Source organism: Marmota flaviventris, chromosome 1 (assembly GCF_047511675.1).
Source record: "Marmota flaviventris isolate mMarFla1 chromosome 1, mMarFla1.hap1, whole genome shotgun sequence".
In the NCBI taxonomy this organism is placed as follows: domain Eukaryota; kingdom Metazoa; phylum Chordata; class Mammalia; order Rodentia; family Sciuridae; genus Marmota; species Marmota flaviventris.
In genome coordinates this window covers 23429777-23498942 of record NC_092498.1, presented here as the reverse complement: position 1 = coordinate 23498942, position 69166 = coordinate 23429777, and the positions used below count along the sequence as shown (strand labels likewise).

General features: G+C 38.7%; 2 protein-coding genes across 4 annotated transcripts in view; one reads left to right on the top strand and one right to left on the bottom strand.

Moving 5' to 3' along the window:
- Positions 1 to 1899, top strand: part of LOC114104128 (carboxypeptidase A1) — a 6040-nt gene extending 4141 nt beyond the window's left edge. The window contains exon 10 of the mRNA XM_027950145.2: positions 1712 to 1899. Coding sequence (XP_027805946.1) covers positions 1712 to 1899 — 188 coding nt within the window. The remainder of the gene's footprint in view (positions 1 to 1711) is intronic.
- Positions 1900 to 9285: 7386 nt separating this feature from the next.
- Positions 9286 to 58024, bottom strand: Cep41 (centrosomal protein 41). Of its 3 annotated transcripts, XM_071611886.1 has the most exons (12): positions 57927 to 57993; positions 38900 to 39008; positions 37867 to 37930; positions 27783 to 27830; positions 23660 to 23721; positions 22403 to 22472; positions 16765 to 16909; positions 14638 to 14789; positions 14177 to 14244; positions 13003 to 13117; positions 12335 to 12550; positions 9286 to 11680 (listed from the first exon to the last, which is right to left on the bottom strand). In XM_071611886.1, the coding sequence occupies exons 4-12, from the start codon at positions 27820 to 27822 to the stop codon at positions 11532 to 11534; spliced, it is 1017 nt and encodes a 338-aa protein (XP_071467987.1). In that variant the 5' UTR covers positions 27823 to 27830; positions 37867 to 37930; positions 38900 to 39008; positions 57927 to 57993; the 3' UTR covers positions 9286 to 11531. The 3 variants fall into 3 exon arrangements, with proteins under 3 accessions (XP_071467987.1, XP_027805943.1, XP_071467988.1); XM_027950142.2 differs by lacking the exon at positions 38900 to 39008 and having other exon boundaries at positions 57927 to 58024; XM_071611887.1 differs by lacking the exons at positions 37867 to 37930; positions 38900 to 39008 and having other exon boundaries at positions 57927 to 58005.
- Positions 58025 to 69166: the final 11142 nt, after the last annotated feature.

Genomic DNA, 69166 nt, shown 5'->3' with positions numbered 1-69166 from the left:
GCCCAAGGGAGCATCCCTCATGGAAGGAAGCAGCCAAAGGCACCCGGACCTGCGAGCATGGGTGTGCACCCAGGTCCCTTATGCCTGACAACTTCTGGTTTGGTCATTTGGAGAAGTGCACAGAACCTTTTTCTGGCATGAACTTGTCTTCTTTGACGCTTTCAATTGTGGGTTCCTTTGAGCACGCTTGTCACTTTAGCTTGTCAGGACTCATGCATGGATGGGGTGGAGAGCTCTGCTGGAACTCACAGATCCCCAGGAAATTCAATTAAAGAAAACACTTCTCCACCACCCTTTAATTAAGGAATATACTTGATCTTTTCCCCACTTGCTTATACTGTACATGCGATGCCCGTGGGAGAAGCATTACTATACGGAAATGGAATTCAGTCAGCAAATGCTTAGTGAGCACCCATTCTGCACCAGGCCCTGTTTTGTGTGCTTGGGATATAACTATGAATAAAATAAGCAAAGATCAGAAAACGTATGCTCTAGGAGAGGAGACTGATAACCATCTTAAGTAAACAATTCAGGTTAGGCAAAAAAATGCTGGGGAGAAAAACTGGCACCAGAGCTGGGTGAGGAGAATCGGGCAGCACAGTGTAGAGGTTACAAACTGAGGGTTAGAGGCAAGTGGCTGGAGGCAGGTGGAATTTGGGCCAGTGTTGAAGGAAATGAGCAGGAAACCAAGAGGATATCTATTTAGGAAAGGGCCTTCCAGGCAGAAGGCCCTGGCCTGGTGTGTTTTGGGAATAGCCAGGAAACTGAATTGGAGTACTGGAAGTCAGAAGTGGGGTACAGGGAACAGAGGGGTGGACTGCTCACCCACCTCATGTACTTCCTGGCCCATGTGCCCAGGTTTTAGGGGGTGAGTGGATCACAGTCTTACCCAGGGATAACTTCATTTTTGATCCCAGACCTTCTTTAGAAACTGTTCCGATTCTAAAGGAGTTTTTTGCATTTGACATCATCAAGTTAAATTCTTTCTTATTTTTTTTAAACTGAGGATTAAACCCAGGGGCACTTAACCACTGAGTGACATCCCCAGCCATTTTTTTTTTTAAATATTTTATTTAGAGACAGGGTCTTGCTAAGTTGCTGAGGCTGGATTTGAACTCATGATCTTCCTGCTTTAGGCTCCCAAGCCACTGGGATTACAGGCATGCGCCATGATGCTCAGCAGTCAAGTTAAATTCTGATATGCAACCTGCCTCTGTCTCCCCCAGCTCAATTTGAAAGTGACTTCATTACCCACAGTTCACTGCAAACCTGGAAAACTTTCTCCCTAAAAGACAGACCCAGGGCTTTCACTTTGACTCTGAATCTTTGCACTTTTACCTGCAGACCAGAGCCCCCAGAGAATTAAACCTCCTCTTCTAAATGGAGAATTCTGGTATATATATATTTTAAATTCTGGTATATTTCGAGGTGTCCTTGAGGTGACTATTGGATGGAGACACTTTTCAGACAGGCTTTTGCAACTGTGTTCCCCAATGAATGGGGCAACCAATGCTGGCCTCCTCTTTGGGCTTTTTGGGCTTAGGCCCAGCAGGAATTTCTTAGAAGCCAGGCTGCTTAGTCAACAGCAGACCTTGCTAGACACAGACTCTGCTTGGCATTGCACAAGGCTTGGTGCTTTGGGTTGCTAACCTGGCCTATGTAAATGTTTCCAAGATGACCGACCCTTCCTCTTTTTTCACTCTGGCCCCAGATCAAGCCAGTGGAAGCACTGTTGACTGGACCTACAACCAGGGCATCAAGTACTCCTTTACTTTCGAGCTCCGGGACAGTGGGCGCTATGGCTTCTTGCTGCCAGCCTCTCAGATCGTCCCTACTGCTCAGGAGACATGGCTGGCGCTTATGACCATCATGGAGTACACCCTGAATCACCCCTACTGAACTGGCCCTTTGGCACCCTTCTCCCTCCTCTCTGGCCCCATCCAAATAAAGTTTGAGAATACAAAGTGCAGAATCTTGGGGCTTGTATGTGGAGTGCATGGGGCACATCCACCTCTGAAAGTTGGGGCAGAAGTGATTTAGTTCCTGCAGACCTCATTGGAAACATGTGGGTGGTTAGGCTAAAGGACCCCTAACTCCCCTGTATTTCAGGATCCTGTATCCAAGTGGTATCTATTTTAATTAGATCACCCTGAGCTCATCTCGTCAGGGGCGATTTGTGCATATCTTGGAAGCAGGCAGCTGCCACAGCTGCAAAGCAAATGCCCAGAACCCCATGGTGACAAGGAATTCAGCTGGTTGTAGCCATCGTCTACAAAAGCAATAACCTGGAATGTGAGAGAGAATAATACTGGTGACTGCAGATGTTGCAGTCAAGTCAAACAGATTACTATAAAGCAAGATATGGCCTCCCACTCCTTAATTACATTGGAAGAAAATAATTGGGTGAAATGAAATCATTCGCTGAAGATAAAGAATGAATTGCCAATCCAGGGACATTTTCATTAATTGTAATATAGCCCAAAGGTTCTGCCTTTAAGGGTAGAGGTGTGGTTAATTTTTCATTTGCAACATCTTTTTCAGCATCCCCTGCACATCACCTGTGCTCCCTCCAGTTCCCACCCCCTGCCTTTCTGTTCTCCTGCCCATATTCCCTACATGGCTTGAAGTTGGCATCCCTCCCTGGGCTTGGGAATCCTGAGGACTGTGGCAGTATACTAGTGACTAGTACCATGGCACACAGAGTATCCCAGCTTTTTAAAAAATAAGACTCTACTTTTTTGCTTCTTTCTCCATATTTCTTAAGATGTAAATGTGGAGCTGGGGTCACTACACAGAAGTCACTGGGGCCTGGACTAGGGTCTGGGTGAGGATGGGGACATCTCCCTGAATTTGCCAGCTCAGATCTCAAGCTGCCTCCAGCTCTACTGACTTGAATCTTGTCTTTTTCACAAAAGGTGGTCTGAAAGTCAACTTTTTTTTTTTTTTTGTCATTTTATGAGGGATATGAGGGAGTTTTCATCTTGGAGTTCTATTTTAATAGTGCTTTTGCTACCAAACATTCTGAAAAACAAGAACAAAGCTGACTATACATACAGTATATATAAACTGCATACATAAGTTTATGAGACAAGGTGAGGTGTTTGGGTATCTATAGAAGGATAACCTAAAGATTTGAAAATATTCCCTTTGTGTTATGTTTTGAGAAACATCCTCCTCCACCCATACAATAATATTGTAGATCAGGGCTGGGTTTGTGGCTTAGTAGTAGAGCACTTTCTAGCACATGAGAGGCTCTGGGTTCCATTCTCAGCACCACATAAAAATTAAAATAAATAAATATAAATAAAATAAAAGTATTGGGTCCATCTAAAACTAAAAAAGAAAAAATTAAACAAAACAAAAAAAGATCGTAGATCAGCTCAACCTATTTTTACTGCTTAGTTTGGCCAAGTAGAAAGACAATCACCTTTTATTTAATAAAGCCTGGTAAGAAAAGAAAATTTAGTAAGATGACTTTAGTAATAATACAATTAATATCAATCATAATAAATGCTTATTAAATGGAGACATGGAAGTTATGAATACTTAAAAATTTTTTCAACTGTGGGAAGAGCTTTACATTTTGTTTGCAAACATTTTTATCAAATGTAAAAATTATGAATAAAAACATAAAATAATGCATTTAGAAAATATCATAACTTATATGAAAATATTAATGATCTTGAGGGGGTTGAAAGTACAAGTAAGTAAAGGGAGGTTTAAGGAAAAGACTAACAGTTCAAAAGATAAATAAGCAATTCCCAAAAGCAGAAACAGAAAAAGTAATTGTAAGAAAGATACTGATCCTCAGTGATTCCTTGCACATCAAAGAAAAACAAAGTTGTCATTTTTCTCTCATTGGCTTGGCTTAGAATAAAAGACTGATGACTCAGTGTTATCAACGGCAGGAAGGAGTAAGGACAGTCACATACTGTCGGTGGGAAGATAAATTTGTGCCACCTTTCTGGAGGGCAAATTTGGCAATATAAGACATTTAAATATATTGCTTCTTTGACCCAGAAAATCCACATGGAAGAATTTATTTTATAAAAACATGTGGACAAGTTAAAAAATATGTAGGCACAAGATTGGAATAGTAAAAAGTCAAACAAAAAGGGAAAAGAATGTAAAGAACAATCAGTATTGATACTAATATGACACACGCCCATGACGGAATAACATCTCGAAGCAATAAGATCTGTGTTGACATGGACAAAATGTTCACAGCACTTTAAGAGAAAGAAGCTGGCTACAGGTGGAAGTATTCCAAAACTGGATTGTGATGGCTGTGCAATTCTGTAAATGTATTAAAAAATCCTTGCATACTTAAAATGGGTGAATTTGACAGCATGTGATTTGGACTTTAATAATTAGAGTGAGTTTTTTTAAAAAAATAATTTGGTCAAATTAGGAATACAAACAATAATAAATGTTGGAGAGGATGTGGAAAAAAAGGAACACCTTTATACTCTTGATGGGATTGTAAATTAGTATAAGCACTATGGAAATCAATATGGAGGATCCTCAAAAGACGAGGCATGGAACACCATATGACCCAGCTAAACCACTCCTAGGTATTTATCCTAAGAAAATAAAGTCATCATACTACATATTTATAGATGAACAATTCACAATAGCCAAACTATGGAACCAACCTCAGTGTCTCTCAAGGGATGAACTGACTAAAAAAAAAATGTGGTATATATACACACAATGGAGTTTTATTCAGCCATAAAGAAAATATGTCATTTGCAGGAAAATGGATGGAACTTGAGAGCATTATGTTAAGTGAAATGAGCCAAACTCAAGAGGTCTAGGGTCATATGTTTTCTCTCATGTGCAGAAGCTAGAAAGGAAAAAGGAAAAGAAAGTTGCAGGGAGCAGGAAACCACATGAAAATTAAAGGGAGATCCATAAAGGCAAGGGACCAGGGGGAGACAGGATGGGAAGCAAAAGGGAAATACTGGGGAATATCGGGCCAATTACATTGTGTTTATATATGCATATGCAACAGATGCCACCACTATGTACAACTATAATGTACTAACAAAAATATGGAAAAAAATAATTTGACTGTTGAATATGAATCCCATTTTTGTTTAAAACACACAAACAGGTGATACTCAGGACATATCCCCCAATAATAACTATGTCTAACTTGGGTAGTGCTAGTAGATTTGCTCTTTATGATTTTCAGAATTTCTTACAATGAGCTTTAATAATCAATGTTTATTTGGGGATGTTTATCCCCAAAACACACCAGATAATGAATCTGTGCACAAAGCTACCCTAACATCCACTTCTTTTCAATATCAAACATCTGAATGGGCATCTTAGTCTTTGCTCAGATTCTTTTTTAGAATTTGTCTAATCTCACTTCTTCTGTTCTGGCCTCTTATTTCACCATCTTTCCCAGAACACTGCAGTTTATCTTATCTTCAGAAAAATTTACACTCCAGATATAGCTGGAAGCAGCAGTGTTAATATCGGAACAGGGATTACTGAGGTCCCCTAAGCCCTTCCCTAAGCACTCTGCTGTAGTCCCAGTGGAAATTCCCAAGAGCCCTTTCTGCTCACATTCAGCTCCCATCACAATCTTGGGAATTGATTATGCCAACGCCTATTCTCCAGGGCTCCTCAAAGATCTTTAAGTGAAGTCATTTTATTTCTTCCTTACACCACTACAGATGGTTCTCAAATGTCGCCTGGGGGTGGTTGGTGGTCCACAAGAATCTTCCAGGTAGTCTCCGAATTAACACTCAGATATGCACCTCTAGTTCTCTGGCTTTGGCCTGAAGTTAAAATTGAAAAATCATTGAATAAGATCCAGATATGACCTCACTGATCCCTCATCCAGTGCAGAGCTATTCATCATCCTGGCGATTGTTCTGCAAGGGCAAGTGGGACTAGGTGGATCTGAGGATGCACAGGGGCTCTGGTTGGAAGGACTATGGGAACATCATTCCCTGAACACACTAAGATCCAGATGCTACTTTTAGAGGAAACTGGTATGACCAACCCATACATTCAGAGTGGTCAGGCCAAGGAAGGTCTCTGAGAAAAGTACAGAGCACACATTATATCTGAAAAACTGTCAAAGGGTAATGAATTCTTCCCCAAAGCTTTCAGGATCCGCATTAATTTGGCAACTCAAACTGCGAGCAACATCTAACAACCCCAGAGACCAAGACTGCCAAGTGTTTATTGCCAAAGTAAAAGGAGAAAATTAAAAGTCTCTGCTTAACCACAGCTGTGGTGTCAGCTACATTTTTAGAACAGTGCAGTGGAAATAAAGGCTTTGCTGACATGGGCTGCAGGTTTGCCTCTGTTTCCCCAAGAAACTCAGGCCTGTGGTCATGGGTCGATTTTCACAATTTATGTTTCAGCCTGAATTAGAAACATCATGACAAAGGAAAGAAGAGATAGACACAAAGCACATCAAGATGGTTTATTAAATGAATAGTTCAATCTATCTGGAAAACAGCCTAATCCCCCACCCCCCAATCTAGTTAAAAGTTTGTAACTCTCATTCTTTAAGTAGAAGACATGGGTGTCCACTGACAAAATAAACCTCAGAAACCCTGGATCAATTTTCTTTTAAGATAGGACCCTGTACACTGACATATTCAGTGGAAAAAAACTATATTCCAGGGCACAGGTGTTTTTAGTTCGTAATTTTCCACTGCCTTTTGTGCAGGTGGCAGGAGGAAGCCTTCCTGAGGAATCTCAGTGATGAGGAGGGAAGGGAAGCCAAGGGCAGGCTACATTTTCACTGGGAAATAGAGGTACTGCCAAGGGGGACCAAACCTGGCTGTGCCTACCCAGAGGTACTGCCAAGGGGGACCAAACCTGGCTGTGCCTACCCAGAGTGGGAAGCTCAGGGTAGAGTGCCTATGAGAACATGCTCTGTCGTCCTCAGGCTGGGTCCTAGCTTCCCAGCAACTACTCAATGATTCAGGGTGAGCTGCTTCATTCCACCCAAACTTTAGCCTCCTCAGCTGAAAAGGTAGACGCCAGCCTCACAGGACTGCTTGAGAATTAAACCAGTCAAAACACATTGGAAGGACTATGGGAACGTGTGAGGCACTGAGTTTGCTCCTCCATACACATATAAATAAATAAAATAAAGGTATTGTGTCAATCTACAACTAAATATGTACACACACACACACACACACAAAATGGAGTATCTGAAAGTGCTACCTAACACATAGTAGGTGCTCTATAAGTGTCTGATAGTATCTGGAAAGCTTCAAGATTTGGAAAAAATCTCTCTGATGGGGATGGCAGCAACTTAGAAGGCTACTGAGAAGACAGTGAAAACAGACCTGGCAGGTGGCAGTCAGCCAGGGAACAACTACCCAATTAGCCCCTCTGAGCACCTTCCACAGAGGAAGATCCAAAAACTAGATGCACAAGGGGACAAAACAAGCTTCCTAAGCCTCCAGAACATACAGTGGCATCGAATGGCCACCATAATGGACTTCAGTCTTGATTTATGTATTAAAGAACACTTACTTAAGGGCCACTGTCACAGAGTTGGTGATCTGCACCCTCTAGGAGATTATTAAGGTCTAAGTGATTTCAAAGGGAAGACACAGTGATCTCCTTTAACAGAATGTAGTTCATGAGTCAATAGCATTTAATAATCGATATCTTGTGGGCCACACATTTCACTAGGTGCCTCAGGATGTTACACAAAGAGAATTTGCTTTTGCATTCAGAACAACAATGATCAGTACCAGAAAGTGACACCATGAGGAGATCATACTGTGACAAATACAGTTTTGTCAACACAACAATATCATGTACCCTGTTCTGTCAGAATTTTGAGATGGACAAATTTCTACCATTACATTTCTTTATGTGATAACTGACCTGGATACCAATTTAAGAATGCCATCACATTAATTCCAATAATCACTACAAATCTAGGGAAGTATTACTAGCCAAATGTATTCTGAACACTTTTTAAAGCACAGTGTGTCTTATTTTTGCTTTTATATGAAAAATATATTTGCTAATCAAAAAATTGGACTGCATGTATTTAACATGCCCAATGTAATTAAACTTATAAATTATAATCCACATGTTTCTTAGGTTTTGGAAAAGGAAAGTATTATGAGACATCTTTGAAAGAAATGTGAAGAAAATAAACTCACATCAAAGACACTGAGAACATTCAGTTTTGGAACTGGAGAAAGAAAGGATCTTAATGATTATCTTCAGAGTAGAGCCAGAAGGTAATCATGGATTTGAATCCAGGTAGACAGAAATTAGTTATCCCCCTAAAAAAGTCAAATAAAATAAAAGACAGACTCTACAACCAATAAACAACATGACAGAAACTAAAACCAACACAAGAAAAATCACCTACATATTTCTTCCAGCCTAGGACTCTGGCTTCACTTATATTCCACGAGGGAATTACAGAAGAAAAGGTTTTTGTTTTGTTCTGTTTTCCTGGTGAGTAGCTTAAAGTCTTAAGAATTTTTGTAGAATCTAAACAGCACCCCAGGAAAAGTCCCTGAGTGACTAATGAACATTATGTGTTCTCTTTTAATCCTGATTTATACCAGGTCCAATATGATTGTGTTGGTTCTGGCTTCCTACTGCAGGTAAAAAATGAAAATTACTTTTAGGTCATTTGAATCATTCTATAGTTTTCAACAGACTGAACCTGACATTATTACAGCCCAGGAAGTTCTCAGTTTTTGAATGAGTCCTGCAGCTTTCTTCCCCCTCCTTTTCTGCCTCTCTTCTCCCCCTTCCCTCTTTGTTTCTTGCTTCCTTCCTTCCTCCACTCTTCTCATTCTGACATACTCATCTCTTTGAGGCATCTAACATATTATTAAAATTTGACCATCACTGACGCACAGTAGAGCAGTTACTGCACGTTGGTAAAGCGTCCTCCTTCTCAGGGGTCTCAGGCAAGGGCAGGGAATGAATGCCCAGAACACTGACAAGGAAGCTGTGACATGATCTGGCCATCAGTCCCTGCCTGAGCATGACAGGAAACCCAGGCCTTCTGACCAGAGAGCATGTCTCTGACTCTAATTGGAATGATTTCCTGATTCATTTATACAAAGAATATATGCCTTTCTAAGAGATGCAGGAAAAAAAAAAAAGGTACTCTTTCCAATCACTCCAGTCTCCTGGGGCTCCCCCAAATCATCCTGACAGGGAGGAAGAGAGAAGTTGGCAGATTTCAGCACATTAATAGCAAACGACAAATTAGTAACTATGTAACTATGTTCTTTAATCTTCAACATTCATAATTGCACAAAGTATCACTGATCATTTAAATAATACATGTCAAACAATCTAATGAAGAAAGGAGTAAGGTACAATGTTAAAAGCAATTGCTTGAGCTTATAAAAAAATGTCTGATAATAACATTTAACACTCAAAGTGCAGAATCTTGACAGGTCTTCTGAAAATTTTAAGTCCTTACCAATAGGGCAAAACACTATAGATAAACACACACAAATATATTCAACCTGCTCCGTCTCTCTGCTGAACACACAGCAATTCTGACTTCCAATATATACGTAGTGTTTCTAACATATGAAGCTGCAACTGCAGAACAGCAACAGGGGAAACTATCCTTTACTTTCAAAATAGAATCGGGTGGGGTAGTCTAGTCTCCTGACTAGCCAACTTTAAAATGGCATAACCAGAACTTTGTTACAGAGAAAAATATTTTTCCTTAAAAATGTATATGTGTTAAAGATGGCTGAAAATCTTGTCCACGCTAGGGGAAAGTTGAGTGTGGAAAAATCTGCATTTTTCTATCTATGCCTTAAAGAAAATAAAAAGCCAGAGCATTCTGGCATTAGCAAAAGGCTGAACTAAGTTCTCAGGCAATAAATTTATGGGGAAACATGACGGGCTTCTCATTAAAGCTATGTGTACATTGGCTGAATTTTATACAAGATTCTTGAATCTTGTGGAAAATTGGGCACGGCTTGACATCTGAACAATGTCCCTGGTTTGTTTGATTTCTAAAGCATCGGAAAATGTTGCACTTTGGAAATCAAGTAGAGAAGAATAAACACACTCTAAAACAGAACTGGGCTGCATCTGACTTATTTTTCCATATGTCTGCATGAAATATTTATTACGTTTATTTCTCTTACAAACATAGCCCCCACGTTAGAAATACTGCGGAGGTTTTTTTTTTTTTTTTTTTTTGGTGGTGAGAAATAGTACTTTTAAGGCAAATCTTACCCAGCAGCAGTAACCACCTAAGGATAGGCAATTTTCAGTTGGCTTTCAGAAGCTGGTTGCCATGACAAAGAACACAATTTATTCCTTAGTCCCTTATCACAGCTACGATCACAGACCATAAAAATTAACAAGGCTCTTTTCCTTTTCTGTATGATTTCAGAGCTCCTCATCCTTACCTGAGGTCTTTTGTTCACCCAATTAAATAGAATGAATGTCAGTCATCTAGCAATTCAATTAATGCTGATTCAAAATTCCGGCCAAAACCAGAATCTATAATCACAACCTCCTAATCACAGCTCAGTCGTGAGAATGAAAAGTAAGCAGGAAATTGCACTAATTACTCAATTAGACTAATACTGTCTTTTAAAGCAAGGGCTTAAGGGTTGTCAGCCTGACAAAGGACTTCAGAGTCCTCCTCACCTTGTGTGTTCCTGTTGCCTGAGTGAAACTCGTGTTTTCAAGTGGTCATAATTTCTACTCATCTAACACAGATGAACTCCATCAGGCAATGGAAATTTACAACTGATATACAGACTACAAGTGAGGGACCATTCTGGTGGCTTCTAGGGGTTCCCAACATAGGCCTGTACAATGGCCAAGGTGATCCCTCTTCCCAATGTGAAGATAGGAGAGTACACACCTTTCTGGCCCCAGGAAACCATTTAACGAGGGGGCGAGGGGGAGTGCTAAAGAAAAGTAGTGCTTCTCTACAAAATCTTAAATTAAGCCATGCTCACAGGTACCAGATTCTGAACTCCCAACAGAGCCACAGCATGTTGGGCAGAGCTCTTTAGAAAGCCACTCACACCTGGTGTGGGCCTGTGGGTGGCTAGAACCAAGGCTCATACACATCCTGGGGACTGTTGCCCACGCCAAGCCCACCTGGAGAAGCCTTCATGAAATCAATAATGAACAACAAAAAAACTGGTTGGGAATAACATACCAGCAGATGTGACTGAAGTATTTACAAAACAACACTGGATATAGACCAAACAAGCTGGACCTTATTTAAAAGAGAGAGAGGTCCTTTTTTTCCTATTCAGTTTCAAAAGACTTAAATATTCTGTAAACAATAGGGAGGACACTAGAGCCTGTCATGCCTCTGGTTTTTGTGGTTATCTGTCAAAATCCTTCCCCAGCTGGCTGCAAGGAGAGGAGGGAGAGACAGGGAGAGGGAAGATGGCCTACCCGACATGGCATGGGCTTTTCTCTACAGCGGTTCTGAAAATGACCAACTTGGGAACTGCACAGGGATTCTGAAAGGAGGGGAAACATTTATTTGACTAAGTGAGATAAAGTCTTTACTTCCAGGGTTTGCCTTGCAGGTGGCCACTGCCAAGTGCTCGGGGGTTCGAGTGGCCAGCAGGGATCCCAGTGGGCAGGTTCTGACTACTGCGGGCACTAGGCACCTTGGAGTCTCTTCCAGAGGAGTTAGTTTGGTTCAGCCGGCCTGGAGGGAGCAAGAAAGAGGAGCTGAGCAACAAGAATGATTCCAGGAATAATCCGCCAAGTATACTTTTAAGCTAATGAAGTCCTAGTCTACCACCACTTTTAAGCTAATGAAGCCTGGTGCAGCATGTACTTTGGGCCAATGATGACCTATTCCTCATCCTTGAGATCCACTTGCAGTTGGGGAAGGGGGAAGGGATGGAGTGAAGCTCAGATAGCTTTTTTGCTTCCTCACTGTTATCCCCAACAAACCTAGTCTCTCATTTTTCCTTTGGTGGAAAGGGGTGCAGGATGAGGGGTGATTAGAAGAAGGAAAGAGGGGCAAAGGTAAGACAAGAGGACAAACCAGAAAGTGCTGGGTGGTGGCTTAAATGTGCCCAGAAGCAATGGAAGGAAAAGAAAACTTCCTGAGAAGAAATCTGATTGCCTTATGCTGCGCTCAACCCTGCCTGAGATGCACCCTTTGACTGATAAACTCTTCTCTATGTCTAATTCTTACCACTATCAGGGGTCACCCCTACCTCATACCTGGATCAGCCATATTTTCAGATAGTTTAAGAATCTGAATAGGAAAGTGAAGTTTTTCATATGATGAGGGAATATTTCAAGCTACAAATCTCAAGTTTCACAGAAAACAAAGGTCAAAACATCTTACTAGGATTGTCTGTGGGACCCTGATCCTCTTCCAGATAATATCCTATCTTTTTTAAGTCTTCTGGGGTAAATCTCCATTTGTTCTCAGCCGGTGGGGGTGGCACTTTGGGGCTGGATCGTTTCCGGGCAGAACCAGGAGGTGGGGCCTGCTGGCAAGATGCTGGCAGGGAACCAGTAATCAGTCCTTCTGGGAATTTCTGAGCTAAGACTTTTAGACCTAGACATAGAAGAGCATCAAAATAAATAAACAAACAAAACAAAAACAGGATTAACATGGTAAGGCCACATCAAACCCTGGGAAAAAAAGCCTGCATGTCTCCTAATCTCTGGTCACCAAGTTGAAGCCAACACAAGGACATGAAATCTTTCCTAACGGTTTCACCATTAAGCAAATTACACCAGAAAATGTTACACGGGAATGTTCTGAGAATTCCAAAAGAAATCCTTTTGCTCAAATCTTCAGCATTCTTCCAGAGCCCTGAAGCAACACTGTTATTTTAGGAATTAAAAACATGTGCAATAGAGCTAAAGGACAATTCACATAACTCCTAGTTCCTTTGAGAACACTAAATTCCATACACTGAGAAGAAAAGGTGATGGGGTGGGTTGAAGGACTGTGAGTCCACAGATCTATCTTTTAAGTCCCAAGGAGAAGGTGGCCTTGCTCACCTCCAGAAAGCATGAAGAGGTTTTCAAACCCCCGCTCACACATGGTGGTGGCCGCCTGGCTGGCCAGTCTTTCGTCGTCGTCATACAGAATGATGATCTTGCCGTGAGCATTTTTCTAAAAGATAAGTTAAGGATCCAGGCACTGAGCTAATGCTCCTAGATTCTAAGAAACCCCCAGGGTTCTTCCTTCTGAGTTCAGGAAATGTCAGAGGAGTCCGTTCTTACCCATCACACCAGCAGTTACTGGATATTTCCTGTCATGGAAACCACATGAGCTAGTTTTCTTTTCTTTTGTGAACTAGTATTACCATAGTCTGAGACAGTACTAGTTACATACTTTATTTACACCCTTTGGTTTTTTTCATCCCAGGAAGTAAATACTATACACTCTAGTATCCATTTTACAAACAAAGAATCTGGAAAACTTCTATATCCAATGTATTCACTAAAGTCTTCCTTATAATAGTAAAAAGGTGGAACCACCCAAAAGTCCAAAATAAAGGAATGATTTAATAAATTATAGTAAATCTGAAGATGAGATAATATACAGTATCAAAAATGGAGTTTACAAAGAGCTTATGTTAGGATGGGGAGACATGCTGTAATAAGAAGCGGAAAAAAAGCAAGACACTATACATACAAGTATGGTTTCAACTCTGTAACACACACACACACACACACACACACACACACACACACACAAGACAGTCCAGAATAAAATATACCAATAATATAACAGGAGCAAATGCTCCAACTGTGTGATTATGGGAGATTTCCATTTTCTTTTTTATATTTTTCAGTATTTTAATTATTTTCTACTTATACAATTTTTGTGAATGGAAAATTTTTTTAAAATCAAAAATTTTAAAGGAGAAAAAATTAAAATAGAAAAATATTTATTTCTTAAGTTCTACTTGGGTAAGCTTTCTGGTGGGAAAATATTTTAGGACTACCTTTCAACAGATCATAACCTTTCACCTAATGTTTTTTTGACCCAGCGCAACATGGTTTGAAAGCATCTGCCTTCATCATCAAGATTCTAAGCAACAGTTAGGAATCCAAATTCTCAAATATGCTAACCTGACAGCCTTCTCACCGGGAACATTCCTTCATGGTACGTTTGATTCTTGTAATCCTCATCCTATCCAACTTCTTAAAATACAACAAAGGATACATATTCAAGAATATCATTTGAATAGGGGTTCATCGTTCTAGACAGAGTTGCAATTGGGTAACTGTAAGCTGTGAAGAGAAGAAAATGTTTAGAAGTCTGTAGCTCTCAGTACAACTTGGCCCCAGTTCCCAGCTGGTTTAAAATTTAAGAGGTAAATACATTTTCAAAATCATGAGCCATAAACCTAAATACACTGGGGAATAAAAAGAAACAGGACATTATGAACAAAGAATGAAGCTTCACTTCACTGTTCACATTTAGTACTGTTGAGCCCTGAGCCATTTGAGAACCATCAGCAGCCTCTCTTAGAGCTCATGGTGGAGCCAACCTGAGAGGTTTCCATAATGGATCTAGTACACACACGGACTCCCTGTCAATGCTGGTTTTGGTTCAGCCTGCCTGGACTCAAGAACAGGCTCTGTTCCTGGGAGTGAGGTACTATAAAACCCTTTCTCTCTTACCTCCGATGATGTGGCACTGCTGGTAAGAATCTCTATCACGAACATCTAGCAGCAGGAAGGGGCAGTCAGAATAAGGTTTGTCTTTGGTGTTAGGCTCTGCTTTCTTCACTAGCCCTTTGTCTAGATCCAGTTCCCCGACACCACTGATGACGCTGTAAGGGGGAAAAATAGGTCAGGAGAAAACAGTCAGGGTTTGGTGGCTTAAAGGTCAAATGCATTTAGAACAGTGAGATGAGTGCTCAATGTCTTTTCAAAAGGCACTTCAAAGGAGAAGGTAAATGAGTACAGTATTCAGCTTCTGAATGCAGGATCCTCTGGATTCCTATTCTATCATCCTGGACCCCAAGAGGGGATCCATGTATCCATAATTACCACCAGACAATGCCTGGTGATGACATGGCCAAGGGGGTATAAAGTGTAGGGCAGCATACAGAGAAAGAAAGAGGGGAACAGTTAATTCCAAAGGATTTTGAGGAGTATAAGAAAGCAGAACAAAGACTGATAAGGACAGGAAAAAACTAAAGGTGTTTCTGTGCGTATTACATATAAATATAAAGTGGCAATAATATTTTATATATTTCCTATATAGCCAAACACCACATAATGACATTCTGATCAATAAAGGACGGCATATGCAACGGTAATCCCATAAGATTATATTGCCTAGCCATATTGTTGCCATTTTAGTTTGGTCACTGTGTAAGTACACTCTATGATGTTCCCACCATGACAAAATCACCTAACTACATGTTTGTCATAATGTTCCATCATTAAGTGACATGTGAATGTACTTACACAAGATACTGAACCTTAAAACTTTGAACAGTTAGTTATCTGCACTTATGTCCATTTGACACATTACAATGTTGAAGCTGAAGAGGTTTTTATATTTAGTGGCATTCATATAAATGAGACAGGAAGAGCTGGGATTAAACTGAGAGATTCATTACTGACAGTTCTATTTCTAAGGTCATCTAACTACTAAAATTAGTTGCCATCTTAATATTAGAGAGGAAATGTGGTGAAAACATGAATCAAAGGACTAAGATGATGAGGTGTTATGAACAAAATGGCAAGTGGTGAGCATATCTGCAGTGGACTGAGAAGATGGTTACTTTCCTAGGAATATTAAGACACATATGCTAAGCCACAGTTTAGTATGTGGTGTATTTCCTCTTCCATCACAGCACATCAAATTCTGCATTTAAATCTAATAAACACTATGACTGTATCCTATATAGTGTATATTTTGTTGAACCAAAGATGAAGAAACTCTCTTTCATATAGAACTGCATCCTCAGTAGAAGTCCTTTAGGCTATCTTTTCTTGAGAGTCTTTCACAGTAGAGATACTAATGATGGCCATCTTTTTCTAGTAGAACCTAGTTTCTCTAGTAGAATCGTTTTACCAGTAGGAGGGATGAATATATGCTAAAAATCATCTCCAGTTCTATAATCAGTGGTTAATATTTGTGAGAAAGTGCTACATGAAATAGAGCCCAAGGAATAAGAAAAACCAGTCACGTGCAATTTAAGAATCAACACAAATTGCTGCTTTCACTCTCCTTTGCTGTACTCTGGGCTTTATTTTTCTGATTTTAGACAAAGCAATTATAAGCAGCAGTAGGCAGAAAAGGGGGTAAAAATCCTACTCTGAATGAAAAAACAGTACTTATAAAGCTAAGTATTAATAATAAACTTACTACAAAAGGGCTGAGAATGGAACTTAGGAGGGAAAATGAGTACTCTTGTATTAATATAGTCATTACTGGGGACTGAGAACCCAGGAGTGTTCTACCAGTGAACTATATTTCCCATTCTTTTTTATCTTTTATTTTGAGACAGGATCAAAAATTTGCCTCCAATTTGTGATTCTCCTGCCTCAGCCTCCTGAGTAGCTGGGATTATAGGTGCATGCCATTGTGCCTGGCTAATATATTCTTATATTAATTCAGTAAGACTGTGGTGAAAAAGATTCAGGAGATGGCATTTAAATAAAGAAAAAGTAGAAGGGCCAGAATTAAAATATAGGACCTCACTACTGCCAGCTCTGTTTCTAAGGTAATTAAATCACCGAAATTGGTGTTTAGATTAATCTGAAGGTAAAATGTGACTTGGATGAGAGTACCTCTGAAGAGTGGAGCGACTAGAGTCCCCTGCTCCCGCACTGTTGATGAACTCGACTGGGCTGGGTGACTGCTCACCCGGGTTCCCTTTTCCATTGGTCCTGGCAGCAATTTCAGCATCGGGGTCTGAAGTTGCAGAATCATTGTCTAAAATTGCAAATGAGACAATTAAATTTAACCTCAGAATTTGTACTTACTTATATTAAGTAGCTCCACAGAAATGAAGTCAAGAAAAGAAAATCTTATCACCATTATTAAATTTTTCTAGAAGTTGTAATGCACAGGTTCTCAAAATGCAGAAGACCCCAGGAGTCCCCAAAACCCTTTCAGTGGCGGGGCAGGTCTGCAAGGTGAAAACTATTTTTATAAGATGCTATTTTATCTTTTTTACTGGGTTGATATTTGTACTAATGGTGCAAAAGAATTAGTGGATAAAACACTAGCTCTAGCGAGAATAAAGGCAATGGTACCAAACTTTACTAGCAATCCCATTTTCACTCTCATGTGTGCACTTACAGAAAATAAGTACAGCAGTCACATAAAAAATGTCCCTGATAAACAATAATAATTAATAATTTTATTAAATCTCACTTTAAAGTGAGTACACATCTTTTTAATGTTCTGTGTGATGAAATGGGGAGTCCACATAAGTCAAGTATGCTACATATGTCACTGCCGTGGTTATCTCAAGAAAAAGTATCAGAGTGACTGCTGAGCGGCAGCTGAGCCAGCTGTTTTTGCCGTGGACACCTTTTTTGCTTAGAAGGAAAACTGACAGGAAAGCTCTTGTTATTTACACTTGTGTATTTTGTAGACATTGCCTCAAAAATGTATTAAGTGAGCCTGTCAATTCAAGGAAAACAACGGATGGTATTTGTTGTCAATGATTAAATTTTGAGCAAAACCCAGGATTTTAGAAACTGTATTTGCCATCGGGCACTGAAGTATGAGGAACTGCTTCCCCATACTTATAGATGTTTCTGGGAAAATAAATGGTGAGATTAAAAATGTGATTTTTTTGATAGTGTGTAAAGAAATATGTCAATATAAGATCACCATAACTCAGTGAAATGATATTTTCCAAATGACCACTGCAAGATATAAAATCATGCATGGGTAAAAGATTCATTGAACGTGCAAAACAGACCAATGGATTTCAATGTAACCAAGTGTGAATGGTTCATTGATTTAGATTCTACTTTACAGCTAGCCGTTAAGAAATGACAAGTTGTCAAGTTTTAGTGTAGTATCAATGAAAAATATCTAGAGTTATCTGAAAAGGCTATTAAAATACTCTTCCTCTTCCAACTACAGGTCCATGTGAGGCAAGATTTCTTCGTATACTTCAACCCAAATAGTACATTTCAACAGACTGAGTGTAGAAGCAGATGTCAGAATCAGCTGCCTTCTATTAAACCAGACATGAAAGAGATTTACAAAATATGTAAAACAATGCCACCCTCTCTGTAAAATTTTGTTTTAGAAATATAGTTATTTTTCATTAAAATGCATTTTTATGGGCTCGGGATGTGGCTCAGTGGAAGAACACGTGCTTGGCACACATGAGGCCCTAGGTTCAAACCACAGTAACATACACACTAAGTTTTTGTGTTTGTAATGGGTTTAATATTGTTATTTTTAACTGAAATAATAAATATTGTTTAAGTTGTCAGTTTAAAAAGTTAGCACACTAAATATTAATAGAAATAATCTATATAAACCAAGGTTCTTTGAGGTCCTCGATAATTTTTAAGAATGAAGAAGGACACTGAGATAGAAATGTTTGGGAATTTGCAGTTTAACCAATACAAGAAGAAAGGAAACAGAAATAAGAGGCCTCACTTAAAAAAGGATATGAAAATTTAATATGCCTATTATATGATCATATACCTAGAAACTTCAAGAGAATACAGACACTAAACATGTGGTTAAGATTTTTTAAATGCTAATAAATATTTTTCCTAGGTATTTATTTGAACATGAAAAAAATCACACAGTACCTGCAGCTGTGAAATACTCTCAGAAATAAACCAAAACAACTGTAAAGGATTTATAAAACTTATAGGACTTAAGACAAATTTTACTTAGGGGTCTTAAAGGAAACCTCAATAAAGAAAGTGCCACACCTTGCATATTTCTGAGTGGTTGTCTAAAGGTGAAATGGTGTTAATCCTTTTCAAACTTAATTTTCATCTTGTAATACTAATCACAATAGATTTTGTAAGTGGTGCTGGGGATTGAATTCAATCTAGACAAGTGCTCTACCACTAAGCCATATCCCAGCCCTAAAAAAAAAAAAAAAAAATTTAAAGATGAACACACACACACACACACACACATATAAATAAAATTAAGGATAATTTCAACAAACTGCCTTATCAAATAAATAGTAACATAAATGATCAAAATAGTACAGAACTATAACAATGGAATATAACACAGAACTTGGAAACAAATCCTAGAACATACATAAAAAGTTAAAGATGCACAGCTCAAATCAGTGGGTAAAGTGAAAACTACTAAATGGGTGCTGGAAGTATTTCTCAACTATCTGAAAAGAGTCTAATTTAGATAATCACCTTACATCATATACCAAAATATATAACAGATAGTTTAAATATAGAAAACACACACACACAAACAAACACCCAATAGAAGAAGATACAGGCAAACACTTTATCTTATTTTGGAGATTATTAGTCTAAAGCAATAAAAGAAAACACAAAAATAAAGGCTAATAGGTTTGATTATATAAAAATGCAAATTTCATATATTTCAAAAACCAACACAAAGAAAATTAAAAGATGAATAACAAATTAGGAAAAGTATTTGTAACAAAGATGTATATGCTTAATTTATAGCTTTTAAAAATTAGCTCTTTAATTGAATAAAGATCATGTGCACAGGGTGAAACTGCAAGCCAGATGAAACTGTTGCTATGGATAGAAAGCCCTCCCAGACCCTCCTTCCAGAAATAAAACAACTACAAACCTGTGTATGTATTTTACTTCTTCTCCCTTATACATAGCCAGGATAATTTCATTCATACTGTTCTATACTTTGGGTTTTTATTTTGGTGTTGTTTTATTTTCACTTAATAATATACCTTGGAAATTGTTCCAAATAATCAAGTAAAGATTTTTCTCATTTATTTTCAAGGTTGTATTTATTTCCATTATATAAAGATATCAATTATTCAGAGCTCTTACAAATCAATAAGAAAAAAAAGAATTTTTTTTTATTCCTATTAAAAAAGAAAAGAAAATGGCTCAGAGCTTAAAAAAAGAAGTATGTATAACTAACCAATAAATAAATGTGTGCACGCATATACACATACACCCCTCAAAGTCATTATCAAAGAAGTAAAAAATAAAACTACTAGATACCATTTTTCATCCATTGAATTGGCAAATATATTTAAAAATGATAATTATTCAGCACTGGATAGGATGGGAGAATCAAGTCTTCCCATCACTCCCAATGGGGTGCATCTAGGTACAGCCATGCTGGAAAGTGGCAGTCAGCATGGAGTCATAATGGTTCTACCCTTTGACCATCTGCAGCAATTTATCTTCAGAGAATAAGGAGAGTCATAGCATGCATATATATATATATATATATATATATATATATATATATATATATACTGCAGCAGCATTTTATTAAAGTGAAAAATCAGAAAAGAATGCAATGCCCAACAATAGGAGGATAATTAAATTATGGTATATCCCTAGGATAAACCTACGACTACAACCTTTCCAATCATTCTTTTGAAGTCTATTTAACAACATAGGAAAGTATGCATGAAAAATGTTAATTAAAAGCAGTATAATACAAAACTATACACAAAGAATATGGATTTGATTGGGGTGAGGTATAAGATGCAGGAGGAAATGGACCAAAATGTTAACAATGATTATTGTTTATTTTTTCTTCTTTATATATAGTTTTTAGTTTTATAATTTACTAGGAAAATACTTTTAAGTTAGAAAAAAAGTAATAAACATTGTAAAAGGAGATTTCAGAATTCTTCAAAGATGACCAGTACACATTCAGATAGGATCTGTTCTACAGGCACTCCTGAGTGAGTTATTATCTGTGTAGAGCACTAGAAAAACACTAATATTACTCACACATTATGGTGTCCTACTTTACAAGAGCCTATTTTGCTGCGCAAATTTATCTCAGAAGAGAAAATTGCATGTGCCCATATGTTCTGGTGCTGCAATCTCAACAATGAATTAAAGGACCAAATCTAGGTTCTTATATAACCCAGTTAAAATTGGGAGTACTTGTATGAGGAGACTCAATTATCTCTGTTACAAAGAGCCCTTATTTCTCTGCCGTGTGAGAGGCATCTGTCAAAGATAAATTCCTGTCGTTTTCAGATTCTCTTTATTCTCTCTAACAAAAACCAGCCCAGGGAAATGACAGTTGAGTTGCACAAAACCAGTGTTCAGACTTCCTGAGAAACTTGTCTTGAATTCAGAAGTCAAATTCCTGACCTACATCAACCTTAACAAACACATTCTCCTTCAGTAAACAGCCACACATTGATTGCGGGGTACTTCAGGATAAAATCAAGACCTGAAGTCTATGTATTCTTTTCATGAGCGTACAACTACAGAGGTTTTATTTTCCACTCTGTATTTAAGAAAGGAAATCTGGAGCCTGCTTATCTTTCTAGCCTTATCTCCTATCCAGTGCCTACTCCTCCTTTAGTCCACAGTCAGACTGGATGAATTGATTCCCTAAACATGCCTGGTGTCCTTTCCTCTCTATGCCTTTCTCAGGCTATTCCTCAACTTGTAAAATTCTTATCTTAACCTTGCACTCCCACAAGGCCCCTATGGAATGCCTTGAAGAATCCTGCTTCAGTCTTCCAAGTGGAAAGAACTTTTCCTTCCTTGTATCTCCCCTAGTAACCTGCATCTTTCTCAAGAAATTTTCCAGAATCCTTTCATGAGGTATGAGAAGACACTGGTTACATAGGAGACACTTGGATTAGTGTCCCAGGTCCATTCCTTGCTAGCTGTATCACCCTGAGCAAGAGATTTAACTTCTAAGGCTTGGTCTTCTTATCTATAAAGTGTATGCTCCTTCCAGAGTTCTTGAGAAGATTAAGAAAAGTAAAATGAAGTACCTAGCAACATATACTCAACAAATGATGGTTGCCTTTCATTTTTCCATTATTAGATCCTGCTGCATTAGTAATTCTATTGTACTGTTTATTCTCTTCACCTATCACATGTACTGGTATGCATGTGTGCACATGGTGACTACAAATTCCACATAAGCAGAATTGTTTGGTTCGACTACATAGCCCTGAATTCTGTGACCTGTATATATAGAGAAAGCACTAAAAATATTTTGAAAAAAAGTAAATAGTATATGAAACAAATCTACAATGTTAGATGTGTTAGACATGCTCTACATGTGTTAGACCCAGAAAACCAGATGGCTTTTTTTAAAGAAATAAGAATTAACAATTTAAGCACCAGGCAGCATTTCTAGGAGTAACAATAGGATTAAAATAGTTATATCAAAGTCCTGAGTCCTTATAAACACACCAGCAAATGTAGAATGAGTACAATAAAGTGGTCAATCTTCTATTTTCCCCACGTCCTGGATTCTCATTACCTTCTAGCCTTTGGATCTCCTCAGTTGTCACTTCCAGTGTTTGATCAGATAGAGAAGCAACTTGGATGACCTGAGAGAAAAAGAACAAAATGTGTAAATGTGTGTATATTTGTTTAAGCAGAGACAATTCTGTCTTTTACAAAAGACCAGGAAACATCAAAGATCAAAGATCTCTTGTTTTAAGCAGCTGTCAGTGTCTTGAACTATAGACTAAGTCTCAGGCTTTTCTACTTTCAGGGTGGTAATTATATTGCAGATGATCATTCCAGAAGAAGAGATTCATGTAAAATATTACATGACAAACTTAAAAGACCAAAAGGATAACTTAGGACAAGAAACATGAATAAGAGCTTAAAACTACATCTGTTCTCAACATATTGTGGTCTCAACATGACACAGTATTTCTTAAAAATGCAATACTAACCTACAAAAACGTATACAGTATTGACAATGCTCATGTAATGAGGAAATAAATGTAATTATGAATATACTTATTATATAATAAGTTACAGTACTTTATACCTAAATACAGTATTCATTTTTCAAGCTTTTCTCATAACTTAGCTTATAAGGCCCAAAATCCAACTTGAGTTATGCCAATGTAACTCTTGTTTGGGGGCTAGAGAGGTAGCTTATCCATACATTTAAAAATGAAAGAAGAAAATGACTTGCCCAAAATAACAAAATAAATTACAATGGAACTGAAAAGACCTCAGTCATAGAAGAAGGAAAATCACTTGGGTTCCACAGGGGACAATATTCAAAAAAATTCTGAATCTAGAATTCTAGATTCTAAATATCGAGTTAAACGTAGAAGGTAAAATAAAACCTAAGCCATAGATTTTAAGAATTTAAAGCAGAATGCACATTTACTGGGGCTGGGGATGTGGCTCAAGCGGTAGCGCGCTCGCCTGGCATGCGTGCAGCCCGGGTTCGATCCTCAGCACCACATACAAAATAAAGATGTTGTGTCCGCCAAAAAATAAATATTTAAAAAAACCTCTCTCTTTAAAAAAAATTAAAAAAAAAAAGAATGCACATTTACTTACTTTACAGAATTCTTACTGAATAAAAGAGAAAAATTTCACACCATCTTTATGTAAACATTCAGACCGCATACCAATTAATCCTCCCACAGGTGAAATTTGAAGAATCAGAAACAATTCTTCTGCACAATCCCTAGAGCTGAATTTAGAAATGTTCACATAAAGCAGCACAAGTTGGTTTTAACTCCAATAGAAAGATCATTAAACTTACCAGCTGGGCAAAAGTGGTAACTTTTAGTCTCTTGAAAAGCTCATCTTTTTTGTATCTATAATCTGAAAAGCAGAATAAGACATGTTTATTTGGGTCTATTTTGCTTTCTTAGAGATTAAGACTTTCTAGTCATCAAGTCATATGTTATATCTTTCTAGTCATTTATGCTTTTACATGTATTATTTCATTTGATCTTCATGATATGCTCAGAACCAGGCAGGCATTTAGTGCTACCATCTCTTCATTTCCCCCTTGGTTTTGGTCATCAAGAGCACAGTCTGCCATTTTCCTTTTACTAAGCTGTCTCTACTGTGGTCATGTTGTATGGCATGCACTTTTGTAAGCTGCCTCAAATCCTTTTCAGGACAAACAGGGAATAAATGTCTACATTTTACAAAGGAGGACAGAGATCCAGAGAAGCTGAGTTACCCCAGGCCAAATGGCTAGTACAATGTTTACACCCTACTATTCTGACTTTGGCTTCAAAAGAGAGCAATCCTTTTCCTGTGGTTGAAACTATGCTAGAGACATTGGGACAACGTGTGTGCATGCACGAATGCATGCTGGGCATGAAGTTGTGACTGGTTCTGATAATATCAGTTTCTCTTAAAAAATGAGTTTTGTAAGACAAAAAAGTTCTGAAGATCTGTTCCATAACAATGAGAATATACTTAACACTATTAAACTGTACACTTAAAATGGTTCAGATGGCAAATTTTATATTTTGTGTTTTTATCACAATTAAACAAAAAAGTAAAAGCCAACCTAAAACACTGACATTTATTCAGTGCTATCTTTATAGTTTTTATTATAACTCAAATGGGGGGTACTTTATATTTGTGTTAATAGTTTTCATATCACATTAAACAGTTACTAAAAACTGAGCCAATGTCACTTTATCAAGTATCTAACCTGTAGATATCTGTTAGAAGTTAGTTTCCTTAAACTTCTGAAGATGACTGTCAATTCTGAAGCATTTTCAGTGTTGAACTCTGCCCACCCTTATCCTTCCCTCCTCTTCTAGATTTTTGTGTTTGTGTCCAAGACTCCTTAAATACTGCCTCATTATTTCAGAATTACTGAAGGTTAGCTGGATAATTGCTATGGCCTTCACAGCATAAATGTCTCATAAACCAAGACTCCTAGCAACAAGGGAAAGGATTAAAGGTATTTAAGATTATTTACTTGGTGTTGCTAATCAGTTCCACGAATTCTCAAAAAACCCAGCATAGACCGGATGGTTACTTTGGAGGATAATGTAAGCTTGGTTGAACAAATACCTTGATATTCAGAGTCAGGAGATGACACTACCTTAAAAACTAGTCTTCTGTAAATATTTCAAGACTCTTTCTTGCAGGGAATTAAAACTTCTGTTCTAAAATGTCTTGAGGAGAAAAATTTGGCAAATAAACTACCACTTATAGAAAATTCTTAGAGCAGCTTCTTCAGCATATAGTAAGGTAATAAGGCTCAACAGAGCTTCCAAAATCTGCCAGGATGAACATCTGAACAGGCTGAGCAGAAGCTTCAAAAAGTGAAGTGAGTAACTACAGCATTCCCCTCCATTGCCACCAACTTCACACCAAAAGTCACCTCCGTAAATCAAAACAGCAATAAATCAGTCATGGAAAAAGTCGATAACTTTCAAGTCATTTGTACATTTATCCACTGAAATTCTTTTAGTATGGTTACATAGTTTCAAAGACTTTTAAGCATAAAGCATTAAACATTAAAATCCCATTTAACTAAACAGAGATTACATTAGACAAACACCAGGCTTTGCTGCATTCTAAGGACTGGCATTCCTATCGTCCTCTGTACAAAGCCCCCTGCACTGCACCCTGGAGCCTGAATGCCACGTACCTGGTTCTGGTTTAGAAGAAGAGCCATCAGTAGAACTTTCTGACATTATTACTTTGAGATAAAAGATCAAATTAGACGTCTTATAGTAAGTTTTAAACTCTATCAAAAGGAAGGCTTGGAAGGCTCTGTCAGCCTTCCTTGCAAAAGCAAACAGCTTTAAGAATGGAGCTTCTGCTACTGAGGCTTCTCTCAGATGCTGGTAGGGGACTAGAAAATTCCAGCTCAGATGTGCTATCAAGGTTTGCTTCTCCAGTGAGCCTAGGATCTGAGTCTGCCTCTCTCGAGTTACTGGAAGGACAGAGACCTGACTATCTAGGATGTTTCACATTGGATCCAACTAGTGTCATTTAACTACCAGGCACCAAGAATAGGCTTTGTAAACAGTCAATAGTCACAGTGTCTGTTTTCCCCAGGTAGAGTTGAAAGAATGTTCAGATTACAAAGGATTTCTGCGTTTGCAGGCATCTGTTAAAATGTGTTATTAGCAAATAAAAGGGAAGTTGGGCTCACAGTGGAAGACAAATCAAAGGAAGTACCAGGACAAGGTCTGATTTCACAGACAGACGTGGCATCTGAGGTAATGTGGGCAGTGATGGGTCTAGCTAGAGTATCTTGCAACTACCTCCCTCTCCACCAAAGAACAGAACAAGGGAGGAGAGAAGGAAATAGATTCCAAAATGTAGATACCAAACCAGAACTAAGGCAATTCTGTCGAAATGAGCACAAAGCAAGTGATCAAGTTAAGTGGAAACTCTGGCCTTATTAAAAGGAAGCCCCCAACTTCTAAGGGCGGAAGGTGAGTGAACATTTTCAAGGATGCTATTGCAAGAGTATTTCTTTTTAGAGAACCTACACTAAGGGTTTAGATATTCAAGATATCACACTGTACTCTAAAGAAATGTTTTAAGCAAGGTTCTACCAATTTGAGTAGAATGGGACATTTTTATGGGACAATTTCTGGTGAGAACATGTGAGCTTACACTCAGCTACAAATGGAAAGGGAGTCAAAAGAGACCACAAACTCAAATAGAAGCAGGCTGGCTGGATGTCGCCTGCTCTGGCTGAATTGAGGATGACAACAATGAAATGTAGGTGAGTAAACAAGATTTTTTTCATGGTTTGGAAATTCAATATATTTCATATATGTTTTCTATGGACACATATGTATATACTTAAATAATAACACAAAATGTATAAAAGGAAAAGGGGAGGATCCTGTAATATTACACATTTTTAAAAAGTGTTTATAGCACAATCTCTTCTAACTGAACATGGTACATAAAGGCAGTCAGTACAAAGCTGCTCCCAAGTCCACATCTATAGTACAGGGTTTCCCTGCACTGCAGCAATTCAAAAGGAACATTATCATTTTAAATTAAAAGGTCTGTTGTATAAAAAAAAAAAATTCTCATGCATTCTAGATTTGTAATTTTCTCTTCCAAGAAGATATATTTTACCAGAGTCAAATGCTGGACTGTGACCATAGGACACGTCACTACCATTAGCTAAATACTCCTAGCACTGGGTTCTCCTACTTAAGATACAAGCAGATCCATCTTCGGAAACAGATGTTTCTAGTTCTTTAATTCTGGCCAAGGCATGTATATTTTACATCAGTTTTGAACACAGATTGAAAAATCATGATTTTTTGCAAGGGCAATATACTCTGTGACTTAGTAAGATATCTTTGTAGTAGATTAGTTTTTAAAAAAGGATGTGCATGAAATATGATTTTTAATTAAGAGAAAACAGACTGCAGTGAATGGATAATGCCGAACACTGTGAATAAGCTCGCTCTTTCTCACACCTTTAAGTCTTCCATGAATACTCTTTAATTTATACTCATAAGAATGTTATGAAGAGAGAGATTATTATCCTGTCTCAGGTACAGACCAAATAAGAGGAGCAAAAAGATTAAGTACTTTGTAAAAAGCCACGAAGGCTGCAGCACAATGTACCTAGAAACTCGGGTATGAACCACTTAAGCAGAGCTCACTCCACCAGACCCCACTCTGCATTCCAATGATGATATCCCCTAAAGGATGCAAGTTGGGCAGAACTGAGATTCATAGGCCACCATCTTAGCAGCTGGCCAGGAGGGTACCCAGTGATTCCCACATACTTCTAGGCAGCTGCCAGGCTCACCTGACTCTCACAGCTCTCCACACATGTCAGCTGTAGAGTATGGTGGTTAGCTGATAACCAGCTTACAGAACATTATGGAGCTCCATTTTTCCAAGTCATCAATAGTGTTACTCACTTTTTTTGATCTCTTCTAGCTTCTCAATGTATTTCGTCATACTGTTACCTAAAAAGAAGGAAGAATTTTAGATATGCTATAAATGGAAGAAAATGAGTAACACTGTGAAAACAGAATGGAAAACAAGTACTTCCTGAGCATCCATGGCCTGTTCCTATGGGATTTTGGACAGTGGGCCAATGGGCCATACACAGTAAACAGCCTTTTGGATTACACAGCATCATTAAAAGTTCTGGAACTGAGGAAAATGTTTTGGTTAAATGCATTTAAGCTAGGGTTTATCCCCGGAAAAACATTTAGCAGTCTCAGAAAATACTAATGATTATTTATATCCATTTTTTCCCCTTTTTGAGTGAAAGCTCTCTACCTCCCTATACCCCCTTGTCTGTTTGTGGGGAAGATACATAGAGGACCACCAAAAAAAGAAGCAATTTTCTTTGAATGTCTGAAGTGTGCCCTTGTGGCTACCCAAGCAACCCTTTCCTCTCTGCTTTGTCTTTGTGGTCTCCTCCTCTTTCCTGAACTTGGTCTTCACTATTCATGCTGATGTTGCAGCCTGAACTAGACCACACAGTTTGGATGCTAGTATTCACCCTAGGCTTGATTTGCTGAGAAATAACAGCAGGTTCCCACCACTATGGAGAGTCCCCAGCCCTCATGTTTTATGGTCTGGTTCTATAATACTAGGTTCTAGCCAAGGTGGTTTGGAGAGTTTTCATACTTTAAAACTGGGCCAGAATCATTCTGGTTTTCAAATGAATTAAATTCTAGCTCTCAAGCCAGGGACTATTATTTTTTACTGGGCATGCTACAATTTGATTCAATTCAGCACAGCAAGCTCTATCTGGCACCTAAAAGTATGGCAAAAGAAAAACATTCAAAATAATTTCAATTTCTAAAATTGTGCTCTTAACATTAAGTCTTGAGAGGGCTAAATCTTACTAGGCTAAATCTAACTAGATCCCAAGTTCTGATCAAAGAAATGCTTCCAATTAATGACATGGATTGATGTTTTCAAGGACTATTTTAAACTTTTCTTCATGTTTGGGTCAGAGCAATGAGAGAAAAACCTTGCTCTGAAAACCCAACTACATTGTCAAAACACAACTTACTTCATTTGTTGTTATAAATTTTCTATCACGAATTCATTATGGAATAAAAATCTACTGTTTTATTTTTCATTTTAAGACATACACTCTTTTTTTTTTTTTTGGTACTGGAGATTGAATTCAGGGGCACTCAACCACTGAGCCATATCCCCAGCCCTTTTATGTATTTTATTTAGAGACAGGGTCTCACTGAGTTGCTTAGGGTCTCACTGACTTGCTTAGCACCTCACCGTTGCCGAGGCTGGCTTTGAACTTGCAATCCTCCTGCCTCAGCTGCTGGGATTACAGGCATGTGCCACTGCTCCTGGCAAGACATACACTCTTTATCAGGACTAGAAACAAAGATTCAGTGTAGTCCTAGACCCACACTGTGTTCTTCCAGAAGCTGAGAGAGAGATGAAGTCAGTTAGGACTACTCAGAAGGCCTGAGGCTTCTCAAAAGAGATGTATGGTCAGAAGAGGCACAATAACCACCAAAGAACTGATTAAAACCAAATATGATCTTTTCTAGGTTCTTCAGCCTACAATTGACCTAAGAAGTGATCAGAACTCCAGAGGAAAAAAAAAACATAAATTTTTCCTGGACTTACACATCCCTCCTCCCCACTGCAACTCTAAACTTCTAAACTTGGGCATGGAGTTACCTGATCAATGGAATGAGAGAAGACTACAGCAAATCAGTATGCTGTTCAGCTTCCCACCACCTTATTCTTAAACTATTTCAGAGGAGCTTTTGGTTGTATGTCCCTGACTCCCCAACAGCTGCACAGTGTTGATGTGGTGGTTGGTGCCTTTGGCTAGGGAAGCTTCAGGCAGTCCAGTCAGAAATTTGGAAATAAATTTCTCCAGTGACACAGCAAGATAGTAACTAAGCCAGGTCCATTCCCAATCTCCCGGTTTCTAATACGGCTCACAAAACACCTGGCTTTTCTAGCTCTGTTGTTTTATTAGTATTTACTCATTTTTGCAGTATTACAAATTGAACCCCCTCCCTGTCTCCACCCCCCCAAAAAAGAAATTGAACCCTACCATTGAGCCACGTCCCCAGCTCTTGTGTTTTAAAAACACAATTCATTGTGAGGTAAACTTGTAGGAAGTGCCACTTCCTAGACCAAAAGAGGTGGGGACCATCTGATGTTAATTCCCTGAGGGATGGAAAATAGCAGCCAACCTCATTTATACTGTCTTTATTATTAAAAGAGTTCATTTCCAAATGACAGTGGTTTCTACTAACGAAGTGTCTAAAATTAATTTCCTTATTAATTATCAACATTTTCAGTATATTTATACAGCACTCCATCTTGCATCAGCAGACCCTCCCGCAAGGCTCTGAGGTAAGCTGTGCCGCCTACCTTTCGTTTTCCTACCAAAGGAGATGACAGACAAGATCTTTTGCAGTTATGCAGATATTTGGCAAATTTATGAAAAATTCAAGAGGGCCATTAATAAGAAGCTCTTTTTATTACAGACATTCATTCTATCTAAGTGTGGAAGAGAAAAGTTTGGAGGAGAAAAGGAAAGGGAGAGTTTCCATATTGCTTCTATTAGGATGACTGACCCCAAATCAACACAAAATCCCTAAATGTGATTTTAGAAAGTATAAACAGAGGCGTTGTATCCTACTGTACACACTTATATGTTAACTAAGTGCCTTATCCAACTATATCTAATTGCATCAGAAAATAGTTTTTTAAAAAATATTTATTTTTGGTTGTAGATTGACACAATCTTTATTTATTTTTATGTGGTGCTGAGGATTGAACCCAGGGCCCCAGATGTGCCAGGCAAACACTCTACCCCTGAGCCACAACCCCAGCTCAGAAAATAGTTTTTGACTACCTTTTAAAAAGACTGGAAGAGAATCAACTTCATAATTCACTTATTTATAAACACATTTTAATATGTAAAAGGAGTCTTAAAAACTACCAGAGAGCTAATTTTTTAAAAATATTTGAAATTATACATTACTGCCAAATTTTGCTAGATAAGACTAATTTAAAAGAAAAAAGACAGAGGCTCTCCATTACTCACTGTCTAAAACTTCTTGCTCTACTACTGAAGATGCCAACTTACCCACCTCCTTCAGTGTTGCCTTAATTATTAAACTTGACAAACTTCCTGTCAGCCTTAGGTTCTCTAACATAATACCTTGTTAGCTCACCCAGCAGGAAGCAACCCGCTCCCTCCTCTGAACTCCTAAAGCACTGGCTTACCACTCACAAAGCATCTGTCACTGGACTGGATTAGTTTTATGTACTTTATTCAATGCAGAGTCCAAGATTATTTATCTGTGCACATGAACACATACACTCACAACCTTTATACCTCCCATTGTCTAGTGGAGGAGATGCTCAAAAATATTTGCTGAATGGAATATACTATAAGGATCTACCCTTTGAAAAATCCTAATAGTAAGTTGTTTAATAATGTAAATAATCACGTTCTAATCTGGCTTGAGTTTTTGCACAGCTGATTTTATTTAAACTATGCACAATTTGATATATAAACAATTATGTTTTGTTTGGACTACTCATATGACCGATATTGACTCAGGCAACTGAGAAGTACATAAAGTGGTATTTGGCTTCTGCCTTCTTACAACTTTAAGTTGCAATGAAAGATACGTAACAAAAGTTTTACAATTAGAATCAAGAGAAAGGAACAATTCAACTCTATCAATAGTCCTGTGCAAAGGTAGAGTACAATTGATTAACCGAGTGACTCATTCATTAGACATTTTTTCCATTGCGGCTCTATAATTTAATAACATTATTTGTACTAAGCCTGTAAGAAAAGCCAGTGATTCTGAGCAGCAGTAATCTAAGGTGGGTAAGATTTATAAGGCATGAACTCAGTTGCTAAGAGACAACTCTAAGGCTTTATTTTTCTTCAATATTTCCCTCCTCTGAGGAGAAGTTCTTTTGGTTCAGAATTAGCAGAAAGCGTGAAAAGAGGCACAGTGGTCCTTTGTTAACCTCAATAAGTTCTACGTGTGTATAGTGCACCCTGGTTTGTAAAAGCCTTTCACATACATCTCTTCCTTTGACGTAAGAGACAGAATTAAATCCCAAATAAAAATGAAGAGCACCCAGTGTATAATGAGTTTGAATGCTTAAGATCAAGGCTATTAGCAAGTATTCAGGAAAAGTAAAAACTAAAGAAGAATAAAGGAAATGAAATATTCTAGTTTATGCAGAAATAAAGGAAGGAAAATTTTATAAAAATAAAAATAAGCAAAGACTGAATGGAGAAAGTTTGCAAAATTTGGAAAGTGCAAAGAAATGTGAAATGAGATTGAATATAGACTGCAGTAAGAGGTAATGCATCTGGCAGAAGAGTTAGAAGAGACTAATAAAGGGAGAGCCCTGTGGCTTGGGAAGTGTCCCTTAATCAGTCTGCAGCACTGCAGAACAGAAACCCTGTGAGGGTGCTTGAGAACATACAAGAGCCCTGCCGAGCTGGCTGAACAAAATGCCGGCAGGGGTTTCGTCAGGAGCATAATCCACTCATGGCACGGTTTGGCAGTGCTGGGGAGCTGGGAAGATACACTCAGGCACCTACAGAATAAAAGAAATGTTGGAAGTTCAAAATAATTCTGAGTTTTCTAGCCATGGTTGTACATCAGTGTTCAGGTTTCTATGAGGAGACAGAAGTAAAGGAACAAAAAATAATCTTTATGTAGAAGGAAAATATCAGTTTCTGAAGAATTCAGCAGATGATTTGGGTGAAGATCAGAGATACTTGATTCTTGATAGAATTCTTGATTTGTGATTAACTCTGAATTGCTCACTGGTAAGAAAAGATTAAAGACCCATCCATTTAGCCTTGAAATAGGAAATGCTCATTCATTCCTGTGCCTACTTCCTCTGACTGCAGAGCTTAAAAACATTCTGTATATGAGGACTCCTAACTCTTACTTGGGCTCTAAAGTCTCTCCTGTATTTTCTTACCCAGGACTCCTCATCTTTTCCACCTCACGCCACAAATAGCAATGATAATATTTGGACAAAACGCTGGGGTTTGGGCTGCCCCAGGTCCTGCTGGCTTCAAAGGATGATGGGTTCTGGGTCTTGGTACATAACCACAGGTGCTGCACACCAGGTAGAAGACCTCCTCTGAGCAGAGAAGTCAGTCACAAAAATGTACAGAACAGAATACCAACATTACAATAAAATCTCTCCCCTAAGTTGACTTTAAAATAGATTCTAAATTTGAAACACACACACACACACACACACACACACACACAATCAAGTCCTAGAATAAGATTTCTCTCCCACACTAACTTTAAAATATTTTGAGCTTTAAAGCACTGAGGCATGCTTTGGCCCTTCCAAAAACTATTATGAAACTAGTTTGGGAGACTCTTGTTTCCAGGAAGATGGGTAGATATACTTTACTCCTTCAGCTGAGTACAACAAAAAATGCTAGAAAACTCATAGAATAGGAGAAAATATCCACAATGATTATATTTCTGTAAAGAAAAATAAAATGAAAATAATAATAATCAATAGTAATAATAGGAGAAAATACAATGATTATATTTTATAAATAAAAATAAACTGAAAATAATCAGTTTACTTTTCCAATTTTAAATATTTAATTTACCATGTAACCACAGTGATCAAGACTGGGTGGTAATGGTAGAGGGACAGACATACTGATCAAGGGAATAGAACAGAGTAAGAGTCTAATATCCAGAATAAATAAAAGAACTCTTGTAATACAAAGAAAAATACCCAATTTTAAAACAGGCAAATGATTTGAATAGACATTTCTCCACAGGAGATATAAAAATTCCAACAAGCACATAAAAAAGGTGCTCAACATCATTAGTCATTAGGAACATACAAATTAAAACCATAATGAGATACTACTTCACACCCACAACGATGGCTATAATCAACATGATGGACAATAACAAGCATTAGTGAGAATGTGGAGAAAACAGAGCCTTCCTGCATTGCTGATGGGAATGTAAACTGTGGCTGCTTTGAAAAAATAGTTTGGCAGTTTCTCTAAAAATTAAACATAGAGTACCATATGACCAGCAATTCAGCACCTAGGCATATACCCAAGAGAACTGAAAACACATGTTCACACAAAAACTTGTATACATTGATGTTCAAAGCAGCACTTTGGCCAGAAAATGTAAATAATCCAAATGTCCATCAACTAATGAGTAGATAAACAAACACAGAATAGATGTACAACAGAATATTATTTGGCAATAAAAAGGAATGAAGTATTGACACCTGCTATAGCACAGATGAATCTTGACAACACTATACTAAATGAGAGAAGACAGACACAAAGGCTATATATTTATTATATGATTTCATTTTTATGAAATTTTCAGAGTAGACAAGTCCATGGATATAGAAAACATGTTAACAGTTACTCAACAAAGTAAAGATGTTAATTCTTTCCAAATTGAAGAACAACTCCTATCAAAATCACAGCAAATTTTAAATAAGGTTATCACAAAATTTGTCTGAAAAGAAATTAGAATAGCTAATTTTGTAAAGAAAAATAATCAGCATAACCAATTTTAATTAATCCAGTTTACCATGTAGCTACAGTAATCAAGACTGGGCAATAATGGTAGAGGGACAAACACACTGATCAAAGGAACAGAACAGAGACCCAGCAACAGAACCACACATTTATGCCCAACTGACTTTTGACAAAAATGAACGTGTAATTCAATGGAGGATAAGTAACCGTTTAAACAAACAATGCTGAACCAACTGTATACCCATAAGCAAAAAAAGTTAATCTTGATTAAGTCACACACCTTCTATAAAAATCACCTCAAATGTATCATGGACTTAAATGTAAAATTTAAAACTAGAGAGTTTTTAGAAAAAAATCATTGGGATAGGCAAAGAGTTCTTACAGTTGATAACAGAATCATGATCCATAAAAGGAAAAACTGAAAAATTGGTCCTCATCAAAATTTAAAACTTTTGCTGGATGCAGTGGCTCATGCCTGCAATTCCAGTTACTTAGGAGGCTGGGATAGGAGCAATGTAAGTTTGAGGCCAGCCTTGTCAACCTAAAGACCTTGTCTGAAAAAATAAAAAGGGTTACTTATACTGCTCCTATCCCAGCCTCCTAAGTAACTGAGATATATAAGAAACTCTCAAAATTCAACAGCAAAAAAGCCCAACAATTCAATTAGTACAGGCAAAAGACATGAACAGACATCTTACCAGATATACAAAAGGCAAATAAGCAAATGCAATGTTCATCATCAGCAATTAGGGAAAGTAAAATTGCAATACATTACTACACATTTATCAGAATGGCTATCAGAGATAATGAACCACTTAACCAATGTGGTGGGAACATCAAATAGTACAGTGACTTTGGAAAACAGTTCAGCAATTTCTTATACCACACAAATAAACTACCATGTGACTCAGCAATTGTACTCCTGGGCAATTATGAAGACTTATGATCACTCAAAATATGTACATAAGCCAGGCAAGGAGGTGCACACCTGTAATCCCAGTTACTAAGGAGGCTGAGGCAGGAGGATGATAAGTTTGAGGCCAGCCTCACCAACTTAGCAAGACTCTGTGTGGAAATAAAAAATAAAAAGAGCTGGGGATGTAGCTCAGTGGTGCAGCACCCCTGGATTCAATCCCCACGACTGCAGTAAATAAATAAATAAATCTGTATGAATGTTTATAGTACTTTCATCTGTAACAGCCCTAAAGTGGTAACAATGCAGATGGTCTTCAACAGGTAAATACCAGCCAGTAATACAAAGGAATAAACTATCAACACATGTAATAACCTGGACGAATCTTAAGAATTATGCTGAGAAAAAAAATGACAATCCAAAGGTTACATACTATAGGATCCCATTTATATACTATTTGTGAAACAAAATGATTGAAACAGAGAAATATTGGTGCCTGTCAGGGGTTAAATATTTGAGTGGGAGTAGAAAGGACAACATAAGGAATCTTGGGGTGATAGAAATGTTGTGTACCTTGACTGACATGTCAATGTCAATATCACAGTTGTGACAATATAGTTTTTAAAGATGTTTCCATATAGGAAACTGCAAAAAGGGTACATGAAATCTCTCTGTATCATTTCTTACAAAATGCATGTGATTCTACAATTATCTCAGAATAAAAAGCTAATTTTAAAAAGTAGTTTAAAACTCTCAAGATATACTAGATATAGGTATTTAATATATATTATAAAAACCAACATAAGTATCTCAATATTACAAAAACTGAAATTAATTTCAGGCACTATTAGTGAATCAAATTTTAGTTATAAATTAAGAAACTGAAAAGAAAGAATGGGGTAGCATAAACCCCAGTTTGATTTTCAAGAGAAAAAAAATTACAAAGGCATAGACGAACCTAAGTATCTTAGATAAATCTCAGTTTTTACAAATTTTAATTTCAAAGCTATAAAGATTTCAAGGACAGTAGTCTTTTAACATCACTTCTGGACTCTCCCATATCTGGTGCTTACCTCCATATCACTTATTTCAGAAGGGTGGGCCACTATTGCAATTAAGGGGGAGGTGGGTACAAGCGAAGGAGCTCAGAGTACAAATGATAGAAGAAACAAGGCTGGGGGAAACACAGGGTGGTGAGACACTACACTAGATTTGGCACCTACTCTCTAGTATTGACTTTCTCACTCTGCCAACAATCCTGGCTTTAGCTTCTATATTGAACTCTGAGTAAACCACAAAATCTCCAGGCCACAATTTCCATCTCCTCTAAAAACAGTGATAATATTTTCACCTGCCCATCAAACAGGATATTTGCAAGGATAAATATCTGTATGACAAGGAGATTTTTGAAAGAAAGGTAAAAAGAAATAGTATCTGCATTTGAAACATTTAATTGAAGTCCAGGTTATTTGAGGAAACATACGCAATGGAAGATATTGATTTTTAAGGAGACTGCAGAAAGAGAAAGACAAAATAAATGAGATCATTTAAACAAGGACAACACCCCCCTTTGCTTTCCTCAGTTGTCTTGAGGTACTGGTGGAAAATTCAGTACTGCTAAAGGTAGAGAGTCCCTCAATCCCCTAGCAAAGCCATCTTAATCAGGTAGATTTTCCACAACAGGATTTAAAGGGTAGAAAAAAAACAAACAAACAACCCAAACCTCACAAGACTGCAAATCCGCCAGGATCTGGACAGCAGTCCTCATCACGACACTGATGGATGTGAATAGCAAGGAAATAAGTAGGAAGGTACTTGTAAACCATATTTCACCTAAACTGCAGCACTAATTAAATTTTGTCTGTCTGGGGCTGGGGATGTGGCTCAAGCGGTAGCGCGCTTGCCTGTCGTGTGTGCGGCCCGGGTTCAATCCTCAGCACCACATACAAACAAAGATGTTGTGCCCGCCGAAAACTAAAAAATAAATATTAATAAAAAAAAAAAAAAAAAAAAAAAAATTTTGTCTGATATTTTAGTTACTCATTCAAGCTGTCTGCCATCACTTGAATCTAAGCTCTTTCATTGCAAAAACCACAATCCACACTCATCTTTCTATCACCCAAAGTCCACAGTTTCACTTGTACCTTCTGTGTGAACACCGAACAGAACAAACATGCACGTGGATATTACCACCAGCTTGAAGCAATATATTTAAGGTACTTCAAAACAGAAGATGACCTCCTGATATTTACTTAGCATCAGCGCCATAACTTACTGAACAATGGTTTCCATTTCTGGGATTTCATTTTCTCAATTTCTATTATTTCTAATGTGGTAATGAAAAATGAGCTAAATTATGTAACTGCAAATTTTTACTGATAATTTGAAAAACAGTTTTCAAAGATAAGTCCTGAGCCCAAAAAGACATCAGGCAAGATAGTGAGAAACTTTTAGCTGTGATTTATACCAGTTTTGATGGGCTGCTTTCTGTCAAAAATTAGCTATTGTATTAAAAAAAAATTCTAACTTTCTAATCTTTACTCACCAGTGTCCAGTCTTGACTTGACATGCTGATATTTTGGGTTCTGTGGTATCCTTTTAGTCAAATACTACAAAATAAGAAAATCCACAATTAATTGGGTTAATGTAAAGATAAAGGTGGCAAACTCAGGAAAGAATCAGATACTTAAAAATGGGGAAAAATAATAAAATTTCATCGACTTTAAGGATGAAAGCTACTTTAGAGATCTAACCATCCCTACCATATAGAACTCTTTGCTATGGCATTTCTTCAGGTGAAGACAGTTACCTTGTTTCTGTCAAAACACATTTTGTCAAAATAATCTCAGAGCACTATGTGATAAGAATTAAAAAAAAAAGCTCTTAGAAATTATCTGGGGGACTAGGGTTGTGGTTCAGCAGTAGAGCACTCGCCTAGCATATGTGAGGCCCTGGGTTCAATCCTCAGCACCACATAAAAATAAATAAATAAAGGTATTGTGTCCAACTACAACTAAAAAATAAATAAATATTAAAAAAAAAAGAAAAAGAAATTACCTTGGAATTAAAGTCATCACATTATAGTGATGTTTATAGCTACACAATTCCCAATAGCCAAACTATGGAACCAGCCTAGGTGTCCCTCAATGGGTGAACGAATGAAGAAAATGTGGTATATATATATATATATATATATATATATATATATATATATATACACACAGAGGAGTATATATTATTAAGGAGTATATATTATTAAGCCAGAAAGAAGAATGAAATTATGTCATTTGCAGGAAAATGATGGAACTTGAGAACATTATGTTAAGTGAAATTACCCAAATTTAGAAGGTCAAGAATTGGATGTTTTCTCTCATATGTGGAAGCTAGAGAGGAAAAAGAAAAAGGTGGGAGGGATCTCATGAAAATCAAAGGGAGATCAGTAGAGAAGAAGGACCAGAGGGAGGAAAGAGGGGAAAATAAAAGGAGAAATACCGGGGAATGATATTGGTCAAATTATATTGTGTGCCCATATGAGTAAACAACAACAAATCCCACCATTATGTACAACTATAACTTACCAATAAAAATATATGGAAAAAGAAAGAAAAATAATCTTGGGCTGGGGATGTAGCTCAGTGGCACAGTGCTTGCCCAGCATGTGGGAAACCCTGGGTTTCATCCCTGATACTACAAGAAAAGAAAAGAAAAAAAAAACTTATATTGAGCCAAAATTGATCTCCCTTCAATTTCTTTTTAATCCACTGTTGTAACAGAGTGAATCATCTGCCCCTGCCTCAAGAAACCTGTTAAGATAATGAAAGGCAGCTATCCTGCCCCTCTTTTTTAATGTTACTCTTTTTATGAAGGCTTTGGGACACCCTGTAGATTTTATCCACAGATCATCTAAAATATAGCAGGTGGGATTCAGACCTGACCAGATGCTGTCTGGCCAGGGCTTGTGCTGGCAAACTCTGACACTGCTCCTCCAAGTCTGGGGCTCCACATGTGTCACTGCCAACAGACTGGCTCTTGTGGCAGCTGAGGCTCATCTCAGGCTCAGGATAAGTTTATGGTTAGCAAAAATGCCTGCCAGGTCTCCCTTGTGCTGTGTTTTGATAGTTAACACTTTGAATCCAAGCACAAGACATTAACCCATATTAAATTCCTGTGGTGAGTGCAAAAGCCATTAAGGAAGGGAAGGATAAAGAAAAAGGACACTACAAAATATGGCTTTTTTATAGGTCTTTTTCTAGCCTATAAGTATGAAATCCATATGTTCAGCATAGGTAGCTGTGGAATATGAAATTAAAACTGGGTAATATCTTTCCAACTTCATCTTCTGCACATGTGCCTATGGACAGGAATGTCCCCATAATATCTCCAGTCTTGGAGATGTCTGCCTAGAATGCCTTTCCTCAACTTGTCCTTGGACAAAATTTATTTCCTCTGTAAAGCTGTCCAAAGTGGAATTAGGTACTTTCTTCTCCTATCCCCCAGAGTATCAATACCTGCCTATTGGCTACAACTAGAACTTCTTCCCTACTCTAGGATTTCCTTAAAGGTTTATATTTGCCCAGGACCCAGTACATACTAAGTGTACTTACTGATATTCAGTCAATAAATGAGTATCTGAATAAAGACTGAATTACAGCCAACTATCTGGCTCCTTAGGAGAGAACATCAAAACTTAAAAAAAAAATTACACCACTTGCTTTTGAAAACAATTTATAGCATATCCTATTGGGAGGATTGCAAAATAAATTGCATACTGAGATACCTTTTCAAATGACCTACAAGCATGAAAAAAAAAAAAAAAAGGTAGGATACTTCTATGTCTGAACAAAATATCTGTTGGTCAAAGTTGTGGATTTCAGAGACCAAAAGAATTTTTAAAAACTTGTGGGGGGTACCTACAGAGAGTTATCAACTTTTAATTTTGCCAAGTAAGAACACAAAAAACAAAACCAAAGCAAAACCTTACAACTACCATCTGTTATTTTATTTTATTTTTTTAGAATTGTTTATTTTTAAATTTTTAATTTAATTTTTAGCTGATACATAAAAACATAAGCCATCTGCTATTTTTTTTCCCTAGTGCTAGGGATCGAACCCAGGGCCTTGCACATGCTAGGCAAGGACTGTACCACAGAGCTACATCCAGACCTGCCATCTGCTATTTTAATGCCTAAAAGGTTGAAAAGAAAAAAAAATCCTAGAGTAAAAAGTTAAGTTCTGGGCTGGGGCTGTAGCTCAGTGGTAGAGCACTTGCCTAGCATGTGTGAGACACTGGGTTCGATCCTTAGCATCACAAAAAATAAATAAAATAAAGGTATTCTGTCCATCTATAACTACAAAAATTTTTTTTAAAGTTCAGTTCTTAAGTAATATTAAAAAACTCATATGACATGGTCTTCATTTTTTGTTTCACACCTGGCAAGTAAAATCTTAATTATGAACAGTTAGCACTGGTCCTCAGATTCTTTTTGCAAGCATTGATCTGTTTCATCCTTAGAAAAAGGTTACTGATCACTTCTCATTATGATCTGCTGTCTATAGGATAAAGTGACTATAACGTCAATTCCAATTCCTTTCCATTTTCCCTAAATGAAAATGGAGATGATTCTTAAGTAATAGAAGGAAAATAAACATAAGACTGAAAAGGAAGATTTATGACAAGTTCCCCAAAGAGAGACAATTTCATGGCAAAATGAAACAAACAGTACAGAGTCAAAGAAAGCAAATCCTAGATTTCAGTTATCTGAAGTTAAGAGACTTTTTTTTTTTTTTGGGTACGCTATATTTTTATCATTTCTATACTTTATTTCCTGTTTTTACTTTTGTTTTGTTTTTCCCACCAGTTTCCTAGCAAAGCTTCGTTTGAAAAATTCCAGGCCAGTCTCTGCCGAACCAGGGGGATTTGTCCATACCTAAGCCAAAATAGCTAAGAAGTGAGGGTATCTCTGGGGACCAGGTGTGGTGGCGGCAGAATGATGAGGGGAGAGTGTGGACAGCTGCAGCCACTGAGCCCTTCCCGCCCCCAGTTTTCCCTTACATGGACTAATGAGAAATCCATATGCTGCAGGAGAAAAATGTAGTGTTTCTTTTCCATGTTCCCATTTCAGTCCAACTTTTTTTTATTGCTGATTTTCTAGTACCAACCACAAAACGTAAAGCTATTTGTGCTCCACTGCCAGCACAGTGCGTGTTTACGGTACGGCCATACTTTCTTCTTTAAAATTCTTGCTTTTGGGGAGACTGCTTCTTGACCTACTGACCAACTGGCTTTATTTCGATGACATAAACAGGCTGGAATGGTGGAAAGTGAAAGAGCTGTGAAAAGCAGCTGTTTCAAGGAAGACTATTCATTCCTTCAACAAAGACTTATTGAGCACCAGCCATTCACTTACTGAATGCCCACCAGGAGCAGACCCCTATGCTGAGGACACATTCAGCTGTCACTGACTTCTGGATACACTTATGTCAGACAGTGGGGTGAACAAGGAGAGGGAAGCAGGGGTGTGATGGGAGCACAAAAATGGTACCTAATCCAGATTAAGTGTCAAGAACCATTTCCTGAAAGGGTGCCTTCTGTGCTAAATTCTGAGGACCCAAGGTTTTTCAAGTACACAGAGCAGTGGGTGGGAGACAGGGCCTGGCAGAGAGAAAAGCCTGGGCAAGTAAAGAGATAGAGAAGGTATGGACAGCTTTAAGAAAGCTAATGGCAACTGGTAGACCTGGAACACTGGGGGTAGTGTGAGGATGAATGACGCTGGAGAGGCAGACAGGAGCAGATCACAAAGGGCCTTGTATACAGGCTAACAAATTTGGATTTTTATCCTGTGGATCAGTGGGTCTTAAACAGGTGCACTTTTGCCTAGGAACATTTGTCTAGAGACACTTTGGGTTGTCACAACTGGGTGTTGGGGGTTGCTGTTATTATCTTGTGGGTAAAGGTCAAGGATACTGCTGAATATTCAATAATGGACAGAACAGCCCTCATAACAAAGAAATAGCCTAAATGTCAATAATGCCAAAGTTAAGAAACCCAAGAGAAGATGATGGGGAATCACTGAAAGTTTAGGGAGCAGTGATGAGATTATATTTCCATTTTTTTTTTTAACAAGCTCACTCTGGCGGCAATTTGGAAAATTTGCTTGTAGTCAAGAAGGGAGCAGTCAAGAAAATCAGGTGGGAGGGTATTGTGCTAAAAGGAACTCTGGTCCTGAGAAAGTGGCAGTAGAGATGAACAGAAACCATTTCAAGAAACATTTAAAATGTTGAATCAAAACAATGGTCAATGGCCTGTTGTAACAAAAGGACAGTGGTACCATGCCCCCAACAAGGGAGTTGAAGAGGAAGCATATATGGAAAAACATGGTATGTGCAGTTTAGGGCATGATCAGTATAAGATATCTGTAGGTTATCTAAAATGGAAGTGTCTAGTTGGCTATATGGATTTGGAAATCAGGAGATAGATGTAGTCTATGAAAAAAAAGATATGGGAGTTATCAGCTATAGGCAACTGAAGAAATCATGATAATGGCCAAAACCCACTCTAGAAAAAGTATAAACTGAGAAGAAAAACCCCAACATTGAAGGTTAGGTGGATAAGAGGCAACTTCTGAGACTCAGAAGAGGCCATAAGAAAGTGGGTCATGAAAACTTAAGAAGAGCTGCAGAAAGAAGGGAGGGGTCAACAGGGAACAAAGCTGTCACGTCAGAGAACAAGAGGTCAAGCATGAACAGGTGAACAAGAATGAGGGTCAAGTAAAGAACAACAGAAAGGTGAATTTGGATTTAGCAAAACAGGACATTGTAGATGGCCTTGGTGAAAGCAGTTATGGTAAATTGACAAGGGCAGATGCAAAAACAGCAGGTCCCCTGTATGAGAGGGGAGGAAGGAAAGAAAAGGATGGTAAGTAGACAGATGGTCTTTTTGTTTTTTTCCCCAGTCCAAGAGCTAAGGGATAATCTTTGTTGTTGTTTTCTTTAAGACAGAAAGAGAGAGAAATTAATTTGAGAATGTTTATAGGTTAATGAGCAGAGGTTCAGGTAGAAGAGGAAGCTTTGGATATATTTAAAATAAAATAAAAATTTAAGATAGGTAGTCATAATGAAGTTCATTAAGAAGAATCAGGAAGTTAAGTTGATGTTTGTGGTATTATTGCAGGTTCTTTGAGAACAACCGAAAATGTCAAAGACCCTGTAAGGGCTACATCTCTAAGGAGGGTCAAATGATATGTAATATCTTCCCTGTGTACCTTCCTTACCCAGCTTCTCCACTTCTTCTGACTCTTGAAACCAAGCACAAACATGTCTCCTAGGAATTCTCCTTTAAAAGGCCCCAGTCAGAGGGAAATATCTTCCCTGCCTAGATTTTACTTCTCTTTGTGCCATTCACACATCTCACTCCCTGCATTTCCAACAGGGGCTCAATCTTGTACATCTCTGTACTTGCTACAAAGCCTTGTACTAGTGAAAGAGCAGTAAGTACCTGCCAAATGAAGACATGAACAACATCAGTGTGCATGCTGGTGCCTATGTAGGTACACAGTCATCAGGGGCTCTGGAAATCTGAAAGGAGATGGCTCATACATTGTAAAGTGAGAAGAGAGTTCACAGAAGAGTGGGCACTGAAGCTGTGTTTCAGGGTTGAACTTCTGTGGATAAAAAGATGGGGAAGAAGGATGGAAAAAGCACTCCAAGTGCATTTTTCAAGATGGCCACAAGAAAATTTCCCATCCTAGTGTGATGTTACCTTCCTCCTATTGAGTAGTGAAATCTATGTTTCCTCTGCAGAATTTGAGTGGGTCTGGGACTGTGATGGAAGTGATATCATGTGACTTCTGAGGCTAGATCATAAAAGAAGTACCGCTTCTACCTGGTTCTCTCAGGAAACTTGCTCTTGGAATTCAGTGATCATGTGATAGGAAAGGCCACACCACACAGAAAAGCCCATTGCGTGGCCAATAGACAACAATAACACTACACTTGTGAATGAAGACGTTTTCAAAGTAAGTTAGCTCCAGTTTCCATCTGTCTGCAAAACCACATGAGAGATTCCAAGTGAGAACCACCTAGCTGAGCCCAGTGAATTTTCAGAACCATGAGGGATAATAGTAAAATGATGGTTTCTTTTTTAAAATAGGGAAATGGTTCAAAAGAAATCAATATATAATTAGAACATCACTCCACCCTGATTATTCTCTAGCTAAGCTTCTTAGGAATAATGATGTACATTGCATATCTGCCCTTCTCCTCAGTCCATTATAGTGCTGCTCACTGAGGATTCTACCACAGCTACCCAACATCTGATCCCCTATTTGATGAATATAATGGATACTCTTCAGAGTGTAACTTATTTTTCTATACCACATGACACTGACATATATCCCCACTTTCTTCAGTTTCCACTCCCTTGGCTTTGGCGGTATTCTCTGATTCTCTAATGACACACAGATCATTTCTCTGTCAGCCACTTAATTACTGTGCTCCCCAGGATTCCACCTTCTCAATCAACAGGTTCTCTGTGAGCCAAACACTTAGGCTTATTTCCATTTATAGGCATCTAATTTCTGATTTGTGAACTTTCAGCCTTGACTTCTCTCAGTTTCAGAGATAGATAGATAGATAGATCTATCTCAATCATACATATTCACTTATTTGACAAATATTTATGAAATACTATTGTGTGCAGGTAATGAGACAATGCAGCAGATGAGGTCCCTATCCTATGTTCTTGTAAGTATGCCAGAAAGCAAACTAGTAAATACAATAATTACAGATGACCTATACTGGGCAAAGAGAGCAGACTAAATTAAAGCATTTTATTTCACTCCCACCCAAAACCTTCACTGAAAGGGTATTATTACCTTTCAGTATTATACCCACCCACCCAAAATCAAACAGAGTGGGAGAAGTGACAGCAGTAGAACACTAGATTCTTGAACTCTAGAAAGCAGATCAACAAGTGAAAATGCTTGATGTACTCAAGATAACCGAAGACTAAGAAGGAACAGGGAAAGAAGCCAAGAACAAGTCTTAAAAGGCTGAGGAGTTGACAGACTCAGGCACCTCCAGAAGTGGGGAGTAAAAGAAGTGGCTGAAAGGACTGGTGGGAGCCTATTTGAGAAGCAGCTGGATCTCCAAATCCCTCTCTCCTCTGTGCTACTGAGTGACTGCCCCGTGCCCATCCTAGCAGACGTCTATTGATTTATTTCCTGGAAAGGATTTCTGGAGTGGGAGGTTTCCACACAGTAGAAGGCAGAGATATCTTTATTGAAAATGAGAGGAATAAGTGAATGGTGCACATTAGTGCTGAGATTTAATCTCTAGGTATAATCCCACCAGGCATCCATCTAGGCTTTTACTCTCAGGAGACCAGAGGAATTTTCTGGAGAATTTGACCAGGCACAGAGGAAAGGCTGAGAGTGCAGAGTTGAAAGGGGGAGTTCCTAAATCACAGCTTAGTGATATTGTTCTATAATAAAGCTTAACATTTGCAAGCCTTTCCCCAATATACAAAGATCTCAACCACCTTTTAAAATCTTTTACTCAAAGAGCAAACAGATCGGGGGAGCGAGGAGCAGAGGGAATAGCAAGATATTAGGAAATAAGATTGATTAAATTATGTTCTGTCCATATATAAAGAGAACAGAACAAATTTCTTTTTTTTCCCTCTTTTTTTTTTTTGAGAATTTTAATATTTATTTATTTTTTTTTAGTTTTCGGCAGACACAACATCTTTGTATGTGGTGCTGAGGATCGAACCCAGGCGGCACGCATGCCAGGCGAGAGCGCTACCGCTTGAGCCACATCCCCAGCCCACAAATTTCACTATTATGTATAAGAATAATGCACCAATTAAATAAAAAATAAATCTCCTACTCAAAAACACAAATTAATAACTGAGAACTAAAAGAAGCCTGAGATCATTATCTCTTATCCAATAGAATTAATAGGACTAGGGTCCTTATAAGAAGAGACAACAATGAACTCCCTCTCCCCTCACCTTCACTGTGAGCACATTTACAAGCCGGGAAGAGAGTCCTCACCAGAAACTGGACTCAGTGGGCACCTTGATCTTGATCTTTTAGACTCCAGAACTATGAAAAATAAATTTCTGCTGCTTAAGCCACCCAGTCTATGGTATTTTGTTATGACAGTCTAAGCTGATTGATACAAAAACAAAAAGAAAAACAGATATTTGGAGGAAACAGAGACTATACAGGGGAAAAACATTTTTAAAAGAATTATTAGTTGGAGCAAGGTACAGTGGCCCACACCTGAAATCCTAGTAACTTGGGAGGCTGAGGCTGGTGAACAGCAAGTTCAAGGTCAACCTGGGCAACTCAGTGAGACCCTACTCAAAAGAAAATAAAAGGGTTGGGGGTGTGGCCCAGTGTAGAGATCCTCTGGGCTCAATCCCAGTACTGCAAAAACAAACCAACCAGGGCTGGGGTTGTGGCTCAGCAGTAGAGCGTTAGCCTAGCACATGCGAGGCCCTGGGTTCGATCCTCAGCACCACATAAAAATAAATAAATAACATAAAGGTACTGTGTCCAACTATAACTAAAACAAAACAAAACAAAAAACACCCTAACCAATACTATCTAATACTATCCTTTGTTGACCTATTCCTGGATCTCAGCACCCAAAAGGGGAAATGCATATATGTGTGTGTGTGTGTGTGTGTGTGTGTGTGTATTCATATAATGTATCATTAGAGAAATGAAAACAGCATATCCAGACAAAAATGTATATATGAATATTCACTGTAGCATTATTCATAGCCCCAAAATGGAAACAATCCAAATGTCCATCAATAGAAGAACAGATAAACAAAATGAGGTATATCTATGTGATATAATATTACTCAGCAATAAATGGAATGAAGTACTGATGAATGAAATAACAAGAACAAATCTTAAATATCATGCTAAGTGGAAGAAGGCAGTTACAAAGGACCATTTTTCAGATTTCTTTTATATGAAATATCTAGACTAGAAAATAGATTAGTGATTTCCACAACTGGGTGGGAAGGAGTGATGGGAGGATTGACGCCAGCTAGAGGTTACAGTATTTCTTTTGGGGGTGATAACAATGTTCTAAAATTAACTCTAGTGATGACTGCACATCTCTATAGATCATTAAAAGGAGTAAATTTAAATTATGTGAATTAACATCTCTATAAAGCCACTACTATAAAAAATTAAACTGTAATCTGGGTGCTGAGATAGGAGGATCACGAATTCAAAGCCAGCCTCAGCAATTTTAGCGAGGCTCTAAGCAACTCAGTGAGACCTTGTCTCTAAAATACAAAATAGGGCTGGGGATGTGGCTCAGTGGCCAAGTGCTCCTGTGGGGTCAAGTGCCCTGGTACCCACCCCCCCAAAAAAAATAAAATTTAAATAGTAAAAAGAGAAAAATATTAACCCCTTTTTCTTTCAAAAACAGCCTTGCTACAGGATTTTTTAAACTACAGGGGCTGGGGATGTGGCTCAAGCGGTAGCGCGCTCACCAGGCATGCATGCGGCCCGGGTTTGATCCTCAGCACCACATACAAACAAAGATGTTGTATCCACCGAAAACTAAAAAAAACCCAAATATTAAAATTCTCTCTCTCTCTCTTAAAAAAAAAAAAAAAAAACTACAGCCAGGTACACTGATACACGCTTGTAATCTCAGTGACTCACAAGGTTGAGGCAGAAGAATTGGAAGATAGAGACCACCCTGGGCAACTAGTGAGATCCCACCTTGAATAAAAAATTAAAAAGTACTTAGGATATAGCTTGATGGTAGAGCACTCCTGGGTTCAATCCCCAACACACGCACACAACACACACACACACAAAAAAAAAAAGGAAAGAAACAACATTAAGCTACAGACCAGGAAGAATTATTTGCAAAGCACATATCCAGTATAGAACTAGTATCTCAAATATAAAAAGAGCTCTCAAAACTCAACAGTGGAGGGACTGCGACAGCGCGCGGGCTTGCGGGGGTTAGAGAAGGAGGTGAGAGGGTGTGGGTTTGCGGGGGAGACCCAGCGGTACAGACTTGTCGGAAACGATGTCCCAGGCGCAGACACTTGGAAGTGGCTGCCCCTTTCTTGGACCCAGCCTGCCGTCACACCCCAGCAGGACCGAATGGATGCCGGAACGTGTGAGTACATATATATGTATATACACATACATATATACACAAGCACATATATAGATAAATATATATGGTTTTGGATTGGTTTACAAGGTGTCAGTAAGCCTATCAACTATAACTCATAGAGCTGCTTCTCAGAAGGAAGATGGCGGCGAGGGGAGTGCATTGCCCCCATGTGCTGCTTCACTGTGTGGGAGTATGACAAGTCAGGACGGCTAAAGGATATCTTGTTAGGAATTTCCAACAATAGTGGGGTGCTCCGGAACCTGGAGGAAGGATTTCCATTGCACGAGGATCAGCTACGGGGACTCAAACGCGAGAGGTTTGTCGCACGGAGGGTAACACTGCTTATTCAGCAAATCGCCCCGCGGCTACAGTCTGCAGCGCGCTCTGGGATAGAGACGCAGGGTTACAGTGCTGCAGTTTCTGCCAGCCGCGCAAGCACCGTACTCAGGGCTGAATTCTGGGTTCGAGACGGGGGAAGGAAGCGGTCCATCTCGGTTCTCCACACCGGTCAGACCACAGAGGAGGCCAGCAGCCACCATGTTGGTAAACTGACGTCACCACCCCTGTTTTCGACTGACCGCAGCTCATTCAGCCATAGAACAGGTAATTTCAGGCTGCAATTCACCTGCGGCTTGCAGACAGATTGCTAGGGTTCAGCGCCTGGGTGCTTCTTAGAACCTGATCTTATCGGAGGGAACACCGAGCGCGGGGCGGCCGAGTTCCGGCTCCCGGAACCGTCCCGGAACCGCCCTGGCCCAGGGCTGCTGAGCCTGCGGAGGCTGCTTCTTGGACCCTGCTCCTATCAGAGCATACAACAAGCACTAAGCAGCCGAATTCCGGCTCCCGGAACTGAGAGTAGAACACTTAGAAGATAGAACATCAGACAATGAAGACAAAGTATTTCAACTTGAAAAGAACATAGACAGCTCAGCAAGACTGTTAAGAAACCATGAGCAGAACATCCAAGAAATATGGGATAACATAAAGAGACCAAACTTAAGAGTCATTGGGATACAGGAAGGTACAGAGCTCCAAACCAAAGGAATGAGAAGTCTATTCAATGAAATAATACAAGAAAACTTCCCAGACTTGAAGAATGAGACAGAATCCCAAATCCTAGAAGCCTACAGGACGCCGAATGTGCAAAATCATAAGAGATCCACACCTAGACACATTATAATGAAGATGCCCAACATACAGAATAAGGAGAGAATTTTAAAAGCTACAAGAGAAAGGAAGCAGATTACATTTAGGGGTAAGCCAATCAGGATAACAGCTGATCTTTCAACACAGACTCTGAAAGCTAGAAGATCCTGGAATAACATATTTCAAACACTGAAAGAAAATGGGTTCCAACCAAGAATTGTGTATCCAGCGAAATTAAGCTTCAGGATGGAGGATGAAATTCAAACCTTCCACGATAAACAAAAGTTTAAAGAATTCGCAGCTAGAAAACCATCTCTTCAAAACATCCTCGCCAAAGCATTACAGGAAGAGGAAATGGAAAATAACAATGAAAACCAACAGTGGGAGGTAGGACAGTAAAGGGGGGGGAATAATCAAAGAGGAAAACAAACCATGTTTAGTAACAGAAATAAACAAATATGGCTGGAAGAACAACCCATATCTCAATAATAACCCTAAATGTTAATGGCTTAAACTCACCAATTAAGAGACACAGGCTAGTAGAATGGATCACAAAACAAGACCCAACAATATGCTGCCTACAGGAGACGCATTTGATAGGAAAGGACATACATAGGCTGAAGGTGAAAGGTTGGGAAAAATCATATCACTCATATGGACTTCGGAAACAAGCAGGAGTGTCCATACTCATATCAAATAAAATAGATTTCAAGCCAAAGTTAATCAAAAGAGATAAAGAGGGACACTACATACTGCTTAAGGGAACCATACACCAACAAGACATAACAATCATAAATATTTATGCCCCAAACAATGGTGCAGCTATGTTCGTCAAACAAACTCTTCTCAAGTTCAAGAGTCTAATAGACCACCATACCATAATCATGGGAGACTTCAACACACCTCTCTCGCCACTGAACAGATCTTCCAAACAAAAGTTGAATAAGGAAACTATAGAACTCAATAACACTATTAATAACCTAGACCTAACTGACATATATAGAGTATACCACCCAACATCAAGCAGTTACACTTTTTTCTCAGCAGCACATGGATCCTTCTCAAAAATAGATCATATATTATGTCACAGGGCAACTCTTAGACAATATAAAGGAGTAGAGATAATACCATGCATCTTATCTGATCATAATGGAATGAAACTGAAAATCAACGATAAAAGAAGGAAGGAAAAAGCATACATCACTTGGAGAATGAACAATAGGTTACTGAATGATCAATGGGTTATAGAAGACATCAAGAAGGAAATTAAAAAATTCTTAGAGATAAATGAAAACACAGACACAACATATAGGAATCTATGGGACACATTGAAAGCAGTTCTAAGAGGAAAATTCATTGCTTGGAGTTCATTCCTTAAAAAAAGAAAAAACCAACAAATAAATGATCTCATACTTCATCTCAAAATCCTTGAAAAAGAAGAGCAAAACAACAGCAAAAGAAGTAGAAGGCAAGAAATAATTAAAATCAGAGCTGAAATTAATGAAATCGAAACAAAAGAAACAACTGAAAAAATTGACAAAACTAAAAGTTGGTTCTTTGAAAAAATAAACAAAATCGACAGACCCTTAGCGATGCTAGTGAAGAGAAGAAGAGAGAGAACTCAAATTACTAGCATACGGGATGAAAAAGGCAATATCACAACAGACACTTCAGAAATACAGAAGATAATCAAAAACTATTTTGAATCCTTATACTCCAACAAATTAGAAGATAGTGAAGGCATAGATAAATTTCTTAAGTCATATGATCTGCCCAGATTGAGTCAGGAGGATATAGAAAACCTAAACAGACCAATATCAATTGAGGAAATAGAAGAAACCATCAAAAGACTACCAACTAAGAAAAGCCCAGGTCCGGATGGGTATACAGCAGAATTTTACAAAACCTTTAAAGAAGAACTAATACCAATACTTTTCAAGCTACTTCAGGAAATAGAAAAGGAGGGAGAACTTCCAAATTCATTCTACGAGGCCAACATCACCCTGATACCTAAACCAGACAAAGACACTTCAAAGAAAGAAAACTACAGACCAATATCTCTAATGAACCTAGATGCAAAAATCCTCAATAAAATTCTGGCGAATCGGATACAAAAACATATCAAAAAAATTGTACACCATGATCAAGTAGGATTCATCCCTGGGATGCAAGGCTGGTTCAATATATGGAAATCAATAAATGTTATTCACCACATCAATAGACTTAAAAATAAGAACCATATGATCATCTCGATAGATGCGGAAAAAGCATTCGACAAAGTACAGCATCCCTTTATGTTCAAAACTCTAGAAAAACTAGGGATAACAGGAACATACCTCAATATTGTAAAAGCAATCTATGCTAAGCCTCAGGCTAGCATCATTCTGAATGGAGAAAAACTGAAGGCATTCCCTCTAAATTCTGGAACAAGACAGGGATGCCCTCTCTCTCCACTTCTGTTCAACATAGTTCTCGAAACACTGGCCAGAGCAATTAGACAGACGAAAGAAATTAAAGGCATAAAAATAGGAAAAGAAGAACTTAAATTATCACTATTTGCAGATGATATGATTCTATACCTAGCAGACCCAAAAGGCTCTACAAAGAAACTATTAGAGCTAATAAATGAATTCAGCAAAGTGGCAGAATATAAAATCAACACGCATAAATCAAAGGCATTCCTGTATATCAGCAACAAGTCCTCTGAAATGGAAATGAGGACAACCACTCCATTCAAAATATCTTCAAAAAAAATAAAATACTTGGGAATCAACCTAACAAAAGAGGTGAAAGACTTATACAATGAAAACTACAGAACCCTAAAGAGAGAAATAGAAGAAGATCTTAGAAGATGGAAAAATATACCCTGTTCATGGATAGGCAGAACTAACATCATCAAAATGGCGATATTACCAAAAGTTCTCTATAGGTTTAATGCAATGCCAATCAAAATCCCAATGGCATTTCTTGTAGAAATAGAGAAAGCAATCATGAAATTCATATGGAAAAATAAAAGACCCAGAATAGCAAAAACAATGCTAAGCAGGAAGTGTGAATCAGGCGGTATAGCGATACCAGACTTCAAACTATACTACAGAGCAATAGTAACAAAAACAGCATGGTACTGGGACCAAAACAGGCGGGTGGACCAATGGTACAGAATAGAGGACACAGAAACCAATCCACAAAACTACAACTATCTTATATTTGATAAAGGGGCTAAAAGCATGCAATGGAGGAAGGATAGCATCTTCAACAAATGGTGCTGGGAAAACTGGAAATCCATATGCAACAAAATGAAACTGAATCCCTTTCTCTCGCCATGCACAAAAGTTAATTCAAAATGGATCAAGGAGCTTGATATCAAATCAGAGACGCGCCGTCTGATAGAAGAAAAAGTTGGCTACGATCTACAGTTGGTGGGGTCGGGCTCCAAATTCCTCAATAGGACACCCATAGCACAAAAGTTAATAACTAGAATCAACAAATGGGACTTACTCAAACTAAAAAGTTTTTTCTCAGCAAAAGAAACAATAAGAGAGGTAAATAGGGAGCCTACACCCTGGGAACAAATCTTTACTCCTCACACTTCAGATAGAGCCCTAATATCCAGAGTATACAAAGAACTCAAAAAATTAGACAATAAGAGAACAAACAACCCAATCAACAAATGGGCCAAGGACCTGAACAGACACTTCTCAGAGGAGGACATACAGTCAATCAACAAGTACATGAAAAAATGCTCAACATCTCTAGCTGTCAGAGAAATGCAAATCAAAACCACCCTAAGATACCATCTCACTCCAGTAAGATTGGCAGCCATTAGGAAGTCAAACAACAACAAGTGCTGGCGAGGATGTGGGGAAAAGGGTACACTTGTACATTGCTGGTGGGACTTCAGATTGGTGCAGCCAATTTGGAAAGCAGTATGGAGATTTCTTGGAAAGCTGGGAATGGAGCCACCATTTGACCCAGCTATTCCCCTTCTTGGTCTATTCCCTAAAGACCTAAAAAGAGCATGCTACAGGGACACTGCTACATCGATGTTCATAGCAGCACAGTTCAGAATAGCAAGACTGTGGAACCAACCTAGATGCCCTTCAATAGACGAATGGATAAAAAAAATGTGGCATTTATACACAATGGAGTATTACTCTGCATTAAAAAATGACAAAATCATAGAATTTACAGGGAAATGGATGGCATTAGAGCAGATTATGCTAAGTGAAGCTAGCCAATCCCTAAAAAACAAATGCCAAATGTCTTCTTTGATATAAGGAGAGTAACTAAGAACAGTGTAGGGACGAAGAGCAGGAGAAGAAGATTAACATTTAACAGGGATGAGAGGTGGGAGGGAAAGGGAGAGAGAAGGGAAATTGCATGGTAATGGAAGGAGACCCTCAGGGTTATACAGTGGAGGAGGTAGAGAGAGAGGAGGGGAGGGGAGGGTAGAGGTGGGGAGGGGGGAGGGTGGAGGATGGGAAAGGCAGCGGAGCACAACAGACACTAGTATGGCAATTTGTAAATCAATGGATGTGTAACTGATATGATTCTGCAATCTGTGTATGGGGTGAAGGTGGGAGTTCATAACCCACTTGAATCAAAGTGTGGAATATGATATGTCAAGAAATTTGTAATGTTTTGAACAACCCACAATAAAAAATTTAAAAAAAAAAAACAAAACTCAACAGTAAAAATGTTCACTGGTGGGGGGAAGAACAGAGGTAACTTGGACTAGACCGAGGGGAGTGAGGAGAGGGGAGGGGGTATGGGGTTAGAAATTATAGCAGAATGAATCGGACATTTTACCCTATGTGCATATATGATTAAATGACCTATGTAACTCTAAATTGTATGACCAGATGAAAGAGAAGTTGTACTCAACGTTTAAGTATGACGTGTTAAAATGCATTCTACTGTCATGTACATATAAATATTTTTAAAATGTTCATTGCATCAGTGTTTATAACAGCAAAAAGTCAGAAACAACCTAAAAGACCACCATGGAGGAATGAATAAATAAAATGCTACATTACTGTACGGCAGTTAAAAGTTTTAAAGTAGACATATCCATCTATATGGATGGAACTCAAGCATAATTTGCATGATAAAAGTTGTAAAGATAAATAGCATAATACTTTTACTATGTTTAAGCACAGAAAATAATGTATGCCATATAATAAAAATAAAGCCTGTAAATTGGAAAGATACACATTAAATGTATGGGAGCAGATGTCTATGGTGAACGGAGAAGAATGAAAGGTAAAAATAATAAGAACTAAAATTAGCTATAACTGGAGACTATGAAGAATTAAATATCAATCCATTTGCACAAATTAGGTTTAATATAACCAAAAACAAACAAACAAACAAATGATTAATACTATGATATGACCATATCAAGTACTTAGTTAAGAGTTAAAAGAAAATAATTAAGTTGAGCTATAGTTTTCTAACATGGAAAGATATCCAAGATATATTAAGTGAAAAAAAAAACCAAGTCAAATAACCATATGTATAATATTGTAACATTTATGTAAAACAAAATTACAATATAAAACTCTTTCTACACACACACACACACACACACACACACATACACACCAACTTTCTCTGGGCAAATGGAAACATTGTAAATAGTGATGTAAAAAAATTTCTTATATTAGTCATAAAAAACAGAATAAAGTAAAGGCAAAAACTCTAGGAAAAACAAACATAAGAAAGGACAAGTAATCTCAATGATTATTTCTGAAATAATATTTACACAGTCACCACCACCAGCAACACTGACAACATCAAACGTTATAAAACCAAGATTTTACAAAACGTGGATATCTCATACACTGTTGGTAGAAACAGTATATAGTCTCTCTGGAAAATAGTTTGGCAATTTCTAATAAAACTAAATATATGCTTACCTTACAACCTAGCAATCGTACTCCTGGGTGTCTATCCCAGAAAAAGAACTACACCCAATGTTGGTATAGTTATTTTAAAAGCCCCAAACTGAAAACAACCAAAATTTTCTAAAACAGAATCCCTAAAAATTAAAAACATATTGGCAGAAATTAAAAACAATAAAAGGATTAGTAGATAAAGTCAACCTCTTGAAAAAAAGCAAAAAAGACAAATATAAGGAGAATAGGAAATAAAAGTGAAGAATAAAAATTAAAGAACCAGCAATATATGTGCAATATCAGAATAATGAATTTAAGACAAAGGATGGAGAAAACGGGAGTTCCTCATTTAGATGATCATCCATCACTCTCCCAAAGCTAATCAAGGAGTCTCCATGATTTCACCCCGTTAGTAGGCTTTTCATTGCTATAGTCAACAGTTTTCTTTGGGCTCACTGTTGCAGAGGTTTCAGTCCTTAGTCAGATGGCTCCAAGGCTGAAACATGGTGGAAGGATGTGGTGGAGGAAAGTTGCTAAGCTCCTTGCAGCCAAAAGCAGGGAGGAGGGGCTTGGGACAAGATACAGTCTCCATGGACAAGCTCCCAACCAAGCCCCACCTGTCTACAGTTTCTACCACCTTCCAGTAGTCCACTCAGTTATCAATGGATTAATCCACCAATAAATCAGAGCCTTCATAATTCAATCAATTCCCAAAACACGTGACCTCCGAACATGGCTTCACTGGGGACAAAGACTTCAATACATAAGACTTTGGGGGCATTCCAGATACAAACCATAGTATGCCCCTTAAATATTGCTCCCCTATTCTGTCTCCAGTTTCAGTGGCCTCAGTTTAGATCTGTATCAAATAACCTACCTCACCAATCTCCCTATCTCTAGTCCTGGCCTCCACAAGTCCATTCTCCTTCATGCGGTTACAGTCATCTGACCATGTAAATACCCATGTCACTCCTTACTAAAACTTTTCAAATTCTGACCAGCAGGTAAGAGAATTAATTATGTGGCAAACTTCTACTCTCTAGTAGTCTGGTAATCTACCCCCTTACTCCCCAGAGATATTTCTTACTAACATTTTTTTTTTTTTTTGACAAACCATAATTGTATGTATTTATAGGGCACAATTTGATGCATGGGCAACACACACACACACAGTGGAATGATTAAATCAACCTAATTAACCTATCCAAAAGGTCACTTAATTTTTTTGTGGTGAGACATTGAAATTCACTCGTGGCTGTTTGAAATATATACAATATATTAAGTGTAGACATTCTGTTGTGCAATACATCTCAAAAATTTAGTCCTCCTAACTGAAACTTTGTATCCTTTGACCAACATCTCCCCACCCCACCTCCCAACCCCAGCTTTTGAGTTGGATTTTTTTAGATTTCACATGTGAGATTATACAGTATTAGATTGATTAAGTTAGATTTACTAATTGATCATGGTGTTCTGCACAGCCTGAACTCAGCCTTTCTCAACACTGTACCAAGGATTCACCGAGATGAAAGAATTGCAACTCACCTTGGGATAAAGGCTAAGAACTTTAGCAAGATATAGAAGACCCCTCCCAACTTTAGTCTCTATAGACTCCTGCAAGGGACTGATAAGAGCTCAACACTCAACTGTTTGCTCATGCTTTTCTACCAGGGATGCTTTTTCACCGGCCTAATGAATGGCCTTGAAATGCCCAGGACCCTTCTCTCATTTCCTCCCTTGGTCTTTGTGTATTAAAATCTTGTTTACAGGTCTCCTTGAGACTGACTTCCTAAAGGGCGGAGGCCTCGTCTTGTTCTCTAAGTCTAGCACCTACTGCATGGTAGGCATCTAATATTTGTTGACCTTAGATGGACACGAATGCAGCAAAGCACTTAGGGTGAGATAGATGAAGAAGTTAGAAGTCCTAGGGAAGGGGGTGGGGGGTAAAAGTAAATCCCTGTTTTGTCCCCTTTTCCAATGGGTTGGTCTGCTTGTTTCTGCTCTTCCTGTACCAACACCATTAAATGATGGCTCCCTTTCCTCTGGTTTCTCTAGTGCTCAGAGCTTCCTTTGTATTTCACTAGTTTTGCAACTGTCACTCCTAGACTGTAAGCCCTTTGAAGGTAGGGGCTGTGACTTTATGTACTTCGCGCCTCGCGGCGACAAACCATATTTGGACGTCCAGTCCATACTTGGGGACTGTCACCACCAGACGCTAAACGTGGCCTGGATCCCCAGGCCTTCCCCCGCCCCCGGCCCTGAGCTCCGACCCCTCCTCACGCCGGCCGCTTCCCGCCTTCCGGGCGGCGGAAGTAGCTGTCTGGTCGTCCCTGTCCACGTGGCGCCCTTTCCGGTGCGCCCGCCCCGTCCGGCTCTGAGGTCCGGACCTGGCCCTCACCTCAGGATTCCCAATGTGCCTCCGGAAAGACATATTTGCTCCAACCGACCTCGCTCGGGGTTCTAGCCTCACGGGTTGCCTCTAACCCTAGCTTTCAACCCCTACCCCGACCTCGCTCAGCCGCCTCCCTATAATCTCTTCTCCGATTGGCCTGTCTTCCCAGGCCAGCCAATGGCTGCTCCGCTTACTGTCTCAGTTCAGGGTCGTGTGAGAACGAGACTCCGATCAATGGTTGCTAAGGACTACGCGGGACGCCAGCTAGCCCGGCCTTTTGTGCTTGGGTGCTGGACCGCGAGCTCCAGCCTTAGCGCGGGAAGTGGGGTTCCGGCGGGGGCCGGAGGGAGCAGATTGGCGCCTGCGCAGTGCCCAGGCGGGGGAGGGTTTCGATAGTGGGGACCGAAGGGGCGTTTTAGCTGATGGGGGAGCAGGAATGCAGCACGGGACGCACCTCCTTGGAGCCCACTCCCCGCTCTTAAGGCCATTCTAATCAAACATCTGGGCTACCCCTCCCTAATAGAGAATACGATATGAAGCAGGAATGAGAGTATATAGTTTATTGTTTTCAGTTAAGTTATTATGCAAATTATGCAAAATATCATGAGTAAATACAGTAATTATTGTTGCTTTAAAAGCTTTTACGCTAGCGAAAGAACGGCAGCTTTAATTGCAAAGCACACACACCATTCAGTGGCTCATCATTCATTTAACAAGTATTTAATAAGCACCTTATGAGAAAAGCTGCAGTAGGTTTTGTGGAGGATGGGAAGATGACTAAAACCCAATCCCGTCGTCATGGAAACCATTGTGACTCCTGCCATCAGCCACCACCTGTTCTCATTCCAGATCTGAAAATTAAGTCCTAGCACCTTTACAAAACAATTACGCACACAGTTTGACTTGGCTCTTAAATGTCCCACCAAATCCATCAAAATTATTATTTCCTTTTACGTGGAAGGAACAACACAGTAACCCTTTGTCCTTTGCTCTAAGTTGTTTTTTCCAGGAATGGAGAAAGATTACCCTGAGCTGTTCATATTCACTGGTTCTCTGAATAATAGCATACATATGAGCCACTTCAGGGTCTGTGCAGATGACCCATTCAACAATGTGGTCTCGCATGTCCCTGTCCTCTCAGGTCCTTCAGCAACCCATTCTTAGGGCCATACCTTCGATGGAATAGCCATTCAGAGCTGTTTGATATCCAGGGTCTTGAACTATGGTCACAGCTGCTTCTTGAACTGCATTCACTCTTTCATACTTAATCAAACTTCCCTAATGTTCTCTGGTGTTTATCATGATTCCTTTTGGATCCTTTAGCATCTCTAAAAGTTCCAGTCTCTCATTCTTCCACTACAATAAGGAAGGATTTGGGGTTGCAAAAAAACTGGAAAGGTGGGAGGTGAGGAGGATACTCATTTAGAATCATAGCAAACAGAAGCTTCCAGACAAATTACTATTTAGAATACACTGCTTACCTAGAATGTTTTGGGGGTGCTTGGAGATTATGAGTAGAATAAACAGGAAAAAGCAGAAAGAAGATAATAAGTGACTAAGGGGTGATGAGAAAGAGAAAAGGAGAGACTTAAAAGATATTTGTAGGCAAATAAACATGAGAACACAAAGGGGACAAGGAATAAGAAGGTATCGAGGATGACTGAGTAAATGGATGGTAATGCAATAATCAAGTAAAAGGACAATGGTCAAGAGGCTAAAAAGCCCATTTAGCTTCTGTTCACTGTTAGGCTCACTCCTTTGTACAAGTGTTTGGGTTCCTCTTTGGTTCCGAGGGTATGGGAATATCAGGTTCATTGACCTTAACAGTCATAATGGTTGTCAAACTGGGGCTGCATACGAAGCATACGGAGAGAGAATGGGGATGTGAGTTCCTGAGTCTGTGCTGTGTGTGAAGGTATAGCAATTCACATTCGCGTTCCCTGCTCCCACCCTTTGAATCTTTTGCAAAAGGGTTCAACAGCCATGCATTGAAATACTCTGCTCCAGAAGAGCCACCTATTTCCTTCACATTATATTTCAGAGAAATCTTTGGAAAGTTTAAAGGCTTTTAACATCATGATTCCTTTTGGATCCTTCCATGCCAAAACTGGATCAATATTAAAGTGATTACCCTCAATAGGGAAAAAAAAATAGGTACATGATGAAGATTATAATCCATAGAATAAAAACATTAAATAAACATATGAAAAAGTGTCTAATAATTACAGAAATATAAAGAAAAATGCTAGATCTATTTTCCAACTAACAAATGAACAAAGGGTATTTTTTTTCTCTCTTCTTTTTGATGGTGAGGCTCAGTGTTCACTAATGATTTATGAAACAAACACACTTGTTCACTATTAGTGTGAATATAAAGAATATGACCATCTTGAAAAGCAATCTGAGAGTGGGTATTAAAAAGTCCTCAATTCTTGTCAAGTCCTAATAGAGCACCTGGAACACAAACATAATAAATAAACCAATTTCTTGTCTTAAAAAAAAAAGTTCTCAATTCTTAATATTCCAAGAATTTCTCCAAAGGAAATTATCAGACTGATGTTCAGGGATCATACCCATAGATGTTCATTGGAATCTGATTTGAAATGATAAAAAATTGAATCAACCTAATTGATCATCTAGTAAAAATGGTTAAAATGGCATATAAATAAAAAACGATCTTACGGACCCATGAAAACGTTTTTTTGTCTCAAGGCATAATTAAGGAATGGTATAGTATATGTTCCTGGTATAGTAACTGAAAGAGGATGGGGCAACTTTTTAAAAATGTAATATGATGCCGGATTTTCAAGCAGAAAAAGCATAGGTATGCACATGGAAAAATTGAAAAAAAAAATTTTAAATGTAAACCATCTCTAGGTTTTGGATATGGGTATTTATTTTATTTTTAATACTTTTATGTATTTCACAGATTTTCTTCAGTGACTGTGAATTCAGTCTATACTTTAAAAATCACATTTTCCCTCTAAGAAACAAAAAAACCTGATGCAGAGTTCAGTCTGGAAACTGTCTAAGGCTTTTGTCTGGGCTGATTTAGACCAGAGCTGAATTCCGAGTAATTCCTCTATGTGAAGTGCCGCAGTTCTTGGCAGTAAAAGACTCTCCAGGCACTTGAACGAGATCCTTGCAATCAGAGTCGTGATTGCTAAGAGGTTCAAGCTTTGTTTGTAAGAGAAGAAGTTCTGATTCTTTTCTTTAAAAGTTCCTACTTCCACTGATTAATCTTATTTTTCCTGAAGTTAGAAGTGCTCTTGTGAACTTCCATTTGTTTGATGTCTTCTTTTTAACCCTGTATGGGTTCCTGAAAGCTTTTGGTCTCTGTAGAACTTGGGAGGAGCCCCAGGTAGGTCTTAGTGGTCAGTATAAGGCTAGTTTGTGTTTTAGGTGCTTCTGATCTGGTCAATTCCTAGCCTCCCCTACCTAGAACTAAATGAGCACTTTGGTGTCAAGCAGGCTGGACGTTTCCCATGCCTCAAATCCTCTGGACCATCCGTCTTGGATCCCTATGCTTGTCCAGTCTCATCATCTCCACCCAGTTAGCTCTCCATCCCTCCACCCTTGGGTGTCAAGCGTGGTTTCCTGACTAAAGCCCAGCACCCTCCCCTCAGGCCTGTCTCATGATGTTACTTGTTGGATATGAGCCTTGGCTCCTTTTCTTGGCTTCATTTACCCTCATTTCCTAAGTGACATGTACTTCCAGATGATTAAGGAGACAATTCTGCTCAATCCAGTCCAACCCTAGGGTCATTCCCTTGGCCCCCAAAATGAAACTGCAGCTGAGGCAGGCCTGAAAGTGAACCCAAAGATCTGCAGGCTCATCCTGTCTTGAAGTCCCTCTGACGGTGATAACAAGTTGGTGTCATTCTCCTGGTGGTGAGATGCGTTCAAAGGATGAGCATACCCACCTTTGAGTAGGTGACTGGGCCTTTCCTCCCTCCGGCTTACGCTTGAAGTGCTGAGTCTGGACCCAAAGGCCTCAATCATCCCTTCATCTCCTCACAGGGGAGTATTACCCACCTCTCAAATGGTATTATTTTCTAATGAAACAAATAAATTGAAATAATTGACATTATGGGTGCTTTTTTTATGGGGTCAGCATTCCTACTCATGCAGTTATACAGCTACTTCTACGGGCATCTTAATTTGTTTCTGTTGCTATAACAAAATACCTGAGATCAGGTAATTTATAAAGAATTGAGGCAGATTTAGGTCAGAGTTCTGGAGGCTGGAAAGTCCTGGAGCATAGTGTCATCATCTGCTTCGCTCCTGGTGAGGACCTTCTTGCTGGATCATAACATGGCAGAGGGCATCACATGGCAAGATAGAGCAATCTTGCCAAGAGAAGTCACTTTTAAAACAAAGTCATTTCCTTAATAACCCATCAATCTATCAATCCATTAATCTCTGAATGGATTGATCCACTCTTAAGGACAGAGTCTTTATCGCCTAATCACCTCACACAGGTTCCTCCTCCAACTAATTTTAGCATATGAATTTGGGGATTAAGTCGCCAACCCATAAAATTTGGGGGATGCATTCAAACATAGCAGTGGGCTACAGGGAATGCCTGGCTATGGTAGAAGGGATACCTGGTGTCCTCTCTCTGGAGATCCAAGATCTCCCTGACCACCTGAGATGGAGCCCAGAGCATTTGGTTGTCCTATGTCATATTCCAGCTTTTGGCCTGGGCTTTGCAAGAATAATATTCTGCCTTAGATCCATTTTGTCTCTGAAGAACCGACCTGGGTCTCAGGATGATCTTCCTTGAGGACATGAAGGAGGAATGAGGTTGGGAGGTACCTGTCACACTCTGGACACAGTGGACAGAGGGGACACAGTGGAGAGCCGGTGCCCTAGGAAAAGGCCAGCGAGTGTGGACGAAGCGTGTCAGATGTCAGATCATCAATTTTTCAAAATAATTTAGAAACTTAGGTTTTTATGTGAAATCTACAGGCCACTAATGTACAACCACTTGTGCTAAACTCTGCAAATATAATTCCTGTTTTTCATGATTTTTAAATAATCAAGATCACACCCAGGTTAAAAACAAAGCAAAAGCCATATTAATGGTATTTCTGCTTTCATTTGGAATATGAAAAGCTGCAAGGGAACATCACTCTCGACTTAACTATAGGAAAAATGAATAATTTGCAAAATCCATCCCCCAAGTTTTATGTGTTGGCGACTTAATCCCCAAATTCATATGCTAAATTTTCTTGAATCCTTCGGAGAGCTAAGGTCACAAGGTAGTCAGTCACATAACCTGACTCAAAAAAGTGACAAGCCCCACTGAGGAGAGAAGAGACACACCCAACTTTGACATTTGGTAGAACACTGGAGAAAAAGAAATGGAGAGGAGAAATCAGCTAAAATGTTCACCATCACCTGGAGGCTGAGTTTGGGTTAGAAGATCAGTTTGGAGTAAGGAGGGGGGGGGGCTATACTGGTTAATTTTATGTATCAATTTGACCAGGCCATGATACCCAGATATTTGGTCAAAACTTTTGAAGATGTTTCTATGAAGGGGCTATTTAAAATGAGATTAACATTTAAATCAGTTGACTTTGAGCAAAGCAGATTACCCTTTATAACATGAGTGGGCTTCATTCAATTATTTGAAGACTTTAGGGAAAAAAAGACTGACCACCCCCAGGGCAAAGAGAATTCTACCAGCACTCTTCCCTGGGTCTCTAGCCTGCCCACCTAGCCTTTGGAATTGCCAGCCTCCATAGTCTCGATAGATATTTACACACACATACACACACACACACACACACACACACACACAGCTTAGAACTTCTACCAATATAGAGCCCCAGACACAAGAGTTTATGTTCACTTGTAATGTTTTCTCCATTAGTGTCCCTGAATCCTCAAAGAAAGATTGGGGGCAGGGCAGGAGGTCAGAGGCTCCCTTAGTGGTATAGATTTGCAAGAAGTGATTGCTGCTCGGGCAAGCTCAATCCATAGTGCCATATCCTATGACACTCCTGTTATTAAATTGATAAAACCTTAGGCCATTAGGGGAGGTGACCCCGGGGAGGGATAGAAACAAAATCCATCTACATCTGAGGAAAGGAAGAAAAGCAGCAAGAAGATAGAAGCAAAAGCTGTTTTCATATGGGGCTGGGGGTTGGTGGTCAAGGAAACCTCTTTTGGGGGCGTGGGTACTAGGGGTTGAACTCAAGGGCACTCAACCACTGAGTCACATACCCAGCCCTATTTTGTACATTATTTAGAGACAGGGTCTCACTGAGTTGCTTAGTGCTTCGCCTTTGCTGAGGCTGGCTTTGATCTTGCAATCCTCCTGCCTCAGCCTCCAGAGCTTGAAAGCCAGAAGTCAAGCAGGCATATCCGGGAAAACCCTGCAGTGACCTACTCCCTACACCAAGTACGAGATCACAGCCCTGTCCAGTGCACTGAGGGTAATGATAGCAAAACCCATAGTGGTACCAGCTCAGCTTCTGGGTAGATTAACTCAACCCCTAACAATAGTAGCCTAGCAGAAAACAGGGCATGACCATTTACCAGCATAATACACTTTTTAGTTTCTACTAGCTTGTTACACATAATGTTCTGCATTCAATATCAAATCATGACATTAAAAGAAAAGAAAAATGAGAGAGAGGCTTATTGTCAGGAGATAAAGCAATGAAGAGAATTAGCAATTAGGATCCATCAGACAGGGATTTTTAAAATAACTATGACTAATATGGTAAAAGTTCTAGTAGAAAAGTTAGAAACACATATGTGAATATATGGAGCGTTTTGGAAAATATGATTTATTTAAAACAGTCAATGTGAGAAGTAACAGTAACAAAGATGAAGGATTCTATTTTTTTTTAAGTGCTGGGGATTGAATTTGAGGTATTAACCACTGACCTATATCCCAAGCCCCCTTTTTATTTTTTGTTTTTAGACGGTTTTGCTGAGTTGTTTAGAGCCTCACTAAGTTGCTGAGGCTGGTCTCAAACTTGCAATCTTCCTGCCTCAGCTTCCTGAGTTGCTGGGATTACAGGCATGTGTCACTGCACCCAGCAAGAATTCTTGTAATAGAATTATCAACAAAGTGGATACAGCTGATGAGAGAATCAATGACATTGAAGATGAAACAACAGAAATAATAATAATAATAGTAATTATTATTGTTGTTATTATTAATAACTATTATTATTATTTTGGTAGCAGGACTGAACCCAGGGCTGCTTAATCACTGAGTCACACCCTGAGCCCTTTTTATTTTTTGAGACACTTCCTTTTAGTTTCTAAGTTGCTTAGGGCCTCACTAAGTTGCAGAGGCTGACTTTGAACTTGTGTTCCTCCTGCCTCAACCTCCAGAGTCACTGGAATTAGAGGCATGCTCCTCCATACTCAGCAAAACAGTAGAAATTATCTAAAAGGAAACACAAACAGAAAAAAATCAGGGAAGAGCTTACAGAACATTAAAAATTGTGGGAAAATATCAAGGAGAAGCTGAAGAGGGAATTGGACAGAAGAAATAAAGACATAGGGCTGGGGTTGTAGCTCAGTGGTAGAGCACTTACCTAGTATGTGTGAGGCCCTGGGTTCAATTTATGTACCACATAAAAATAAATAAAATAAAGGTCTATCAACAACTAAAAATATTTTTTAAAAAGAAACAAAGATATAATGGTGAAGAATTTTCCAAAATTAATGAAAGACAACAAACTAAAAATCCAAGAAGCTCAACAGCATAAAAGCAACCAAACCAAATCAAGGCCAAAACATATATATTCATCATAGTCACACTGCTGGAAGCCAAAGATAGGAAATTTTAAAGTCACCCAGAGAAAAAAAGATATATTACATACCGAAGAACAAAGATAAGATTAGAGCAAACTTCTGGTCAACAACTTTATAACACAGAAGACAATGGAGGGACATTATTTAAATTCAGAAAGTTTAAAAAAAAACAACCCTGTATTCTATATTCAAGACAAAGTATCTTTTTAAAATAAAGATGAAATAGATATTTTTCAGACAAAAGTGAGAGAATTCATTGTCAGTAGACTTGTATTACAAACTGTTAAGGAAGTTCTTTGAAAGAAAAGGTATGCTACTAGTGGAAATTTGGTATACATCAAGAAATAAGTAATGAAAATGATAAAATGAAGGTAAATGAGAGAGATGTTTTCCAGTTAATTTTTAGTCTTTTTAAAAGAACATTTACCAAGTACAATATTATACTAAGTATGATATTTATAGCATCTAGAATTAAAATGTAGGACAGAATTAGCTCAGAGGTTAGGAGAAGTGGCAATTTACTCTCATGAGGTCCTTAAGCTGTACATGAAGTGATATGTTATTTAAAGGTAGACACTAAAAAGTTTAATATGAATAGCAAAGCATGTTGGTGCACTCCTATCATCCCAGCTACTTGGGAGGCTAAGGCAGGAGGATTACAAGTTAAGGCTAGTCTCAGCAACTTAGCAAGACTCTGTCTCAAAATAAAAAATTTTGAAAAGGGCTAGGGCTGTAGTTAAGTTGTAGAGTGTTTGCCTATCATGTTTGAGGCCCTGAGTTTAATTCCCAGTACCATATAACACAAAAAGCTTAACATTCATATCGTAAATCTTAGAGCAACTAGTTTAAGAGAGAGAGAGAGAGAAACAACTAATCAGGCAACAGTGAAGATAACATAAATTAAATAAAAGGACTCCACTTTTTTTTTTCTGAAAATAGCGGAAGATAAAAAAGAGAAATCCAGAGACTAATGGGACAAGTAGAAAACAAATAGCAAGATGTTAAGTTTAAATCCAATCACATCAAGAATTAGAACAAATATAAATGATCTAAACCAGGGGTTGGTAAACAATGACCCTTGTCTCCAAGCTAGCCTGCTGTCTGTTCTAAGAAAAGTCTTGGTGGGGTACAGTTTCACCCCTGAATTTATGTATTGTGTATGGCTTCTTTCTCACGATGCCAGAGTTCAGAACTTACAACAGAGATTGGATGAGTTGCAAAACATAAAATATTTGCTATCTAGCCCTTTACAGAAAAAGCTTACCAATCCCTGATACAAACACCCCAATTAAAAGGCAAAGATTGTCTGATTAGATATAAAAAAAAGTATTGCTATCTGCAAGAAATACACCTTAAGTGTATAAGTACAGAATGGTTAAAATGAATAGAAAACGTCATCTATGCAAATACTAATCGAAAGAAAAGTTAGACAGGAAAAAAGACTATTCAGAAAAAAAAATTATTCAGAAATAATTCTGGGAAAACTGGATAGCTCCATGCAAAAGAATGAAGTTGGATCCTTCCCTTGCCTTATACTAAATATAAAAATGAACCCAAAATGGATCAAAGACTTGCTTTAGTCTGTTTTCTCTTGGTATCACAAATACCTGAGATCAGGCGAGTTATAAAGAATGGAAGTTTATTTGGCTCAAAGTTCCTAAGAAGTTCAAGAATACAGAGCCACTGTCTGTTCATTACCTAGTGAGGGCCTCCTGGCTGCATGTAACATGGTGAAAAGACATTGCCTGGTGAGACAGAGCAAGTGTGCCAACTCTCTCTTCTTCTTGTAAAGTCACTGATGCCATCATAGGATCCCTAGCCCCGTGACCTCTTCTAATCCAAATTACCTCCCACAGGCCCCATCTCAAATTCCATTAACATATAAATTTGGGAATTAAGTTTCCAACATCTGAGATTTGGAGGAACAGATTCTCCATAATGAGGCCTTTGAGATTCTGTTCTCTGCCCACTGTTTCAGCCCAATTCCTTGCCATCCTGAAGGCTCTAGCCATTTTGAAGTGCAACTCTTCAAATATGCTGTGTGGTCTATTGGTCCTGATTCGTTGTATCCACTATTCCTTCTGTTGGGTAAGTCCTCCCACTCTTCATCTGGCTATCTCCTACTCATTCTTTAGAATAAAGATGAAATCCCCTCTTTCTGGGAACCCTGCTATCCCCTACCCGCATCCCAGATTTTGATAGGTGCTATATTTAAATGCCTTCAACACAGTCATTTAAAAAGGCCTCCAGTTGAGCATGGTGGTACAGGCCTGTAATCCCAGTGGCTTGGGAGGCTGAGGCAGGAGGATTGCTGATAGAAAGCTAGCCTCAGCAACTTAGCGAGGGCCTAAGCAAATTAGCGAGCCCTTGTCTCAAAATAAAAATATAATAAAGAGCTGGGTATATGGCTCATTGGTTAAGCACCCAGCTTCAATCCCTGGTGTAAATAAATAAATAAATAAATGCCTATGCTGTGATCGATGGTTTCCTCATCTGTCTCCTTCACTACCCCATCAGCTCCTTGAAGGAAGGGATATCAATCCTCATTCCTTACATCCCAGAGCCTAGTAGGGCATCCGGCATAAGGAAGGCAACTCAATAAATATTTGTCAAGAATGAAATTCTGTCAACACGGGAGACACCAACATGGGAAGTCTCCCCCTTAATCACTCTGGTAATTTTTGACCTTTTTTCCTGCTGTCTAGAATATCAGGACATCAGGAATGGAGGTGAAGTATCTCCCCAATCAATAAGTAATATCATCCTTTGCTTGTTAAAATAATGAGATCCGCACACAATGGATGTGAAGAAATGTCTGCAAATGTCATCTTAGGAAACAGGATGCAGCAGCGCCTGGAAATCTAATCAAGGCATGACGGAATGTGAAGGCGAGCTGTAACCTAATCAATGGCCTTAACAGCTGAAGAAAGAATATGGGAGCAGAAGGGGGGTGGTCTGTAGGGAGTGCTGAAAAGTGAAGCCAAGGAACAAACATTTGTCATCATGTCTCCAGCCCTGTCAAGGGAAAGAGCTGTTCTTTGACCATTAGACACAAATATGCAGTCCACCCTACATCCCTATGGATGCCACAGAGCTCATCCAATTCCCTCCCTTTGTTCTGATTTCATGCTCACAAACAACCTCCTGATTATAATTTGGCTTCCCATGTAGATTTTCCAATTGGAGAGAATGCGCTGACCAGTCAACATGAACATCTGGTCCATTTGGCAAGAAGCATTCCCTTTGTATATGAATGCATTGGTGTTCTGGTTTATACATCAGTCAGTTTATACACCCCAGGGGCTACAGAGGTGCTCATTCTCCCAGCTCTTGCTAAGACTGCCAGAAGTCCTGTTCTCCTTTGTTTGCACCCTCCCTCAGCCTGGGTGGAGGACAAAGCACCACGAATGAGCCACAGCTCCCCTGGGTCAAGCCCCTCTTGCTTCAGGCTTACCTCTTCCCCA

Coding starts and splice junctions, on each gene's coding strand:
- Cep41 (XM_027950142.2), bottom strand. CDS start 57,959: ATGTCTTTCCGGAGGCACATTGGGAATCCTGAG. Junction 13,118..14,176: donor CAAATGATATTCTTGAATAT/GTATCCTTTGTT, acceptor CTTATCTTTTAG/AAAAATGCTCACGGCAAGAT. Junction 12,551..13,002: donor CCTCTTCATGCTTTCTGGAG/GTGAGCAAGGCC, acceptor TTCTATGTCTAG/GTCTAAAAGTCTTAGCTCAG.